Genomic DNA, 72,089 nt, shown 5'->3' on the forward strand with positions numbered 1-72,089 from the left:
ACAGTTTGATTTGTTTGCAGTTGAACTTTCTACATGGTTGTTTCTTTGTAGCTGAACTCTCTACAAGGTAACTTCTTCTAGTTGATCTCTCTACAGGATGACTTGTTTCTAGCTGAACTCTCGACAGGATGATCTGTTCATAGCTGAATTCTCTACATGGTAGTTTCTTTGTAGCTAAACTCTTTACAAGGTGACTTCTTCTAGCTGATCTCTCTATAGGGTGATTTGTTTGTAGCTGAACTATCTGCAGGGTGATTTGAACTCTCTACAAGGTGATGTTTTCTAGTTGATCTCTCTACTCAGTCTGGATGACTTGTTTCTAGCTGAACTCTCTACAGTGTGATCTGTTAAGTTTCTACCTGATCTCTCTATAGAGTTATATCTTGTTTGTATAGCTGAACTCTTTTACATGGTGGATTTTTGATTGGTTGCTGAACTCTCTCTCCACGGTGACTTGTTTGTACTACAGAGTGACTTGTTTGTAGCTGAACTCTCTACAGAGTGACTTACTTGTAGCTGAACATTGCATAAAATAACTTGTTTGTAGCTGATCTAGATGAACTCTCTACTAGGTAGCTTTTTTTGTAGCTGAACCCTTTATGCAGTGACTTGTTTGTAGCTGAATTCTCTACAGAGTGACTTGTTGTAGCTGAACTCTCTACAAGGTGACTTGTTTATAGTTGAATTCTCTTCAGTGTGACTTATAATGTTCTGAATCTCTACAGCAACATATTTGTAGCTGAACTCTCTACAGGATGACTTGCTTGTAGCTGAATTGTCTATAAGATTAACTGTTTGTAGCTGAACTCCCTACAGAATAACTTGCAATGCCAAAGAAATTCTATAATGGAGTAAGTTATTAACGTAGCTGAATGCTTTATTAGGGTGACTGTTCTATTAGAGTATCTCGATCTCACATATACTACACGTAGTTGGCTTTGGAATCATAACTCAGTGGTTTGTAATCCGATTCTTCTGTACTACTACAAGGACTTTCTATGATAATTATTCCAGCTACACACCGATTTTCAGCTCACTGTTCTAAGCGGTTTGGCTGGTAGGAGTGAAAACTAATAGTTTTTTTATTCATAAAAGTCGATCGCGTAATTGTGACATAGGTTGGGTTTTGTGTCATATCTCGATGGCCTTTAACTGGATTCCTTTCAAACCACAAAAAGGCACTCCTACGATAGTTACTCCATCTACATAGCAATTTTCAGCTCATTCCTTCTAGCGGTTTACCCTGTGGGCGTGACAGACCTTCGACCTTATTTTACGCAGATAATCGGTCATAACTCCGTGACTGTTCATCGGATTCCTACCAAACTTGGTACTGAGATTCGCCTTAATGAGCCCTTTAAGTGTGCCAAATTTCAGTCCGATCCAAGCACGCATTCGTGTTTTATTGCGGATTTTGCAAAGTGTGCGAAAAGAAGAAGAAGAAGAAGTAGAGTAAGCGATCTATTGTCGGACACCATCTATAATCGGACACTTTTTCTCAGAAAATACCAGGCCGAATCTTCTGAATTTTGCCACGGATAAACTTCACACTTAGCCTAGCAACATATCAAAATTTGGGCTGGAAAGCTTTTGTGGTTGCCTTGCTACAGCCGATTAAAGTGACAGTCCGAAAACCTCTAATATCATTATTATTATTATTATTATTATTATTATTTGTTAATTGGTACAAGGAAGACAAAGTCTTATAAAAACCAATCTCAATACATCTAAATAAAATCAAACCGGCGGTCATATAAAAATACATCTACTTTAGTCTTAAAGATCAGTACATTAGGTGCAGATACAATTTCGTGGGGTAAGGTGTTCCAATCATTGACGATTCTCTGTGAAAAACTATGACCTCTAATAGCAGTGTTAAAGCGATTTTTGTAAAGTTTGAGTCCATTTGATCGGGTGGGGTTGGTATTAACAGTAAAAAAATAGTCTTTGTCCACATATCGGAAGTTTACCTCTTTTATCGGACACCACCCAGCAATCCTCCACTAAAAGATGAAATTCCTCACAACCACCACTGATTGTTAGGGGAATACATGTACTTTCTAAGCTACTATAGTTTGTTTCATTCCTCCACTCGTAAGTGGAGCTACAACCATTAATATTCGGGTGTGTCGCGACCTCTATAATCGGACAGAGCAGAATTTCATTTCACGCTGTTTTATCAGTTCAAAGCTACCTTTTAGGTATAATTAGCCATGAAAATGAAAGGTGTGGTACAAAATCTAATTGGATTTCCAAAGAGTTGTAAAATTTTACCATATTAGCGATCAGTATGCTACTATGCATGGGACTCCACAAAATGACTTATCGACTGTTCCAAAGAACTTTTAGCACTGAAATGCATGGGTGCAGCACAAAGGGGAGGGGCTAAGGTCCTTCCACCCCTCCACTTCCAATTATCAAGATATACTCTAATAGAGCAGTCAGCTACTCTACTAGAGCAGTCAGCTACTCTAATAGAGCAGTCATGTGTCCAAACAAACATTTAAATGCAAGTTTTAGTAAAATTCAGTCACCTTTGTTACCAAAATCAATTTCAGAAGACTACTCTTCAACTTTCCTGTGGGGGTATTCCCCCAGACTCCCTTGATAGAGCATGCTTTGCATGGTAAAAATGCTTCTCAATCTCAACCAGCCATGCTACTTAAGCCCTTCATGCACCTAATTAACTTTTGCTATCTGCTCTTACATCCATGCATGTCACACATGCTTTGCAACACGCTAAAAAAAGGTATATAGTTTGTACGAAATAAACAACTAGTTACATGCATTCACTGTGATACAACCATATATACAGCTAGTGATTAGATAGAAGATATTACAGATTTTTAAAATGAACCAAAGAAAGGCATGACATATACACTATATAGATATAGCTGTGACAAGTATATAATGTAGGTTAAAAGCACACAATTAGCTCCAATCTGGATCATAATTAATTTAACTGCTGGTATGGTTGGTTGCAGAAATGGAAAATATACAGTGATAGTCATCCTTGCTAGTTGTTATTCTTGTTACTCCAGGACATGAACATGTGGTGTCATTCTTTGCATCTCTTATATGTGATCCAATTTCATGACTGGATGATAGGAGTTCTTAGCAATACACAAGTTTTGTTTTCCACCTCCAAATTAGCTATATACACATGCATGCACATGTCTTATAGCAAAATCATACCTTTCATTGAGCACATTGCATAGTAGGTGTGACATGCATGCATGGTTGAAGGGATATAGCAGAAATAAGGTGCATAAGGGATTTACAAGCTAGTCTAAGAATGGTAGCTGGTTCATACAGTTTACAATGTGATAGGTATGCACTTATCATTATCTAAAGCATGAGAGTCTGGGAGCATGCCTCTCCAAAGAAACTTTGAAAATTAGCCTTCTGAAATTCATTTTGATATACCAAGGTTGAAATTTTATACAAAAATGCATCTAAATACTGATTTGAATACATGACTGTTCTATTAGAGTAGCTGACTGCTCTATTAGAGTATATCTTAATAATTGTAAGTGGAGGGGTGGAAGGACTTTAGTCCCTCCCCTTTGTGCGGCACCCATGCATTTCAGTGCTAAAAGTTCTTTGGAACAGTCGATAAGTCATTTTGTGGAGTCCCATAGTAGCATACTGATCGCTAAAATGATAAAATTTTACAACTCTTTGGAAATCCAATTAGATTTTGTACCACACCTTTCATTTTCATGGCTAATTATACCTAAAAGGTAGCTTTGAACTGATAAAACAGCGTGAAATGAAATTCTGCTCTGTCCGATTATAGAGGTCGCGACACACCCGAATATTAATGGTTGTAGCTCCACTTACGAGTGGAGGAATGAAACAAACTATAGTTGCTTAGAAAGTACATGTATTCCTCTAACAATCAGTGGTGGTTGTGAGGAATTTAATCTTTTAGAGGAGGATTGCTGGGTGGTGCCCGATAAAAGAGGTAAACTTCCGATATTAGAGGTTTTCGGACAGTCACTTTAATCGGCTGTAGCAAGGCAACCACAAAAGCTTTCCAGCCCAAATTTTGTTATGTTGCTAGGCTAAGTGTGAAGTTTATCCGTGGAAAAATTCAGAAGATTCGGTCTGGTAGTTTCTGAGAAAAAGTGTCCGATTGTAGATGGTGTCCGACAATAGATCGCTTACTCTAGAAGAAGAAGAAAAAAACGAAGAAAAAAAAACCAAACTTTGGCCGCTCGTATCTCGGAAATGGCTGGAGCGATTTTCTTCAAATTTGGTATGTGGACTCCCCTACCTCGCCGGCATTTCTGTAGCAACTTTGGTTTTAATAGGATAAGGAATCACGGAGCTACAAAGGTGTGAAAATCGCGTTTACTTTCTTCCTGTAAATATACTCACGGTGTGGCGCGCCGGCTACTTGGGCCGCACGACACACTACCGTGTGTCTTGATATGTGACAGTAGACAATAGCTATAATAATACTGATGCGACAGTCAACAATAATTACGATGATGTGGCAATCAATGATAACTATGTATACACAAGGCCACTGATACTAGTTGTCAAGACTTTGCACTGCTTGTTTGCTGGTCAGTGCTACAGCAGAAGTTTAAAAAAGAGCAAGCAACACAACAGAGCAGAGCCAGCAATTAAGCAACAGCTTTAAACAGTAACAAAATCCTCAACAGCACATACACGTAATAGTAGTAGAAACCATAACGACAGCAGCATCAATGTCAGTAATATCATAGATACCGTATACCAACAGGGATTGGAAACGGAGATTCGCGCACTAACATATCCGTGTCTCGCATGACGGCTATCGTCGTGGCATATAGCTATAGGGCAACCCCAATTTTCCGTACAATAGGCTGACCGGTAGCTAAGCAAACTTACGTTCCCTACATGGGTATTTTTCTTATGGAGAGTCTAGGGGATGCTGACAAACGTAATGTCTATACACAGTTTACCACTTGGCACCAGACCAGACCCTTGCGGTCTGCTACTGCTATGGCTTGTCTAGTCTTGCCCCAGATGGCCAGACCGCAACACTGAGTCACGGCAGCAGCCGGTATAGCTATTCAGCATCAGCTATAAGAAAATTTGACGAGTATAGCTAAGTAATGGAGATCGATGAACTTGGAGAGCTAAAAGACTGCCTAATTCCTAACATCCAGCTTGGCAGAGTCATTGGACATGGAGCCTACGGTAGCATTATGGAGGCTAAATGGGAAGGTTCCGTGGTGGCCGTAAAAGAAATTCGTTCCATTTTCAAGGAAGTAGGCGAAGAACAGTTTCAAGTGTTACAGGAGAAATTTGCCACCGAATGCAAGCGAAGTAGCCAGTTTCGTCATCCAAATATTGTTCGCTTCTTAGGTGTGTATCTGCCACCCGGCACCAGGGTTCCTAGTTTGGTGATGGAACGGCTTCACTGCAGTTTAACTGATTTGCTTGGACAGAATCACACCATTCCACTCGAACTTAAGCTCTCTATTCTTCACCAGATTGTACTTGGCGTCCGTTACCTGCACAGTCGATCCCCAGCCATCATTCATCGCGATTTATCAAGCAATAACATCCTAGTCTCCAAAGGAATGGAAGCAAAAATTGCAGATCTCGGCACAGTGCGTTTCCTGCCGGATCCTACTACGCGCACACCAATGAGTCTGGCACCAGGAACTAAGGATTTTATGCCTCCAGAAGCTCTTAATGCAGCCTCCAACCAACTGCTGAGATACAAGCAAGATATTGACATTTTCTCTTTTGGGTGTGTCATGTTACATGTGTTCTCGCATGAATGGCCTACCCCTTCAGAAAATGTACTTATTGATGCAACTAGCCGTACGCTTACTGCTCGATCAGAAGTTGAGCGACGTGCCAAATATCTTGGCAAAGTGCCCAAACCAATTGAAGACGTAGCAGTTCCTCTGATTGTGAGCTGTCTAGAAAATCTTCCTGATGATAGACCAAATGCTGAAGAAGTATGTGATCAGCTGGAGACACTAATAGTTAACAGCAAACACACTAGTACATTACCTGAGGATATGTTGCAGAATTATTTGCTTCTCAACAAGTTGCAAAATGAGGTGACAGAAAAAACCACAGAAATAGAGAATCTACAAAAGAAATTATCAAAGTTGGAATTGCAGTCTCAAGTATCAAGCACAACCACATCACAGGTAAGAAAATTTTAATATATGCTAAGGTACCATTGGTTATGTATATGGGTATCTGTCTGCCTGCATTCCATTTGTGCAAAAGCCTGCACAAGCACAGCTATATGTATACATACAGAGTAAGTCACCAGTTATCAACCACCTAAGGTTTATCACACTATATATAACTCAGCCATCCAACATTGCAGAACAGTGAATTTTCAACGAAGCTACATTAATTATCTCCCAGCACTCACAACAAAAACTGACTCCATAATCAAATACATATATACAACAATGATGTTGATTATATATGGCATGTGTCCATCAATTGTCAACCATCTCTATCTATTATAAAAATTCAATTACTTATTATCAATTACCTATCATCGACCAATTCCAAGAAATGAAGCTACATATGAATTTCCACAGGTAATACAACTATGCAAACAGCCTAACCACTAACATGACAAAGGTCTACACCTAAAAAATGAATCAAGTTGAACATACTGTTCAAGAGACACACAATTTTGTCAGATAATTTTTACATTCGCATAATACTTCACATATAGGCCATGATCAACTTATACACACTAGTAGTTGTACGTACATTCACTATAGTTCTCATTAGTCCTCTAACTCTCTTATCAACTTTCCAGTGTGATAGATGAGATATTATGGGTAGATATGTAGCCGTTGATGAATGGTAGCTAGGCTACTCAGGCAAGGATGACTCGCCTTAGCAAGTCCACTGTCTAGCACTGTAGTAGATATGAGCACAACTGATAAAAATGGTGTAGTTATAACATCAAAATACACAAGCGACACAAAGAGACAAAGGCAGGAAATTACAACAGATGTTAGCTAGTTAATGTGTGTGCATGAAGTCTGAGTCAACAAGCTCTTGGCTGGCTTCTGTTGGTGCTGCTACAGATATAGTCCGAAGGATACTAGTAAATGCTATGTGTCTGCTTGTTTAGCGATCGATTCGCTATAAATATCAGCTCCTTCAACAACAGCTAAATGACTTTCAAGTCAAAAATGGTTCAGATAGCTATATAACACTGCAGTAGAGTCTTAAATTCTGTGAAAGATCTAATGCTTCTTTGGGTTCTGCTGTACTCTTTCTTTTCTTTTTTTGAATTCGTCTTTTTTCTCTGATCATCCCTCCTCTTTTCTTCTTGCTCCTCTTTCCTCTTCTCTAAAACATATAGAATGATTACAGCAATATGCAATACCCCAAGTGTTTGATTGTTTTATTTGTTGTATACGTTACTGAATATTATATAGCACAAGGAGAACATGACAACAACACCCATGCATATACACAGTTACACACTACAAGAACAGCAAACTCTGACATCACAGAAGATTTACTTCCACAGGACTCAGAAGAGGAATTATAAGCAATTCAGTCCTAATACATACCATCACTGCTGACTCAACATCCCAACATTATGACCACAGCTTCTGAAACTGATAGAGTCACCACAGCCAAAGAAACTGTAATACTTTCATCCAATATTGTTTCTCATAACCTGCAAGCTTTTCAAATAACTATTTACTGTAACATTATTCTGGTATTGAGCACAGCACGTTCACTGATTCTAATTTATTCAATCTGATCATCACGTGAGCCCATTGTACAATGTAACTACATGTTACATCTTCCCTCTTTTCAGGGAACCACACAAAAGAAAGAAAAAATAATCAAACACTAATCATGGCGATGATGCAGGTATACAAAAATCACACAACATATCCAACAATTAAGCGACTTTTAATAAAAAAATTTTATTGGCAAGATACACGCGTCTACACTGGAAGCAGGTTTTCAAGGCTCTGTTATGGATCGTCAGATAACTTTTAAACCCTTTCCAGGTTCTAGCAGGAATGGCCAGCATGACATCTACTTTCACGTAAAATGTAACAGCTTAATACGGCCTTCTTCATGGTACAAAGTAGGGGGTTTAACATTACACATAGAACCATTGGCCATGAAAATATTGGCTCACCTCAACAATCCAGGCGCGAACTTTTTAACGATTCCAGGTTATACCAGGCTAGATCTATCCTTTCTTGAATACTTCAGCTAGCTATACCGTTCGTGATGAACGTTTTACACGGTACAAATAATTTTATAAAAATCACTATCTCAATCCAATAGTCGCATACCCTGGCTGAGCACTGATTATTAATGACGCGCGCGCTATATTGCGTGGGCGAGTTGCAATGGAGAAGTATTACGTTCTTGAAAGTTTAATTCATCAACTTTTCAATGGTCAATAGTCCTTGTACATCATGCTTTTTTTGATCACGTGATACATCTTTGTATTTTGTACATGTAATCAAATAAATATTTTGAAAAATGGTCATTATAAAAATTTCAAGTTACTTGTTGCAGTTCTCCAACGTATAAACCTGTGGAAAAACAGTCACATTTAAATTGGTGAATTTAAAAAAATCTTTATCACTACACACACACACACTACACACACACACACACTACACACACACACTACACACACACACACACACACTACACACACACACACACACACACACACACACACACACACACACACACACACACACACACACTACACACACACTTCACTACATATTCACATAAAAATAAAACACTACAAGGTATGGTAATGGTTGTTTACATTGGTTAATTTTGTGGTGTGCCACATATAGCAACAAGGGAAATGTGTATCTGTGATCAAGAATTTAATTTAGTTTGTAATATCAATCTTTGTCAACTAGAGAAGAACTGGCTATTGGTAAAAAGCGAGGGGTAGCCAATGCCTTGGGAATCTTGTATGCTATGTGAGAAATCCAATCAGAAATACACAAATACATTAGAAACCAAATCCTAAATCCAAAATCATGTAAAAATAAAGGAGAAAGTGAGTTTAACAAAGTAGACAATGATCGATCATGAATAACTAGAACAAGATGTAGATCAACAACTGTACAGGTAGTCACTAGTTAGCAATATCACTAAATGCTTTTAAAAATACATAAAGATTGGGAGTCTCGTATACGCCAGTTTGGTGCTTTGCTTGGGCATTGGCAACCCCTCTGGTACACCATTTCTGTGTTTTGCGTGGGCGTTGGCTACCCCTCGGGAAAAATAAAATAATGAAAGACTATACAGAAGCTGATCTGTACAGAAGATGAGCCCTGCACAGCTACGTGGGCTTCTTTTTACAAAGCATACACTCACCTTATTTGCACATTGCCCAATCATCATCATGGACGCTTCCACCTCCCACCGTGCACTAAAGTAATAGAAACAAACATTAAATAATATAAGCATTAATATTATTATAGCATAACACAGCAGCACAATATTACAGCATGATAAACAAACCAAAGTATTTATACAGAAAACTATGTCATAGACATTTAATCGTCTTTGAGCAAGGCCATTTTAACGAAGGCGCAAATTGGGCGTGGGCGGGCAATTCATTACATTCTTTTCGCCGTTTATAACTATCACTGGCAAACTAATGCATATACTATATCAAAGAACGTATATATTTAAACAGTTGTATGATACTTATAGACTGTTTTTTCACTGTCAACCACTTCTTGCGTGTGGGCGGCCCACCACCCCTCCCCTTCGCACCCACCCACCCCCTATATGATATACGTGCTATACAGCTGAGCATATAAAAGTTGCTAAAATTAACAGGTTTTTGTAGAATCAATTTTATTTTTAAAATTCTAATTGAACAAACAGTACATTTTCATACTGTAGCTGAATGACATTAAAATACATTGAATTGTCTGATATGATATATACTAAAGTGCACTCGTCCAGTTTAACTTGATGGCACATATACTTTTCTTGTCACTCTACCTGACCTCCATGGAGCTGGTGATGACTCTAGAAGTGTATAGTTCCTGGTGTGTTGTGCTCTTATGGTATCAAGTTTTCAGCTTCATTTTGATTGTCAGAAGGGTTTGACACCTCATTTTCAGGTGAAGCCTGCCATTCTGGTATTACAGGTTCTTCAATAGGATCTTCATTTGTTAGCATATAAGTTTATTTGTTAAAATCAAGTACCACCGATTGTGTCTCCTTCTACTTGGGCTTCACTCTGAATGGTGGGTATAGGTCTTTGCTTCTTTACATGACAATTATAGTGGGTCTGTTGTCGCTTTTGTTGCTTATGTTGTGCTTCTGCATCCTTGTCTGTGGGGAATACTGGTTGGAGCCTGGAAATTGTTATAGGTAGTAGAGTATTACACCATCTTCCCAAAAACGCTGTGCTGTGCTGGTGCAAATTCCCTCCAATGATGTATTCCTCCAGTCCAGTAAAGCCTGAAATTCTGATTAACCACTTTGAGAACAGTCGTTTAACCATCTTAACAGCATTTTCTGCTTTTTCCATTAGATTGTGGGTAGTATGGTGAGGATGTTGTATGTGCAGAACTCTACAGTTTCACAAATAAGAAAAACTCTTGTGACGTAAATTGGGGGCCATTATCCATGATCACTGTATTTGGTACACCGTATCTCGCATACATATTCTTCAAGGCCTTTGTGACTGCTCTGGTGGTTGTTTTGGGCAAATTTTCCACTTCAATGTAGTTACTGTAATAGTCATACACAATGAGTAATGTACATTGTCTCAGCTCACAGATATCTGCCCCTATTTTTGACCATGGCATGGTCTGTCTGTAATATCATGTTATATTAGTGATTCTTCAGTTTCCTTGTGAAGGACGGTGAGAGAGGCAAACATCACGCTTCAGAATGTACTCACGTAGCTGTGTAGCCATTCGTGGCCAAAACATGATATCCCTATAGCTCTCCTTATACACCATTCAAACCCAGCATGGACAGAAGTCATCATTTCTCTGCGCAATGCTACTACCCTAATAGAACGGTCACTACTCTAATAGAACAGTCATTTCCGTAGTTTAGTTAACGGAGAATCTGGATAAGTGGGGTCTGGATAACTGAGGTTCCACTGTAGATATATTGGCAATTTTTGGTGTTTCATTGGATAGCCATAGTATTCAGAAAAAAAGTGGAGCAAAAAGGATATTCTATAATGATTTTATGACAGGAATAAGGTTATTCATTGGTGCATGAAAGAATAGGAATATAAATGGCAATTTATTGTTGTCTTGTATAAACAAGATCCTTATGTGGAATTTTATATTTCTAACCTTTTTCTATGAAGTTACTGAACTGATAAAAATGAGTAGTTTAGACAAAATTAACACTTTCAAAAAACATTTCAATTAGATTCAAAAATGTATGGGAAAATAGATGCTGGGAGATTAAGGGTTAAATACTACGTAACTCATCTTGAGTAACTAGTTCATCTTGAAGGCCAAAAAATGGATGGCAGTCACTCACAGCTCTTTTGTTCTGGGGCCACCCATCCAGTATTGTGTGTTGAAGCTGTTGTAATACCAGGTCATCCCTTGATGCATGTTGTAGGCGTTCAGCTGCATGTTAATGATAAAGAGTGTATGATTGGTATTCTCTAAGCTGTGTGCTATATTTGTACAACTAGTGTCCTTTGGGTAAGCCCAGCTCAATGTATCTGTTACATACATATGTTTGATTAGGACTAGTGGTTTGAGGTGCGTTTCTATTTGTATCTTATCTCTTCCATATATGTAAGCATCACAATGCTGACAGGCAGAGACAATGGCTAGAAGTTCTTTTTCTATCTGGGCATAATGGGTCTCTGCTGACGTTAGGACATAAGAGGAATACACTACTGGTTATCCATTCTTTAGCAGTACAGCACCCAAGCCAGTCTGGGATGCATCACATTGGATAGTGACCTCATCACAAAGTGAATAATAATGCAACACTGTTGTGTTGGTGACCATTTGCTTCAGGGTGTCTAGAGCCTTCTGCTGAGGTTGCTCCCAGATCTAGACTGTCTCCTTTTGTGTTAACTCTCTTAAGAGCTTTGTGGCATCTGCCAAATGTGGAAGAAGCTCTGTGCAAACTGAGTAGACGTTGAACGCCTGGCTCATCATTTGGTATAGCATCTCCGCTACTGCTTAACTTTCTTTGGGTCCACACATAGACCATCTTTGGTAGTTACATGACCAATAAATGGAACCTTGTCTTGCTTGAATTGCACTTTGTCAGGGTTTTGCTTCAAATTATGCTGCTCACATCTGGATGACAACTCTCTTATTAATAAGTTCTTGTATCTTGTAGTACCCACACAGATCTCCATAATGGAATTGATGTGGTTGTAGTCGCATGAGATTGAGGCCTCATCTTTATTGCGTTTATTTTGTACATACATTTACTCATTTAATAATGATGGTTGGTTTCACTACATTTATTACAACAGGAACAGTTTTAGAAATCTTAGCTGTGAAAGTGCATGTGGTGTGCAAGTGTAAAATTATATGTGTTTACTATTATTTTACAGGCTAGCTATTGTGGTAATTTATCTGGTGCTTTGACTGGCCCTGTTTCAGTCATTAATAACATGCCAATTTGGAAATCCCTTTGCCCTGCATGTGATCTAGATATTAGACAACTAATTCAGCTGGTTGGTAGCTAACTGGAAGAATTGCTTTAGCCAAATGCAGGAGTTAAATTTAAAATCAAATTCTGTATATGTACAACTATGGTTATATAATATGTATATGGGTAACTAGACTACTCTCTCAATCAAGTGGGTCACCTTATCTATTTTTGTAATTAGAATACAAACCTGTCATGGTGTTTTGGGTCACTGGATTTTGTTAGGTAGACACATGAGCAGTGATAAGCATGTGGTTGACATCTGACCCTGTATGCTTATAGGGCAGCCCTGTAGGCCTGAAAAGGTATACACATGTTATGGGCTGTCCCATATACAAACAGAACAAATAGCATTTGGATGGCGATTGCTGTTACTCATGTACATAATGTAACTATGTTGTGACTTCATATTAAGGCAAGTAACTTGCAATTATAATGTACAAGGTTTGATTCCTACTCCATGCAGTGCTATTTTTTTCTTACTCTGTACCTTTCTTACTGACCATATGGCAGGTTTTTTCAAGAGGAAAATTTTCAGTGGATTGGCAGCTATCACAAAATTTTTCCCCTCAAAATTTGCAGCTCAATCAAAATGGCATTATTGGAGTATTGTAAATGCATAAAAGATCCAAAAATTCCCTTATGGATGATGGCAATCTGTAAAAAAATTCTCCCTCAAAAAAATCCTGCTGCATGGTACCTTTTCATGTGTGGTGTGCATTTTCATTAAACTTGTTATTTGCGTTTACCTATTTCTTTTAAAAATTTAAAGCACAATTCGGAATGTGTGACATATACTATGGGGCGATGAAGTCCTGACTCACTTCCTTTATGGGCCACGGAATTCCATAGGCTGATGTATGCACCCTAGCACATTTTTTTAGTAGATTTGAAGTATATCTTACTGAAAATGATTCATAAGATTGATGAGCTTTACCCTCACCAGCTTGCAGGTGCATGCCTGATTTTAAAATGTTTGTTTTTATTGAAATCTGTGCATGATCTAGGTTGCTATCAATAAAACAAGTTTAGATTTCTGGAGCTCCCTTAAACTGACATGGCAACAATGTGATGACCTACCAAGACCAAGCTATATCACTTCTATTGCTGAACTGAATGAAAATGTTTATGTCTCTACAATACGAGCTGAAGGTGGGCTACCATATCCATTCAAATACAATTCAAAAGAAGACAAATGGTCAGCATTACCAGCTCTTCCATGCATCCAGTTTACTTTGGCATCCATACCTGCTTTACAACAATTATTAGCCATTGGAGGGATTGAAGCTGAAGGTAATGGTGGAGTGACATCAAGCAATAAAGTGTTCTTATGGGATGAAAAGTACAGTAAGTGGCTCACTCCATACCCAAAGATGCCAACTGCACGTTACCACTGTGCTGCAGTATACTACCGGTCAAAAGTCATTGTAGCTGGTGGCGTTGCAACCACTTCAGCTTTTAAAGTTATGACTAGGGCTGTTGAGGTACTTCATATAGATAAAAACCGTCTCTCCAACTCCTACTGGACAGAGGTTGAACGATTACCACACATCATAAATCAGCCAGGTCATCTGCTAGTAGATGACAAATTGTATATCACTGTTGGATTCGATAAGTTTGATTGCAGTCAGACAAGTATCGTGGTTGCTTCACTTCCATTTCTACTACAGAACAATACTGATGCAAATGCAGGTCAAGTCTGGGAAAAGCTGCCTGACTTGCCATATCCCTCACCATCAATTAATCTCTATCATAAGAGACTGGTCACGTTTGGAGGAATACGCTTAACTGAGCAAGCACCAGAAGCAGGTAATCCTGTGGCATGGAAACTGGTCCCTACGATTCTCCTCTACAATCCTGATACCAGATCATGGGACTGTGTTGGTGACATTCCTCATGGATATTACCTGGGCAGATCAGTCCACATTGGAGAGAATAAGATCTTTTTTGCTGGAGGAACGATAGGGAAGTTCATCACAGACACCAATGACGATTTAGTCACAACCTGCTCACTACTCACAATCACATCCCAATGACAATACATTGTACAGTGTATATTATACAAGTGCATTATTTCTTATTAACACTGACATTTGAATTACAGTGTTTGTGTGCAATGGTATTGTATAAAAGTTAAATTCAATGAACTTGCAATTGGTAATTGAAAATGTTTTCTCTGTATATGTGACATGGTTGCATAAATGTTTGTCTATCAGAGTGTTTATTTATTTATTTATTTATTTATTATAACTTTATGGAGGGTCTGCAAGCAACTGGTGCTTGCAGCCTAAAAACACAAGTTATACATACATTATAATTACTTTAACTAATTATAACTTAGCTATAGTGTTTGAAAGTTTGATGGTGGCGAGAGATCGTGACATTTGCTGCACGGACATAGATAATGGTAGGTACAGTGATTGTCATCGTCAAAATGAGTTACAAAATGAGTGTTGCTGTAGGTCATATACTCTTTAGAACATCTTGTTTAGATAACGTGCATGTATTATATACAGATGAGGTTGGTTATGCATCACATCTCTGGAGTATATTGACACTACAGATTATACATTATACTGAGTTAATTCATTTTAGTTTAGTTTTAGTTCTGGTACCCCCCAATAAATTGTACTTTATTCAAACTGATTCAGTAATTTTACTCCAGCAGTTAGATTACATTTGGATGTGTTTCTTATTCCTGTACATGCAAGATTATTATTTGTTAGACAAGATTTTTACCAGCAAATAGAGCCAGTGCCTTGGCTACTTGACTTTGGTCTTCCAGTAGCACAAAATGTTTAATCAATGCAAATAAAGCAGATTATATCAGCCAAATTAGTGTCTCACACTTTTATAAGCTTCAAAGCTCTACCTTGTAAAAATTATAGGATTACATGAATCCTATAGTTCTTGAACTAAATTTTTAGTTTAGTTTTGAACCAAAATTTAGTTTTAGATCCAAGGTTATAAATTTACTTACATTAAATTGTATACTGTGCTATAAACATACATGTAGTTATAGTACATACCTATGAAGAACTAACATGGCATATACGTTGCAACAAAGCCCGTAACTGTGAATGTATAACCATACAAGTTAGGTTGAAACTATGCATTTATATATATATATATATATACATAGTTACAACCTTACTATGATCATGGTAAATCCAGTGCAACCTCTCTACATACATATAACAAATACTTAGGACTGTCATTTCTGCTTTTTAGAGTCAGACCTGACAAAATGTTTGCCCTTATCATGTATACACTATCAATTAAATTAATTAATGCAAGTCCTTAATTCATTAAGAAAGGTTTGCAACTGTATGTAACAGGAGCATAGACAAGATTTTTTTGAGGAGATTCAATTTTGAATGGCCTGTATTGTAGACAAAGTAAGGTTTTACAAAACAACAGTAATGAGCGTTCATAATGAATGTGTGGTAGAGTGAAGAGTTTGCCACAAATTTTGCAAAAATGTGTTATGATTGAGGCTGCTTGTAGCTGCCAATACAATAGGTCATTCTTTGAAAGATTAAAGGAGGAGGTAGTTAAAAGCTTTACAACTAAACTTCCCTAAGTGTAAGTGTATGAGTACTGGTCCCAAATATACATCCAAGCAGTATTACTTTTACATAAACAATAATCATACCCTATTAGTACTGTTCAAGAGGAGAAAGATTTGGGTGTTACATTTGATGAAAATTTACATTTCAAGACACATATCAACCAAATAATACACAAAGCCAACAATATGTTAGGCACTATTAAATGAAACTTTAATTCCAGAGACCCTAGGCCTGTTGTAGTACAATTACTTTACACCACACTTGTAAGACCAATTCTAGATTACGCCTCTACCATATGGAATACTCATCAATCGGGAAACATTTGTGAGCTGGAAAATATTCAAAGAGCCACAAAGTTGATACCTACCCTTCAAAAACTTACCTTATTCTGACAGACTACAAAGACTCAACTTACCTAGTTCATCTTACTGTTGAAATCGTATGGACTTAATTATGACGTATAAAATTTTGAATGGAGCAGTATTAGTAGATAAAGAATTTTTTACAATAAATACCATTTATAGTACTAACAGATTTAAGATTTATAAGAAATTTAACAAGACTTCAGCATGACACTTTACCTTTTCACAGAGAATAATTAATAACTGGAATTCTTTTTCCTATGAAATTGCCACTTCCCCTATTGTATGGTTTGAAACTAATTTAGATCATTTTTTGTATAATCAATGTTTGTCTTATGTATGATTTAATTGAGATTGGTTTTATAAGACTCTGTCTTCTTTCTTGACCAATTACGCATAGTAATAATAATTATACAACCAAGTACTAAGAATAATACGAAACGCGGTTAAAATTACGTCATAAATAAATAATTAAATAAATAAATAATTAATAATTAATGTTTGAGAAAACTACGAGGCCTAGAGACATGAACTAACCGGGGATAGATTCGCCTGTGAATGAAGGCACAAACGTATAATCATCGCTCCTGTTTGTGCTGATGACTTGACCATACGTGTAATTCTATATAACGCCCAGTACCACACCCTTACTTACATATTGCGCGAAGAAGATTAGTGATGCCCGTGCAGGAGAGCCAGAAGCCACTTGTGTAAACAAGAAGATTACAAGTAAGTTTTTATGTTTGTAACATCTCAAGTCTCCATGCCAGCTGCCAGTGGATTCATTCACGTAAATAAACAATACAAGAAAAAACGGCATTAAACTGACATATGCCACGCTCTTTACAATAAGCTTACAGTTACATATAAAATACAAGTAAACAATTTTGTCTTGTGCAGCTGGCATGGCGAACTTTCTTTGTGTTGGTGTCAGGCAATTCAATACGTGCTTAATCTTTTTTGCCTTCACCTGGCGTAGCTATACTAGGCTCTAGTGGCTTGGCTGTCTTCCTTTATCTGGTTCATCTGGCTTGCATACGCCTACAGCGTGTAGCTATCTCCTGAAAGTTGTGTATGCATAACTATAGTGTGTCACCCATCACTGTGCCATTGCTACATCACTGATGAACCTTACTTAGCTCTAGTTGATGTTGATATGCATTGCTGTATATTGGCTAATAATTTTTATCTGCATGGTGATGTTGCCTATAATGTATTGCTGCATACAATACTGCAATAATGTATAGTTCTCTCCTGTATGTTTTGTATACATATACTTTGTACACATCACTGTGCCAATACCACACCAATGATGTACTGGCACTTAGCTACTGGTGGCCTTTAGTTACGATGCCACTATTGTGTTATATCTGTCACTACTGGGACATATTGAGTTGATTTGGGGATAATGCATTCACCACCTAATAGCCTCACCGGGGGGCTGTCACGTTGGTGTATGTACTTGGTTGTATGTGACGCGGTCCTAGTAATAATAATAATAATAATGATAATAATAATAATAATGATTGATATATGTTTTGTTATGTAAAAGTCTTGGTTATGCCCGAGCTCTCTTATCAAACTATTTAGACTATAGTTATGCTATATACATTCTTATTGTACATCTATTTCTTGAGTCCTCTCTATATATGCAAAAGAACTATATGTAGAATTCTTGGGAAATAGGAAGGGGATGGGAATGGAGGGCAGTGATGGAAATAACCAGCAGAAAAGGCTGTAAAGTCCTTTAAATTCCTTTAAATTCCAAAACTATTTATCATAATAGCACCTTGATATATATGAGTAAGGGCAAATGAGTTATCAACCATACCCCATACACATGCACTTAGTGTGGACAACTGATACAACTCAGCTAGGTGGGAAAACATACTTACAACATAACCATGCAGTATAAAACCATTGGGAGTGAATACTTGCTCTGTGGAAACAATAATACATCAACTAATGTGCACCTGACCAAATAACTGGACTCTATAGTATATTATCTGAAATCGCCTTGACAAACCTATTTGATCTCACAATTAGGGACAAGCTAATGGCTTGATTTACTAAACAATTATGGAAACCATTGAAGAGCTGGAGTAAGCTACTCGCCTGTTGCGGTGCATATCATCATTCTTTTATAGCATAATGTTTGGTTACTAAAATGGTTGAAATATTAATGCCAACATCAATACCCTAAGTGTGTACTAGAAATAACTCCCTATAGCTAATATATACTCACTATAAAACTATGAGTTTTATGATTCCTTTTATAATCCATAATACTATTAAAATCACTATACTGCAGTTTACTTCACACATGCTTTAAAGAGGCAATAATATATGCATCCCAGCAAATATATGGTATAGTTTACACTATATGGTATAGTTTACACTATATAGTATAGTTTACACTATATGGTATAGTTTACACTTTTTGCTTGTGATCTCTCTATCACCAGATCAAGGCAAAGTTGATTCACAGTGCACTGCCAGAAATGTAAGCATGACAGTGAGTAGCTAACCATTTTGATTATAATATGAAGAGTGATCTTGAATCTTCTTGATATACTATAAAAGTGTATAGCCGGCTTGTTCAGTCAGTTACATTGTGTATATAGCAAATACCTATATATGTAAAAGATTACAGAGACTTTAAATAATGAAGAGAATTCCCTCATGATTGTTCATCCCAAACTCTAGCTCCCGGTAGAAGAAAGGACATAAACTCTTGCTCATTTTTAAAAAGAATTTTATTGTTTTACTTTCATGACTCAGCTGTGTTTGACTGTTTTGCTAGAGTATATATGTGACTACTTTTATTAGAATATCCTAATCTAAAAAGGGTTTCCATGCATGCAGACTATGTAAAATATACCTGCCCTATTATTGTGAAGTTAGTTATAAATTAAGGGATCACTGAATGACGTGGAAAAATGAAAATTATGGTGCAGCCTGGAAACGTCATGCATCGGTGATTGGTATGTAGCCAGCTACTTATTATAAAAATGCATGATTTATGCTTGTATTTTTTATATACAATTTTGATCTGATCACATCCTTCATATATTGTGCTACATGTGTACTTCTAAAAACCATGTGCCATACAGCTGCTAGCTGGAATTCTGTGAATGCTATATCCCATGTAAGAAGACTTAAAGCCTGTGACTACAGGAAATTAATTAGTAATGTACTCCAATATTATTTATTTCAACTAATTAGCTATTGTAACAGCTACATAGAGAATTATCAATTTAATGAGTTTATTGTAAGTTTGTATTTCAGCTCCTTTAAAACACAGATTATGTACAGAAGTATCTTCTTAACTATTTTTACTTTGTCTAAAGCAATTTCTTAGGTGAATTTGAACTTTCCACTCAAACAAAGCCTCAAAGCTGCTGACTGAATACGTACTTTTTAATTGTTTGCTATAAATGTATATAGCTATACGTGTGATTTCTTTGGGGCGCCAGTTTCCTCCTGGGTGCATCAGCAATTGCCATCTGCCTATAGTAATAATAATAGGGACATACTCTTTTCCCCTCAAAGGGCTGAGTTGTTCTAGGAAGCCAGTTATGTGGCAAGTCAGATATTTTAATTATGTCTTTGAATTAAGCAAAATGAAAATTTTCAAGACCAGCATCTTCTCATTTGGAATAAGATCTATCTTAACTTTTCTTCTCATTTCTTTAAGCATGTATTATACTGCACTGACAACAGCTCTGGTCCGCTACTTACTCAATTATTGTGCTTATATCATCTTGCTTCTTGTGTGACTTCTGCTAATTATGTTTCTGGTCCACCGCCCGCATCCTTTTTTGGAGGAATGTGAAATTTCAGAAATACATGGGTCGGGCGACATGGCCGGGTAAAATGCCCGCATCAGCTTTTTGAAAAACCTGGATTTCAGAAACAAATATTGGGTTGCAACAAGTATGCTAAATCTAACTATCTAAGTGCCATAATTTGTATTTTATCAGTGAAAACCTGTAAGAAATGGGCAGAGTGCATACTGAGTACAGTCCGCAGATGCTACAGACACAGGGCTAGATGTCATACCATCAAGGAGTATTATTATACTCGCTGGTTGCAGTTGGAAAGCCATGACTTTATCCAGTTGTAAGTATTGTTTCAAATTTCATGGTGTTGAAGCTCATCCCTCCGGACAAGGTGTATACATTGTCCTTTAAAACCCACATCAAAGTTTACCACTATTGTTTTAGCTTTAATTGATTCAAAGATACTTCCTTTTTGGCTTATCTTTGAAAGCTTTAAAGCACAGTTGATAACACTGGCTGTTTATTTTATAAGGAAGTAATCCTTGACAACTTTCAACACAGTGACATATTCTTAGGTACACTCATCGCTTAGCTACTCCCTTGGGAGCTTGGCAACATGGGATTTAACGTATGTACTGGAATATTAATTTGCATCTACTGGCATAGATAGTTAAGAACATAAACAAACACATTAGCTATTCATATAGTTTACCATTGAACTCACATGCATCAGTCACTGTAGGGAAATCCTAGACTGTTGTAGTTCCATTTCTCAGGTTTGAGTTTTGAATGATGTACGGCTTTCGTTTAATTGTACACAATGTGAAATAGAGTTTAAATTCAATGCAACAGTTGAGCTTCCGGGCCCTACTTTGAGTATGGTTTCCTAACTTTTAAGTCATTACAAAATCCTGGATATCAGGTTGTGTGCCTCCTGAAGCACTTGCCTAGATCGCAAGCTGTTTGTAGATCAAGACTTCAAGTCACTACCTGATCTTGGATTTTTTTACATTCAATAGTGTGATCATAGAAATAAAAATGCAACGAAACAAGAGAGGTCATCTACACTCAGAGTGACCTGCAGCTATACTAGTGAATCTTTTTAATTCCTACTTCAGTCATATACAGCCTGTCAATAATATAGCCATATGCATGACTGAAGTAGCTAAGAATTAAATATCTACTAGTATACTGAGCTGCATGGTACACAGGTGTAGATGACCTCCCTTGGTTCATTACAATTTATTTCTGTGTCAAATGTAAAGTTTCTACTTTCTCCTTACACTTGTTTGTAAACATTTACGACTGGTGAACCTGAGTGTGCTGCATCAAAGGAAAGAATGGAGCTGATCAGGTGCTCACCCCGACTATCAATTACTAAAAAACAATGTAGCCAGTTTGCTTCATTTTCAACCCATTGTACGTCATTACTAATGAAGAAAAGTACAAGAAGCGCTTCTGCAATCAATTCAGTAAGTATGGACATAGCCTCTAAAAGCACATCACAACTGTAATGAAAAGCAAGATGGAAATGATCAATATGGTCAATCCACTTCATTATCAATATGATCTATTATAGCTACAGTGTAACATGTGTACGGCAGTACGAAAAGCATGCACCTCTGCAATAATAATTCCAACTTAAAGTACACAAAACATCTACAAGACCACTTACTATAAATGATGTGGGTTCTAATTCAGTTTGAATCCGCCTCACAGAATTCATCAGGACTGGTCTAACAAAGAGCCTGCACAAGAGCCTCTTGCCCATCTGACAGCAGAAAGTAAAAATGAGCTATCCCATCACAGAAGCATAAGGCTTGGACCACTTCTCACAGAGCAAGGAACCCAAGTGTTTACAGAATGCACATGTTCCTTAGGTCATCCCTCCTGTTGCAGACAAAATTAAAAGAGTGAATAAGCCATGGACTATTGTCAGTATGGAAATTATGGATGATTCTCAAAAAATCAGCTGCACTGAAGCACCACGAATTACTGTGAATAAACACCTACACTATATACTAAGTCTATGATACAATCACTGCAGCTGTTGCAGTTAGCAATTGCAAAAAGGCACATCTTGGGCTGAGTTATGAAAAAAGTTAAGCCCATGCATAGCCTTATTCATAACTGAGTTATACTTAATCGGCTGGAAGCATCAGTTAGTTAGCCAGCAGAAAACTCTGTAAGTGTTTTACAACTTCATATAAATTGTTGAAAGGGTTTGGGGTTGTTCTGAAGACATTTTTGGCCTTTATTACACCTAACCATTACTGCTAAGCTGTCATGAAAAGTACTGAGGCAGGTTTTAGGCTAGGGTGATATATATATATATATATATATTTGGCTACAAAAGTGTAAACTTGTATGATCCCTACTTAACAGTATTATCGTACTGTATAAGTACTGTATAATGTAAAATGGCTAATGTGTAATAGTGTTGAAAAATTATCAGTGTATCTATGTATCTTTTAGCAAACAAAAAAAAAGTTGTACCGACATGAGAAAGTGTGGCCCCAACAAAAAAGTTGCAACTTGAGCTGCATGTACTTGAAATTTAGACTAACAGAAAAAATGGTAGACTTTTCCCATTGGCCTGTAGTATTCACAAGTTACCAACAGCACTTGAATTTTGCTATGTTCACATAAATATAAGGATGTCAGTGAGGATGTAACTGGCAGTGCAAAAGCCCTGTCACTTTTTATCTTAAAGTAAAAACGCAAAAAATGCTATGAACATGCAATATTTAAATCTGTATAATGTTATATAAGGAAAAGACTAATTTGCCTGACTATAGGTACCAGCTTATTGTGCTTATAATTTACCTATTATGTATATGCTATGCTGCAGTGTTAAAAAATTCTGCCTATTGTACTCAAACATTTGCTCAGCATCCATACATTAGGATGAACAGTTTGGGAGTGATTTCTTAAAAGTTAGCCAGTGACAAAATTGTTTATTAAGTAACTTATGCTCAAATGTCAATCGTTTATTTGATTGCTCTATTAGAGTTATTGAGGGTATAGTGTCACATAGACCACTAATACTTGTCTACTCCGTATGTGTGTGTTTGGGAGGAATATGGTGGGAAAATAGTGGTCTGGTTATGCTAGACTATATAAATTGATGTCAATCTTCTCCCATGGCATGCATTTTTCACGAACAACATAATAATATATCACAAAATCAATTATGCTGGCATTATATGCTTGATGTTTTAAAGCACCTATTATGCTCAAAATTATGCCAGCATAATAGGCCTGTCTTTCATGTGTTCAAACCAGCTTTAAATCAAAGGATCACCTGATACTCCTATAAAAATAGCTAATTATTATTTCAATTAAACATTTAAAACTTTAGCAGAAGCATTGTCATAAAATAATACAGCTACAAAAAAAAATGTGTAACTATTATACTATACCAAAGATGTGTGTGTGTTTGTGTGATTATATCACTTCGAACTGTTGCCTTCAATCAAACTGCATCTTCTGTGTGTTTAAGGGTAATTGTGAATGAATGACTCCCTGCAACAGTCTGAAGCTCTTGATCTTGAGATGGATTTACATGTAGTTCTGGACTTTCTGTACGTTGTACTTGACTCCTTTGTTTTGATGTAAAATAATACCATGAAAATGCTATTACCAAAATTATTAGCAGAGCAATAATAATTATACCTAAAACAACAGATACTGATATAGTAGCAGTTGACTCATCATCTGATGACACTGACCCTAACAGCAGTACACGACTACAGGTGCGACCATTTCTATCTAGAGCAAAACTGGAATTACAAGAACATCGAAAAGATCCTGGCTGGTTGATACACAAATGACTACAACCTCCATTGCTTGATTGGCACTCATCAACATCAAAGCAGTTAGTACCATTAGATGATAAGTTGTATCCTGGGTAACAAGAACATTGGAAAGAGGTGGTACCACTATCACAAAGCTGTTCACAGGGATTACTGGCACAAAAATCTGGAGAGACACATCTGTTAATGGTTGCATTATATATTTGGTCTCCACCACATGTACACAGATATGAACCATTTGTGTTAACACAGTCACCAGGGCATGGAAAATCAACAGCACATTCATCAATGTCATCACAAGACAATTGGTCTGAGTTAAGAGTGTATCCAATTGAGCACGAACACACATACGAACCTTCAGTGTTGGTACAATTTTGCTGGCATCCTCCATTATCAATTAAGCATTCATCATTGTCATAGCAGTTAGTACCATTAGATGATAAGTTGTAGCCTGGGTAACAAGAACACTGAAAAGAGGTGGTACCACTATCACAAAGCTGTTCACAGGGATTACTGGCACAAAAGTCTGGAGAGACGCATCTGTTAATGGTTGCATTATATGTTTGGTCTCCACCACATGTACATAGATATGAACCATTTGTGTTAACACAGTCACCAGGGCATGGAAAATCAACAGCACATTCATCAATGTCATCACAAAACAATTGGTCTGAGTTAAGAGTGTATCCAATTGAGCATGAACACACATACGAACCTTCAGTATTGGTACAATTTTGCTGGCATCCTCCATTATCAATTGAGCATTCATCATTGTCAAAGCAGTTAGCACCGTTTGATGATAAGTTGTAGCCTGGGTAACAAGAACACTGAAAAGAGGTGGTACCACTATCACAAAGCTGTTCACAGGGATTACTGGCACAAAAGTCTGGAGAGACGCATCTGTTAATGGTTGTATTATATGTTTGGTCTCCACCACATGTACACAGATATGAACCATTTGTGTTAACACAGTCACCAGGGCATGGAAAATCAACAGCACATTCATCAATGTCATCACAAGACAATTGGTCTGAGTTAAGAGCGTATCCAATTGAGCACGAACACACATACGAACCTTCAGTGTTGGTACAATTTTGCTGGCATCCTCCATTATCAATTGAGCATTCATCATTGTCATAGCAGTTAGTACCATTAGATGATAAGTTGTAGCCTGGGTAACAAGAACATTGGAAAGAGGTGGTACCACTATCACAAAGCTGTTCACAGGGATTACTGGCACAAAAATCTGGAGAGACACATCTGTTAATGGTTGCATTATATGTTTGGTCTCCACCACATGTACACAGATATGAACCATTTGTGTTAACACAGTCACCAGGGCATGGAAAATCAATAGCACATTCATCAATGTCATCACAAGACAATTGGTCTGAGTTAAGAGCGTATCCAATTGAGCACGAACACACATACGAACCTTCAGTATTGGTACAATTTTGTTGGCATCCTCCATTTTCAATTGAACATTCATCATTGTCAAAGCAGTTAGCACCGTTTGATGATAAGTTGTAGCCTGGGTAACAAGAACACTGAAAAGAGGTGGTACCACTATCACAAAGCTGTTCACAGGGATTACTGGCACAAAAGTCTGGAGAGACACATCTGTTAATGGTTGCATTATATGTTTGGTCTCCACCACATGTACACAGATATGAACCATTTGTGTTAACACAGTCACCAGGGCATGGAAAATCAACAGCACATTCATCAATGTCATCACAAGACAATTGGTCTGAGTTAAGAGTGTATCCAATTGAGCATGAACACACATACGAACCTTCAGTGTTGGTACAATTTTGCTGGCATCCTCCATTTTCAATTGAGCATTCATCATTGTCAAAGCAGTTAGTACCATTAGATGATAAGTTGTAGCCTGGGTAACAAGAACACTGAAAAGAGGTGGTACCACTATCACAAAGCTGTTCACAGGGATTACTGGCACAAAAGTCTGGAGAGACGCATCTGTTAATGGTTGCATTATATGTTTGGTCTCCACCACATGTACACAGATATGAACCATTTGTGTTAACACAGTCACCAGGGCATGGAAAACCAATAGTGCACTCATCAATGTCATCACAAGACAACTGGTCTGAGTTAAGAGTGTATCCAATTGAACAGGAGCACAAATGTGAGCCTTCAGTGTTGGTACAGTTTTGTTGACATCCTCCATTATCAGTTAAACACTCATCAACATCTATGAAAAATCAAAAATGAATGTGTAGTCATAATAAAATTAGAGTACACTTTTATTTCAACTACACTAGTCCTATTATCCGGCCATCATTCTGTTATCTAAACTGTAGAAGTGATTGTTCTTTTTACCTAAAGTGAATGTTCTATTAAAGTATTTTAACTGAGTTCTGTATGTATATAAATGTATGGACTTTCTTTATCTGAACTATTTCATTATCTGAACACACCTAGGGCCAGATAATGGAGAGACCACTGTAATTGTACTGGAGCAACATCAACATCAAAGTCTTAAGCACTATATAGTATATAATTCCCAACCAAAAACAACTTGGTTGAAAAAAAGGCAAGCCCCAGAAAGTACAAGTTGCTGAACAATTTAAAGGGTTGATATCAAAATAAGGTGAACTGACTGCAAAGAAGCTTTTGTATACCAGTAGAGTTATCATACCTTAAAAATCAACAAAATAATAACAATAATTCACTTCATGGATACTCAGTTTGTCAAGTAGAAGGCAATCTGTAGGTTTAATGCCTAACCAGTAACTGAGGCATAATAAAGTGGATGATTTGATTGGCCGCCCTTTTGTAAAGTTTATAATACTGTATACAATTATAGCAAGATTATAGCTATGAAGTAGAACACATGTGCAGGTCCATGTTACACAGTTTTAATTTCTGTATTGTATGAAAACAATAATATTCCATATTAAATAAATTAATGCGAAAATATATTAATACCTATATTGCAAGCAAAACACACAGGTGTATACTTCCTTATATGCAGGCTGAAGTAGAAAATGGACTTACTCTAATAGAACACATGGGACAAACACACAGACGATCAAACATACATCCATGTTGCCTGCCCATGCCTGTCAAATGTGCTACTTGTCAAATGTGCTATAATTTTCCAACACATTGATGTATTACCAAGATGCTATGAACATTAGAAAACGTATGTACCAATTCAAATGATTTTATGCCACAGGTGATATTGTAACTCGCAACCTATACCACAACAACTTCAAGGAGGCACTATACCAGCTGAAATGTTTGTTCTGTGGATTGAAATAGATTGCATCTAGCTATGTCATGACCTTCAATGCCCTGTAGTGACATGTAGAAGCTTTCAATAAACTTTGTGAGTTAGTCAGATGATGAGTGTTTTATTTTGTACGTATGTGAATCATGGCACCAAACTGGTGAGCAAGTGTACAATAAAAGTATCACAAAAAAGTGGAACTGAGAAGAAAAAAAGTTGTTAATATGAGCAGGAATAGAACCCTGGACCTCCTGGTTAACAATTCTATGTGCTACTACTCCTGGGGACCACTGCAGATTTCAGCTCCATATAAACTTCTGTTATGTACGTGCTGCTTTAATAGACTAAGTTTCAACATAGATAATATACATCTCTAATACAGTCCTTCACAAAACTACCTTTACAACTCCTCATTGGTTCCTGATGTCAGCAACTCAACTGACAAAACATTTAAAATTTTGTGTGTGCATGCATGCAATACATACTCCACTTTGTACACCACACAATTTTCAAATGCAACTGAAAGCTGCATTATTCTCCATTTACCAAGGCCAATTCGTCTGCATGCCATGAAGGCAGACTGACAACTAGGATCAATATCAAGATACTGACAACTAGGATCAATATCAAGATACTGACAACTAGGATCAATATCAAGATACTGACAACTAGGATCAATATCAAGATACTGACAACCAGGATTAATATCAATATCAAGATACATGCTGTCAACAAGTAGCAGCTGCAATAGCAGAACACAAATCATTTAAGACTGCTACAAGAGATGAACACAGTCACCTCCATTCACAAGCATGCAGCTAGACCAGAAGGGGCATGAGTACCTGTACACCTTCAAATCAATGCTGCATCAATTTCTTCAAGATGATAGGCATGTCAACTGACAGAGAATTTGATAGTAAAACAGCCTTTACAACAACTGAGCAGTTAGTTGGATGTTTTCCCAGAGAATTGCCATACTGATTTACCAGATGACAATACATTATCTAAGGAAACCGACATAGCAGTGTCACTGAGTAAATGGAGAGAAGTTATATACCTCTAAATATTATATGTGAGAAAGTGAGAGAACTGTGAATGGCATGGAAAGAGAGATGAGTCTCTATAGTACATCCTTCAAACACCATATCCCCAGCCACCACACATTGCTGAATGTTAGCAAGGACAACTTTGTTCATTAGTTTACCATTCGACTTGTGAAGAATTAGAATCAGAAATAACATACCAGCAGTCAAGCACAGGATCCTTCAGCAAAAGTATAGAAATGTCTGGTCAGTTAAAGGCAAAAGTAAAAGCTGGTTAAAAAACAAGCCAAATAAATTTCTCTTCCAGTGAACAGCCTCCCTGTATCAATCGACAAGTTTCTTACACTGTGGGTCCATCCAAATTACTACACTAAATGTTAGGTTCATGTGCTGGAGAAAAATCTATAGAAAAGTTTGAGGAGGTGGTTTGCAGGTGCAGGATGGACAAATGAATTGATCTATGTAAATTCTTAGCTAATGCACTTAACCCAACGCAACAACAATGAAACCAATCACCACAATAGTTGTAGCAAATCATCAGCTTCTTTTCCAGAGGCTTGCAATGCAATAGAGTCATTCTGGAAATCTGCAGCTGAGGTAGCATTCAATGATAAATATGTGGACATCACTCTAAGTGAGGCTGAGTAAAACCTACCTTAAACCGAATATCACAAGAAAAGACAAAGTATATACAACTCACAATTTTGCCACCATATTATAAAAGCTGAAAATCACTGCATACTGTAATGATGACTCAATTTTTACTCTAAAGTTACAAGCACGAATCTCGGTAAACTTAATCATGTTGTACATTAGTGCATAAAGGAATCATTATCACAAGCATCGGATGCTATGTTTCTTACCACAAACAAAGGGAACATGGAAAGAGCACTTCATCGTAGCTAGTTGTAAGAGAATTATGACCACAGTGCCACAGTCACACTGGGTGAAAACTGACAGTTCAATCTACCAATCTGTGCATAGAAGCAGCGGCAGAGGAAGTAGTTGATATGAGGGGGGGCTCCGCTGAGCTGACCCAGACTTATTTCTATAGTTTGGTAAGGTGAGACCAAAAAAAAAAAAAAAAGGTCATGGCCAACTGACAAGAGCTTTCCACCTCACCAGCTACCATTTCTAGCTGATAAACTACATAAAAATCCTTACATAGCTCGCTACACACTGACTACTTTATTAGAGTAACTGCTCTATTAGAGTATCTCGATCTTTATCACGGTTTTCAGCCCCACTCCAAGAAAGATAATTTCGTTTGATATCATTCTGAGGGGGGGCTTTAGCCCCCTAGCCCCCCCTTTCTGCCACCTATGCATAGAAGTAAGCATTGAAACTATAACCAAATCTTGTGCCAATTACGCTTTCACAATTTGGGGCATATCTAAAATGAGAACTGAAAATAGTGCAAGTGTAACGGGTAGCATATTTGACATCACTATAATAAACTGATCACATTTTTCATTTATGCAATAACAGATCAGAACACTCTAAATGCACATGCAGGCACACACAGTAGCATTAAAGGACCAAGACACTCTAATGGAACAGTCAAAATTCTTAATACAGCACATTCACAGGCACATATGCAGTGTAGTACTCAAATAGAGATCATGCACACAGTAGTCAAAATACAAATTTTAAGAGCACTATTTGCTTATGTATATGCATGATAAATAATTCTAAAAGTATAATAAGCCCATGCCTAAAAATAGAAGCATAGGGAGAAAACATCTAGATCTATTTGGTAGAAGACCAGAAGCAGATCCAGCATTTGGCAGTAAGTAGCTCACCAGGGTAGTGTATTGGTATGACTGATAACAGTTATGTTTGTTGTAAGCAGTGAGTCATGCAGACCCATAAATACACTATGCACACACATTGAGAACTAGCACAACTCACTCAGGCAGGTTATTCTTGGAGTCTTATACACTAATGTCATTACAGGAGGTTTGTACTCTATGCAACTGAACAACTTATGACTAATCAAACGGTGCATCATAGTTCTTCTCAGTGTCAGCCATTTTTTTGACTTTTTCTTGAAAGCTCTTCAGCTTATCTCTGCCTACTGTTCATTGAAAGTTCTGGTGACTTGTTTGATGATTTTCTCTTTAATAGCTGAAATGAGGTACCATTTTGTGCTAAAATTTTAGCTTGATATCTTTATTAAGCATTTAAGAGATACCGCCAATTTACTGTCTTAATGGATTATAAAGTAACTTTTATAGAAAAGCATTGAGTTATGTGATTTTTCCATTCTTACATCAAGTTGCTCAATCCTTATTGTTGTCTAAAGACTTAGCTTTAGCCATTCCAACAAGTCAACCAAATAGTAAGTTAATTGCTCTCCCATGCATGCATGAATGTGAAATTACTACTATATATGGTCTGATATTAGATGTAATCGTCCATATCTCCTAGGAGAAAGAAGTTTTGGGGTGTGAAACTTCACAGCAAGAAGGTTTATCCAAATGTGCAAAATATTTAAAAAAATCAATCAAGTTTTTCCTACAACTTTTGCATATTGGAAAAGGATGGTTTTCCAAAATATGGTCACATATACACCTTGCCATTGTGCTGGAGGAAAGTCCAAACCTTCATGATCCCTATATTAGAGTTGACCGATTATCGGATCGGTAATCGGTAGAAACCAATAAATAGCTGTTTTTACCCTGATCGGAAATCAGTTGTAATGGGCTGTGGCTAACAGATTATTAGCTTCAGCAGTTGCAGTACCACTGGAGGGCTGGTGTCAAAAGGTAGTTGGAAAAGGCGGATACAGTCGGACGCGGACACGGACATTTTCAAAAAGCACTGTTACATTTATATAACAGTAATTTTTCATACCTAATGCTGTTTTTTACAGCAGTCTTCGCTTCCAGACTCAGGCATCGATCTTGTCATAGCGCTTATCCATTTATAAGTGCACATGCGAATGACTAGACCAGCACTCCACAATATGCCAAAGACCATATAGTGGTGTACACATGCTGTAAAGTCTAATACAGAGTTATATAGTTGTAGAGATTAGTTTGTAAGCCCCATGCAACTTAGCTTAGCAGGCCAAATCCACAATTTTACGCCTTTTAGTATAAGGCACAGACGCTTATACCGAGTGTTGAGAGTTTCAAGCTACGAGATTAGGTTGGGACATGCTAGATTAATCTCTTTGACTCTGAATTAGATTTCTAGAGCACATATATAACACTATATGGTCTTTAGAGTGCTAGTCTATTCTTCGCACATGCACTTATATATGGATAAGCACTATGACAAGATCGATACCTGGGTCTGGAAGCGAAGACTGCTGTAAAATATGAAAAATAAAAATGTTAAAAGTGCTTTTTGAAAATGTTCGTGTCCGTGTCCGACCGTATCCGCCTTTTCCAACTACAAAGGCTCTGATATGTACTTAGGTAATTTGTTTATGTATTGTGGTAACCACAACAGTAAACAATGATGGTTGAAGCCCTAGCCCACTTGTCTGACTAGCAACTTTGTAAGTGTACAACCTCACAGCATTGGCTTTTCCAGCTGTACTTTTAGTGGAGTAAGCACGAGTGTAACTTTTAGAGACCTACAATCGGGTATCAGTTAACTATCCGTAAAATAGGGTAAAAAAATATAGGATATCGGTTTTGCCTAAAAAGTAGGAATCAATACAACACTACCATATAGCTATGCTACTGTACACTTGGTGTTGTCAAGAATACACATACTGTTTTGTTATTCACTAGTGGAACTATATTCTTTGCAGAGAACCATCAAAGGGTTATTTTGAGTTAAAGGATGCTTTCCAGTGCAGATTCTTGGATCTTTGTAAACCAGGCACATGCCCACAGCTGTGGCTGTGGTACATTCCTGATTTTCTGAAATTGTTTTCCAAAAAATGTGTATGTGTATGTATATAATTATGTACCGTATAGTAAAAAACTTTGGCGGTGAAAAACTTTGACGAATTTGGCGAATAGCGTTCAATTCGCCAATATTTTTTTTTTCCGCTTTGAATTATTTTAGATGATCACACGAGCACATCGAGACTTGCATTGAGTAACTACTTGAGATGAAGGTCAGCTCATGCCACCACGCAATAAAGATCGAGCTGACTTTGGAGACCTTGATCTTCCTAGGAATGTGTCCCACAGTTGTAAGCACTCCTTGGGATAGCATTTTCAACCGGCTTCCTGTTTGCACATCAGTTAGTTCATCGTCTCATGATGGATTTGGCCAAATATTTTGATATACACGATAACCTCTGCTAATGGAGCTCACTGAAAAGCAAATACGGTCGTTTTCGGAATCGCAGGAGACAGACAAGCACGCCTTTGCTAGCACGTCATTAGATCAGTAGCTACAAAAGTACTGCTACAACAACCAAGTTACTTTGTAAAAGTAACTAGTTACATATTACATATTACTTACAACTGAACTATTTAGTTACAGTTACATATTACCCATAAAATAAAGTAACTGTAATAATATTACATATTATATTACTTTGTGCCAACAGCCTTAAGCTGTCACGTGTGAAACTACCACCTTATCACGTGACATGATTGTGTTGTTGGACAATGTGCAAATCTTGGTTATAAGTAAGAAGCTAGTGAATAAGCTTCATTCAGTAGGCCTCATTACTTCGTTGTGGTTAGGGGTTACTCAGAGGATTACTAACGAGATCAGTAACTTTGTTACTTTTAGTAATAATATTACATCATATTAGACTCGTTACAGTAATTATATTACTTAGGTAACGCGTTACGTTTGTAAGTAAAGTATCTTGCGTTATATTACCTGTTTTCATAGCGTATTTCGTTATATTACTTTGTTACCACAAAAGTAATAATATTACGTAACGCGTTACTTTTGTAACGCGTTACTCCCAACACTGACAACAACAACGCTAGCTACCTATTACAATTACTACACTACTTAACTGATGAGTTGACACCTTGTCATTTTATCCTTACTAAGACCCTTACGTACCGTACAGTAAAAACTTTGGCTGTTGTGCTACTTCTAAAAACCAAGTACCGTGTAGCTAGCTGGAATTAATCAACAATGTACGTACTGTGCTAATATTTGTTAAATTAATTAGTTGTTGCAATGCTACATAGCTAGATACATAAGTTTTGAGTTACTTATTTGTATTTTGTAATTGATGAAAAAATTGTAATTATATTGCTATGCACTGCTAAGGAAGTGTACTTCAAACAAACCATTTTTAACCACTAATACTGCACATAAGTATCTTTTGTTAACTGTTTTATAGTTTATCTATAGTGTTTTCTCATGCAAATTCTCCTGGCAAATCCTCAAAGCTTCTCTTGATTTTCATTCATGTAGGTAAGGTACATGCCCCCTTTCAACTCAAAGTGATTTGTTGTACCTGGTAGCCTATGAGGCCAGAGGAGGTACAACACACTCACATGAGCTCATATAAGATTTGTATACAGCAACTTGGAAAGGTTTCATTGAAAACTAGGTGCCAATCTAAAGCGTAAGTATAATTTAATGGCGTGGTGAACCCCACCCAACCCCAATGGTTTAATATTAGTCTACAGGGAAATTGGAGACATCATCATGTGATGAAGAGCTTACTGAATGAAACAGAGGGCAAAGGGCAACAATGAAAGAGAATAATTTATATAGTACTGGAAATTGTAAAGTTCTCCATAATCCCATAAAGCCAGATAAAGTATCAATTTAGAAATCAAAAATAGGTAATTAATATAAATTCTTGTGCTTAACGTGTGTCATAACTCCGCTGCTACAAGGCCAGTTACATTGTTGTTTTTTTGACTATTTGACACCCACAGAACCCATTAGGAAAGGCCTTTCCCATGTCCTTGTAAATTCACTTCACCTGTATTGTAAACTCGCACAAAGTAACCACAAAGCTTACCTGTCAAGAAGCTTAATACAAGCTCTATATGGCTTTTATTTCTCACATACAGACTACTTTTAGTGTACAAAAATTTGCTCACATGATTACATGCATACTGTATAGTAAAATACTTTGGCAGTAAAAAAGTGTGACGAAACCCCTCTGTTGAAAAAATTGGCAGAAAAAACTTTGGCGATTGAAATAATATTCGCCAAAGTTTTTTACCACTTGTTTATAATGTAACAATTTAACTTTCAATTATTTATTATCATAAACATGAAGGGCTTTATAGAAAAATTAAACTTATAAATTGCTAACGTTATTACCTTCATACAACTATTGTGCTTGATAGATGATCTCTATTATAGACCACTACCATGGTTCATGGTAGGAAGAAGTTACTAAACAAAAAAAAAATTCAATAATGCAATCTACTTGAGTATGTTTTATGCCAAAATCCTAATAGAACGCTCACCTAAACACTACCTTAGAAAGCTCCCCAACCACAAAAGAAACCTTAGAAGTTAAGTTGGAAGAAGTATATGTGTAAATATTGAGTCAAGAATGACTGATAAAAGTACTTCTTAAATGAACTGAAATATGGCACTTTGTTCAGTCATCTCATGATTACCTTTTCACTGAAAATCTGTTATCCTTTTGGGAATAAAATTTCCTTCCAATGTTGTTTTCTATGTCCATGACCTATTTTTAAATGCATATTGTGATCATAACATCCACTTTGAAGCAAATTTGGTTCTTGTTGGTTCACTTTGCCAATAAGTAGCCATTGATCTGAGTAGCGCAGCCATTTTGGTGGCAATGAACACAAAAATGTATATACATGTATGTGTGTTAATATGTATTCACATGTTATCCAATCTATTCAAGTTTACATGTTCTATGGGAATCCTATGATTTTAACCACAGTCATGCCAGAGCAACAGTGTTGTTGCCTTCTTGACTTTATGCACACTTACTTACAACACAGCTGCATATAATTATGCAGTAGTTGTAACATGGGCACGAGTGATTTGCCAAAAACATACGCACGAGCACGAGGGCACAACCCAAGTGCAAGTGCGTATATTTCAGACAAATCACAAGTGGCCATATGTTACAACTAATATTATATTCGACTCACCTGCAAGTGTGAGAAAGTGCAAGAATGTTTCGCAAGTAAGCACTAGCCTATTATGCTTTTCATTTTACCTATAATATTATGCTATGCTGCAGTGCTCAAAAGATTTACTTATTATGCTCACAAATATGCTCAAACTATTTACCTCAAATTTCATGCCTGACTAACAGTTTTGCACTTTCTGCATATGGATAACAACAACTTTTTGGTTGTGAGAAATATGGTTCAAGTGACCATTTGAAAATAATTCAGTTAGCAGCTTATTAGCTATGTCAACTGTTTAAATTATGCATGTAGCTCATTGGTTCATTATATCAGTAGAATTACTAATAAGGCTACACCACTATAATTCTTTTTGTATGGGAAGAGAATGTATAGGAAAGTATACACAATTAAGGTTATAAATAGAGCAGCAAAGTATGTCAATCTTTTCCACTGATAACAATCACAGTTACAGTATGGCAAAAATCTGTCCATTATGCTAGCATTTATATGCTTCGTGCTTCAAGCACCTATTGTGCTCCAAATTGTGCCAGCATTATAGACTGGTGCCTATATTTGCGAGTGTATTTATATGGAACCATGTGAATTTTGACTGTAGATAACGTTGTAATAGCAACGACAAGGCGCTGCTGAGAGGCCGAATCAGGTAAGTTTATCGACATGAAGAGTGTAAATCACATCGATTGTGGGTATGCAATTAAACACAGGAAGCCCAAATTCGAGCTGAACAGCTCATAATGAAAGCTGAACAGCTCATAATGAAGCTTAAGTGCACTATAAATTACTTAATATACTAGCCATGAATAAACTAATGCAGTGAATATATTTACAGCTGCGATAATGGCCTAGACAATTAAACACCACGCCCAGTTACTACAAGCATTTGACATAGTGCCAGGTGTCAAAACAGCAATAAGAATAAACTAAAGTACGTAGTGAATATGTTTACACTAATGGCCAAATCAATTAAGACCTGCACCCAGTGACTAGAACACAATCACAACAGCAATATAAACTATCCTGTGACCTTCTTCATTCAGTAAAACAACAAACTATCTTCTTCTCAAAGTCCACAACATATCTATGAACATATCTATGCTTTAGCTCACTTTACAAAACTAAAACCCACTATCAATCCTGTGAAATGTCACTATTATTAAAACAGAGGAGATCGCACAGCCGGTTTCATCACAGAAATCGGAGAATTCTTGGAATGCATTAATGAGAATAGGAGGTAGTATATACAAGTGATATAACTTGTATGGCTATAGCTACTACCTCCATTTCTTGTAAATGCATTCCTGAGCACTGATAGCAGTGCTAAGTCACTTCCCATCCCTTTGAAGTGAGGTGTGAAAGTGGTATAAGTGCTACCAGAAACCATAATAGCTACACACATCACTGATCACATGCCTATACAGTATAATTCAATAGCAAAGATAGAACACACCAACTATCACAATGTTTGGTATCTTGATTGACTAATGCTGATGATATATATAATCAAATGCTGATTACTGAACAGCTACATACACTCAACTTAATGATAGGCATGCTTAAAACTCTGTAACATCAAGCACCACAGGCAGACAGGTTGTTTTAGGTTAAAGTCATGAAATTGGGATTTTGGTTGGAAATTACTAATATACAGAACTAGATTACTCCTCACCATTGCATGCATGTTGATCAAGTGTAGAAAGAGCATAGCCACTGAAACATGAACACTCAAAGTTTCCATTGTTAGTATTACTACATATCTGAGAACATCCTCTATTATTTGCCAAGCATTCATCAGTACCTAAACAATAATATGAATAAAGCTGCCATAAGAATTCTTTCCTGAAATTTCACCATATAAATGCATAACAATTAACATACCTTCAAATGTGACATTACAGCTCATTCCAGAGTATAAGTTTGCATTTTCTGTAGCAACGTTACGTATGAAAGTAGTGGATGAGTTTGATTCAAACAGTATGAAAGAGTCATTACCACAATACAGAGCTCCACCCATTTCTGCAATGTTGTTTGTAAATGTTGCTAAGCTTCCATTTTCAAATACTGTATTGCAGTGATCACTACAATATAATGCCCCTCCATTTACAGCACTGTTTTTAATAAAAGCAATGTCCGAGCTTTCTGCAAGAACTATAGAAGACCAATAAATGGAAAACATAGCTCCACCAGATTTAGCTGTATTTTGTCCAAATGTCACTGAAGAGAAGCTTTCAAATAAAATATTACTACCTTCTTCAGAGAGTATGGCACCTCCTTTAATAGCATAATTGTTAATAAATTTTACAATTGTACCTTCACCAAAAAATGCATTAGATTCGTTGTAAAAATCAATTGCTCCACCACCTTCTGCAGTGTTATTGCTAAACATCACTGAAGAATTCTGACTAAATAAGACCATAGATTGAACCCCAACTGCTACTGCTCCTCCATGAAATGCAGCACTGTTGTTATCAAATGTCACTGATGATTGACCATTAAATGATATAATTGAATGACCTGCCAAAATAGCTCCACCAGTATCATTGACATTGTTGCCGTCAAACATAACCATTGTGTTATCATTAAATGTTATGTTACCTTTATATGTGTGTATGCAACCAGCAGCTTCACCACTATTATTAGTGAAAGTTACCACTGTGTCACCATTGAATGAGATAAACAGTTCTATATCTCCATAAATAGCAGCTCCAACTCTAGCACTATTGCCTTCATAGCTTACTACTGAATGATCATTATATGTGATTCTAGCTAGCTCAGTAGTACAAAGAGCTCCCCCAACTTCTGCACTATTATTACTAAATTTCACTACCGAATTATCATTAAAGTGGATGTCAACATATTGTTCAAGGAAAACGACACCTCCATCATATATAGCAGCATTAGCATCAAATGTTACAACTGATGCATCATTAAATGTGATAACAACAAACTTTTCTGTGAAAAAAACACCACCTTCGTATGCTTTATTGTTACTAAATGTTACTACTGAGTTTCCATTAAAGGAGATATCAACATAACTGTATCCATAAAGAACACCACCATAGCATAAAGCAGTATTACCATCAAACAATACAACTGCTGCATCATTAAAAGTGATAACAGCAAATTCTTTTATGTAAACAACACCACAGTCGTGTGCTTTATTGTTACTAAATGTTACTACAGAGTTTCCATTAAAAGAGATATTAACATTACTGCATCCATACAGAACACCACCATTGTACAAAGCAGTATTACCATCAAATGTTATACAAGAGCTTCCATTACTTGAGATGGATGCACCCAAGTCTCCATATATGGCACCTCCACTATCTTCAGCAAAATTGTCAGTAAACAGTACAGAAGAATGGTCATCACTTCTAATAGCCACCACATTTCCTGCGTACACAGCTCCTCCATCTCTGGTTGCATTGTTACCACTAAATTTTACTGATGCGTTTCCAATAATTGATATTTCAACATCGCTTGCTCCATAGACAGCACTGCCATTATCAGCAATATTATCTCTAAACATTACTAGTGAATCAGAAAATGTAATCAATAACTGAGTGTCAGAAAATATGCTTCCGCCTTGTTTACTTGCTCTGTTATTTTTAAACGTTGCAGACAAGTTTGCTCCAAAAGAGATGGAAGAATTTGAAAGGTAAATGGCACCTCCATCAAAATTAGCAATGTTGTCAGTGAAACGTACATTAGAGTTGCTATCAAATGTTATAAAAGATTCGGTACTGAAAATTCCTCCCCCATTATCTGCCATGTTTAGTTGGAACAATGCTGTACCACTAACCAGTAGGCTAGTCTCTGAGACATGAACAGGTACACCTTGATTGCTTTCAAACACAGAATCTTGTAGTAAGAGGGGCTGGTTATTTGAACCTTTAATGTAAACCACACTTTCATCTGGTCCATTTGAAGTGAAATTGCAGTTGTCAATAACCAAGAGTGGCTGCAGTGTGTCACCAGCTGCAGAGGAGTAGTGTATAGCAGCACCATGTCCACTATGCTCATTGTTTAGTGTAAATAGGCAATTGTTAATGTACACTTCACCTGACATATTTGATAGTAAAACAGCTTGTCCTGTTGAGTTACGGAAGGAACAATCTTGCACTGCAACATTTGATGAATTATAAAATCCTATTCCTGGATTAGTGATGGAGTCATTAAAGCCACATCCAGTCCAAGTGATCCCATTGATGGTTACATTACTACAAGTGACAAACTGCACACTTCCAGTATTAGTACAATACACTGTAGGATTGTTCAGTCCTGTTATTGTGGTATCATCAATGTTCTCTATGGCCATGACTGAAGACAACACACCATCAGTGGTTATGTTGATGACAATGTTATCGGTTGTGACATTTCCCAAAGCATCATCAAGAGAGCGAAAGGAACAGCTTCCAGTTGTGCAACATGAAAGTCTACCTTGACCATCTCTAGGACCATTGTTTGTATCAACACCATTGACCAAGTATACACATGGTGCATCTGCTATAGCATCTTCAATACCTAGTAGAAAGAAAAGTAGCAATAAGGCTCTAACAGTTCTCCAAAGTGCCATCTTTGTCAGTAACAAACCAATACACATAGTTAACTAAACATGCATCAGATATTCACTATTTTATAGTTATCCAAACCATACAAGTGGTAGCTATATATCAGATTGCACCTTGGAATGAACTCACTAGTCTGGCTTGCAGTTCATGTTCACTTGGCCTGTCACCATGGCACAACTACTATCAAAGAAGTGAACACAATGTTGACACCCACTATATAGTTTTGTTCTGTAACAAGCATGTTTTCATGTTGTAGAGATGTTTGCGCCTGAGTAAATGTATGGGATCAAAACCTCATAGCTAAAACAAGGGTTGTTCTTGTTCATATTGAAGCACTTTTTTGATCAACAGTTCTGGCATTTAAAAAGACTCACAGTGTTCCTTATATTTACACAGCTAGTCCTTGTAACGAGAGTTAATAAAGACCAGCTAGAACTGACTATAACTACAGTTGATTATAGCTAGCCTCTATACAGATTCTTCTACTGATAATTACCTATCCAAGAATGAATATCTGTTTCTTCGTACAGCATAACACCTGCTTCTCAACTTCTCAATAGCTACCAACAAGAATGCATATACAGTTATAGATATATGAAACTGCACTCTCTGTATCCTGAAGCCTATACTTGTGTGGATGCATGCTCTCAAGTACTGGTACTTTTTCTTGCGGTTTATCAAGAGACACAAATAGATTAATCATTTTAAAGAAACAGTATTGAGCCTTGTAGTACATTAGTATTCACTACCTGAACTGTAGGAGCAAGATAATACCTGAAGACAATAATCAATAGCTACCACAATGTGTCACCTGATAAACTGAAAATGCCTGAGGACATTTAATCAATAACAACCACCAAAGTGTGTATAATGATGGATATATGAGACTACACTCACACTTTGTTCCTTTTATTATTAAACTTATACACTGTTAAGACAAAAGTGTTATAATGGTAGCACTTAAAGAGGTGCTGTTTTTCTGACTGAAGCAGTCAAATTTAGCACATTTAGGTGTTATCATAGCATTTTTAGATACTATCATAGCACATCAGTTTTTAGGTGGATGCTCTCAAGTTACTTTTTCACACACCTGCAGTTCAGGCAGTGTACACTAATGTATAGGCTATGTTCATTACTGTTTGCATACTTAGTCATCACTATAAATCAGAAGGTCGTGTCAGAGTATATTGCTATCAGACATTGAGCTGTACTGCAACAGTACAATGAGCTCCCAACCAGTGCCCATTCATATAGTGAAGTATATCTACAACTCTAATCTTAAATTTAGTACCTGTTCTTTACAATTCAGTTAGTGCTAAGTAACCGCTTTAGGTACATGTCCTCCAGCACACCTAAATCACAAAGTTGGACCATGTACATAAATTTTCAAATTTAAGTGGACAATTTGAGACAGCTTGATGAAATGAATGTTTTTTTCATTTGAAACCAGCCAATCAATATCAATAAAGTGTAAAAACGATGCAATGGTATTCAAGACTACTTACTTTAGTAATTTGTTTATTGATAAACAATTGCTTGTGGTTTCCTGAGTTCATAATGTTACCCTTCTAAGTAAATTTTTGACTATCAAATCACCCAGGTAAAGCAATTGAAACTTTAAAATGCATAAATGGTGTAAAGTGTTCAATGTACACACCATTCCTCCTCTGCATTCACTACAAAGTGACAAATGCTAATTACATGCTAGTGGAAGTTATTAATATTACAAATGTCAATAAATGGACTGTTAAAACTGATCTACTATGGTATCACCTAAAAGTGCTAAGTTTTGACTGCTCCAGTCAAAAAACAGCACCTCTAAGTGGTAGTAACATAGCAACTCTAGGTGCTACCATAGCACTTTTAACAGCATGAGTTTTAATAATAGAGGAGAGTATCCAACACAATGTAGGGTCTCTACAAATGATTCTGAATAAGTCAAAGGGGATTCCATCAGATGTTAGCTAAAATGCTCACACTGGCAGGACAAGGAAATGTGATTATTGAAACAACCTTCATGAATACTACAAATTACAAAGTTTTGCAGGAACCTTTGAATCAATTGTAGATACCTTGTACTGTTATGTAGATGTGGATCTAGGTTTGTGCTAAGGGAAGGCACACTGGTAGAAGTGACCACACAATATGTGAAGCACACGGGTCATTTCATACTAAATCAACAAAAAAAAATCCGGACCCCTTCGTTTTCCATGAAATTTGGCACAAACATGGACCCTATCAACAAACTTTCTCACGCGAAAATTTGGCTCATTTTATTGGTCTCCCTTTAAGTTATGACCACTCATAGTTTCTGTTGAAAAAATTATTTTGCTTACATGTCTTCACTAAAATGGCCATAACTTTGCATGTGATTGATGTAGTCGCTTCTGGTTTAGATTTTTGAAATGTTTATATATATTAAATTCTCTTTCAGGTGATATAGTGCAGTTGTTGAAGGTTAAAAAATGACCATACCCGGAAAAAAATGGTATAAAGATAAAATTGGTATCATTAGATGCAGAATTTTCTGGAGAACAACATATCCAAAATCCTCTTCGGGGAAAAAAAGTTATGGACGTTTGAAGCTTTATGCTAATATAGTGCAACATGGCATTAACCTCCAAAAATTTTAATTTTATTTTTCTGATTATAACTTGAGATGTATACCACATATCTTAATTCTGTTTTTTGTACATGGTTATGCTCATGTATCTGTACTTATTTGTACACAGGGTACCATGACAACAACTACAATCATCTTGCGATTTGTATATTTATATTAATTTATGGTTTTTAGTTGTTATCCATATCTATATAGTTTTATGTATAAAAGCTATACTTTTTAGTTTGGTAATAATTTGTGGTATACATAAAACTCTCATTAAGCCCAACAATTCATGATCAGTCAGTAGCCAATTTTAAAAAAATGTTTTAAAATTAAGTTTCGGTCATTTTTGTGATTTGCTTAAGGTTTCATAAAAATATTTCTAATTTTACGTACTCAAAACAATTTTACATAATATGTTTCTGGAAGAAGATAAACATGTATTCCCAGTATTGGTCTGGCTGTTAAAGGGTGATAACCAGCAAAATGATAAATTTGGTGTCATTAATGACATATCCAAAATCCTCTGAAATCTCTTTTCAGATTTTTTTATACAGTCGTTTGATTTTTAATGAAAAATTACTATATAGGAGCATGAATTAGTTATTGAGTTTATAAAAAAAAACACTCTAACCTTAACCTTATGCATGTACATAAAATTCTAATGTAAACTAAACAAATTCACTTTTAGGTAATTCAGAACTGTGCAGCTGCATGCTTGTTTTGTTACAGTTTGTATACATATATATATAATTATCGTTTTCAATGTAAATGAAGTGCCATGCTTTCTCAATAACAATTTCTTTATCAATAATCATTTATAGCCTTTTACAATATTCTCCCCTCAAGCTGTAAATCTATGATTGACCACTGTTATGACATAATTTAACTTTTTTGAAACTCCCGCATGTACACCATAAGTATGACAGTTTCCATTTAGATTGAACTGTGTACATGTCTATTATTACAAATGCATTAAAGCATGGCACAGCTTAGTAAGCATTTATGAGCTCATTCCAGTATGTAACCTTCAAGTGCACCTGCAATTAAATACCTCAACCTCAACACTTTCATGCTTTCCACCATAATATTTAGTGAGACCCCAGCAGCCAGCCTATATATGGCTACCTTAGGGCTTATACACTTTACTTGCTTCTTTGTGAGGCTGATCACAAGTTAACATACACAAGGTGAAGTTTCAATTATCGTAGTTGATTTTCAACAAAGATCAATATAAACATGCTTTATCATATTAATTTTATAATTGAGAGAAAAATGATTTAAAATATTGGAGTAGCGTTATTAGGTCATGCATTATTTGGTGAGTTTCTGTTTTTCATCAGAAAATGGACATGCGGGTCAATATTGCTATAATATAGCTATAGGCTTATTATCATATCCCAACTCTCTGTATCACTGTTAGTTAGCTATATACATACAATAACTGATCTGAAAGCAGCACAACACCACAGTACTATGGTCTACTTCAGATGTAGCTATATGTATAGTCGTCCTTTGTGATTACAGAATTTTACTACCGTAAAATTAATGTTAGAAGGTTCCCTGCACAATCCTTAAGGATTTCAATACTACAGTAAACAAGGTAGCTGGTATATAAGTGCAGTAATCTTAAAAACTTAACTTCACATGCTCAATCTTTTTGATATTCAGACAAATAATGGTTGGCTACATTTTTAATAAAGGGAAAATATTTGTGGCAAAGAAAATACAAGTGGGATGCTGATGAGAAACAGAAGATCACTAAGGCCTTACAGAATAATTTGACTATTTGACTGCAAATATCCACCAAAAATGCCACAGTAAACCAGAGCACAATTCTAGTGGTAAAGGATATAGAAATAACAGCTATTTGGTTTCCTAGACCTGGCCTCCATGCCTGGTGGATTTATACTCTTTATCCGCACTAGGCATTGTACTTGTATAGTCTTGATCATTAGTGAATCATTCTTTACCCTAATACCAAAATATTTGCCTCTGTGTCCACACATTATTATTAACACTTTACAGTGACCAGCACTGAAGGTCTGACAGCAACATGTGCTGCAGCCTTAGGATTACCTAACCTAATTTCAAGGACTTAGATGTAATGACTTATAACTGATAAGGTGTAACAGAAAAGGGGCCAAAGTAAGGAAAAAAATCCCTCCAACCCCAGGATTCGAACTGCAGGTCACCCAAATGTCTAGTCGGGGCCATACTCAGTCTTCCTCCAGGAGGGATGGGTTTTCTTCCTTAAACCTAAAGCATTCATATGCACTACTTTGTTCATTATGCTTTAATGTGGTGCACTGCCCAATAGTATTGTGTAATTTGCAGCTTTACTGTGGATATACATTTACAGTGTCAGAGCACACTTTTATACATAAATTGTGGTTTCAACCTGTAACGTGAGTTCACAATGTCATTAAACAAAATGCTAAAAAGAAATTTACAAAAACCACTTCTACAGATTTTAGCAACGTCTATTTTCTTCCAGAAAACATATGCAAAATATTTTTGAAGTAGAAATATTTTTATGAAACCTTATGCAAACCACAAAAATGGCCGTAGCTTACTTTTAAAACATTCTTTCTTAAATGGCCTACTGACTATAACCTGTTGGGCTTAATGAGAGTTTTCATCTATGTACCACAAAATTATTACCCAACTCAAAACTATAGCTATTATATGTAAAACTATAGATATGAAAAAACTAAAAACTATAAATTAATAGACAAATCGTGAGATAATTGTGGTTGTTGTCATGGTAACCTGTGTACAAATAAGTACAGATACATGAGCATAACCATATACAAAAAACAGAATTAAGATATGTGGTGTACATCTCAAGTTATAATCAGAAACATGAAATTTAAAATTTTGGATGTTAATGCCTTGTTGCACTATATTAGCATAAAACTTCAAACGTCCATAACTCTTTTTCCCCAAAGAGAATTTTACAGGATTTTGGATATGTTGTTCTCCAGAAAATTCTGCATCTAATGATACCAAATTTATCTTTATACCATTTTTTTCCAAGTATCACCCTTCAACAGCCATACTAATATATAACATTTTATAATTGCTCAAAGGAAAAGGTCAAACCACAAAAATGCAGCCTTTTCCTTTGATCTTAATTTTCAAAAATAAATATTCTTTAATTAATTTTATTTTTGGTTTACATGTTGCTCTAATACCACTGAGTTTAAAGTTAGGACCAATAGTAGATCATGAGTTATGAGTGTTAATGTGTAGCCTGGTAATCACTGCTGCATGGTTGTATGGTTCAAGTATACAAAGATGCAATACCAATTGCTAGTAACTTTTTATATAATACTATGTCACAATCATTTTATACATTGTTAGTTTGTAAGTAAGGTTAATTTGTTTATGTTTTGTAAGAAAACCCAGTAAAAGCTTATACTTAAATACATATACTCAAGTAATTTACTCCTTATCAAGCTTGTATATATTGTTTCTGGTTATGACGATATTGAACTTGATTACATTTTCATTAGCTACAGTAACTTCTACTGCTACTGTTAGCATTTATTGCTGATTTTTGATATACAAGTACGTATTTTGATAGCTACAGTGGAAACTGTCTAAGCCAGTCAGGGCCAAATTTTTTTGGCCTTAATATGTGACCGGATTTGCGAAAAGGGGTCTTCCACACACATCCAATTTACAAACTTGGGAAATTCATAACTTGCATGAGATTGGAAAAAGTTATTACCTTGAAATTTGGACAGTAGGGAGTACCAACATAGGGTAAGGGATGGAGAAAATTTTAGATTTGTATCTTTCTTGAACACAATGTTATGACCTTCTTAGTTCATAGAATTGGATATGAGTGGAAGACCCCTTTTCGCAAAACTGGTCACATATGCAGGTGGCTATTTATACAATTCGATGTGTATAAATGTCTTACTAGAACAAATTAAAGTTGGCCCTTAATATAAAGGTGGCCTTTCGTTACAGGTGGCCGCTAAGACAAGTTCCACTGTAATTTGGAACACTTACAAATAAAACATGATGTTATGTAGTTGCATTCTTTGTTGTTAACACAGGTATGAAGTATTGTAGAGCTTTTCTAACAAGTAGTAATAAATGACCGTTGCAATAGAATGGCTCTAAAATCTTTTCAACTTACACCTTCAAAGATTCAATTGTGTACTGATATCAATGCATCAGATTTTGTTGCATGTCAAAGTTACATGTGAATGATTGTAGAGACCATCATGCAATATGCACCACTTTCAGTCTCAACTTTTACTGCAGCACTCTTCTTTATTATATGATTTAACTTTGAAGTTAATTGTCTTGACCCTTTCTTTAATCGATTATTGATGTATTTCACTTAAAGCTATAGATATGTATCAGTGTGCAATTGCTGTAACGAATCTTTGTACAATGTTACACAATTTCTATGGAACATTTCTATGATTCTACAATTCTCAATTATAGAATCAAATTATGAGCTACATTGCTATATCTAAGTAGTTTCATCATGATACAGTTGATGTATGGAGTTTAAGCTAGTTACCTTAGGGCATAAATTTCTGGGTCTTAATGTGCAGGTAGCTGCTTAATACAGTTGCATAAGTTTATAGGCAATTGTAATTGAAAATTGGCCCTTATGGAGTGGTAGACTTTCTATACAGGTGGCCACTAAGGCAGGTCATGGGATCCACTCTATTCCATCAAATTTTTGACAAGTAAGGCAATGCGTAGTGGTTTTAGAAGTGTACATTTTATAGGTACATACAAACATATAAAGATGGCCTTTAAGTGGTCAGTAGTAGGCATTCCCTTTCAAAGTATGATTCAAAAAGTGATATACAGTGGAACATATCTTAGCGGCCATCTTAAAGGCCACCAATTTATAAGGGTCAACTTTAAATAGGACATTTTCTACTCTAATGCAACTATATGAAGCAACCACCTAGGTATTAAGACCAGTACTAAGACATGGCATTTCGATTCAACCATTACACATTACGTGTTAGAGATGCAACGATACAGTGTGTAGACATATTGATGTATTGACTCTGGTGTATCACGATGCAGCGATATATTGCGCAATACAAAGTGGAGTCTAAGCAATGATCTGTGTTGTTTTTAATGTTGTTGTGTTTTTTAAGAGAAATAAGTGAGTTGATTTTTCTTTGAGAAGCATTACATACTACTCAGTTTAACCACAATCTACAATAATTTGATTGTCAGCCATGTTTACAAGCCACGATATGTCGATATATCACAATACGCGATATATCGATACGGTTTGACTTTGTATCGATACAGCGATATTGCCTTAAAATAATACGATACGATACGCGATATATCGATATATTGTTGCATCTCTATTGTGTGTACATACATATGAATAACTGTGTTGTTTGCATCCTGCAGTTACTATAATTTATTATAGCTGCATACACACATATAAGATTGGAAACTATCATTATAATCTGTGGCAGCGTATTATTATTATTATACAGTAAGATTGAAAGAATAGATTGAAATATCACTAGATGTACAGTAAATCCCTATAAATATAGCTACCTCTATAATAAGACCACCTTGTTATAGTGGCCACCTCTATTATATAGGACACTGACCTTACAGCGAAATATAATCAGTGATTTCTTTACTAGGCAGCATTATTATTGCACCAACTTTCTTAGCTTTAAAAACGGCTTTGTTAGTATGGCTTCACTGTAGTGAGCCTTTGTCAATACAAACCCTAACTATTTCAATGCATAAAATGATTTGTGACATACTAATATAAGGTTACTTGCAATTAGTATTGGAAATTACTATATACACATAATTATTTGTACAATACAAACAGCAGTGATTACAAGGCTACACATTAACACTTATAACTCATGATTGACTATTGGTCCCAACTTTAAACTCACAGTGGTGAATGATGGGTATTAGAGCAACATGTAAACCTAAAATAAAATTAATTAAAGAATATCTATTTTTGAAAATTAAGATCAAAGGAAAAGGCTACAGTTTTGTGGTTTGACCTTTTCCTTTTAGCAATTATAAATTGTTATATATCACCTGAAAGAGAATTTAATAATTATTTCAAAACTCTAAACCAGAAGTAACTACGTCAATCACATGCAAAGTTATGGCCATTTTATTGAAGACATGTAAGCAAAATAAATTTTTCAACAGAAACTTTGAGTGGTCATAACTTAAAGGGAGACCAATATAATGAGCCAAATTTTCGTGCGAGAAAGTTTGTTGATAGGGTCAATGTTTGTGCCAAATTTCATGAAAATCGAAAGGGGTCTGGATTTTTTTTGTTGATTTGGTATGGAATGACCCACACTCACTATGCACAACACGAAGCATGAACTATCTATGGGGGTCTGAGGCATGCCACTGACCCTGAAAAAATAATATAACTAACATGAAAATTTTTGAAATTGAATTTGGTGGCAACTCAAGTTCGGCTGAATTTTGGAAACAGTTCAACAATGAATGCTCATAAGCAGACATTAACTTTCAATAAACACTTTCAACTTTTAGTCAAAGGTATATACCACCAAATTTAATCTCGGAAAGTAATTTCCTTAGGAGAGCATAGTCTAGGCCTTGTATGTACTACTAATTGTTTCAGCTTAGTATATAACATTCATGCGTCCATTCAACAAATTTAGTCAAAACTGTCACCAGCTAGAATACCAGGGGCGGATCTAGGATTTATAAAAGGGGGGGGCTAACTCAAGGTACTAATCTCTTGGGTGGAGGTGTGCTTTGCACGCCTTGTGCATGCTGGAACTAGGGGGGTCTGGGGGCATGCACCCCCAGGAAATTTTTAAAAAATAGATGCTAAAATACTGAAATTTGGAGACATTTCCACATAAAATGCATATTTCTGCCTGTAGATATTTATATACTACCTTTAGATATATATGGCTCTCTGCAGCATTCAGTGCTAATGGAAAGGTTTGGGTAGGTTCAGACAACCAAGCACATGATGCACTCTCTCACAATTGCATGCATGATAATGTTGAAACTGGAAAATTTGAAATTTTGGATGATACGAGACTGAATCCGGCTGAGAGCATTTTCAATGGAGATTGTGTACCTGAATTAAGTATACCAGTACCGGTAATAACTAAACAAGTAGATGAACAAGCCTTTTAAACAGACCAATGCACTTCATTGTATGCATAGGCGCAGGAAGATTTGGAAAAATTCCATAACAGAACCAACTTTTTTTTGCTTACGCTGAATGTTCTATTAGAGTAGTTAGGTGACTGTTCTATTAGAGTATCTCAACTTTGTACACCTCCAATGCTGATCCGGGTCCTTGTTGCATACCTTTTAGCATAAATCAACTGATAATACCTTGGAAAGATGTTTGTAAGGTGGGTTTATGGAGTATTTGTATTATTAGTGATCGTATAATTATGCTAAGAAAAATTTAATTATAATCCTCAGCATATTGATCAAGTAAAGCCTAAAAGTGAAGGGGGGGAGGGGGCTTCAGCCCACCCCCTAGATCCACCCCTGAATACAGATATAGAATGTAAGTTATATACATACAAAAGCACAAGCATGCATAGTTACAGCTTTACCTGTACATCTAAGTAACTGAATTTCCATTACAAAAATACACTATAGCTAGATGTATCACTTTCTTTCACCCCTCAAGCTCAGATCAAAGAAGCCACTCGGCTACATGTATACATTCACAATATAGCCCGTTAGCAACATTGCCAAGGCTACATCTGGCTACAACTGGGTAGTGGTTATAGGCCGACATTAATTAGTATGCATGACTTACATGAAAACCACTCAGATGCAAGTGTTTTGTTATCCTCGCTACCCTACAAGTTGAAAACTGTTGGGTTGAAGTTAGAAGTAGTGTGCTATAGCTTATTCACCTTACTGATAAGATGAAATTACCACTCTAAATTAAATAACCACCCTACAAGCAAGCTTACCGATCAAGGCCTTTTGTAAACTTTGTATATAATTATTCCATAAATGATTAAAGCATTACACTCATGTAACAAAATGATTTTGTTCAATCATCATAACCTAATGTAGCCAGAATATACCAGCTGCTGACCCATAATCAAATCTTTTAGGCATGTAAATGCATCCAGTAGTTTCACTCATATTGATCTACTGCCCATGCTCTTTTGATTGCCCACGTTTCAGGCTATTAACCTGATTTAGCCTGATACACATTGGAAGTATTACATATTAGCTGTAACATGGGGTATTCAGGCTATTGCCATGGATACATCATGCGCAAACATAAATTGCACCAATAATGATTGAAATATGTTTAAAGTGCTTATAGCTATAATTATGTAAAATGATGAAACTTTTGAGGGGGGCACTGGCCCACACTCTAAGTCTGCCCCTTGAAAGCAAACAATGGAAGCACTAGCTACTCAAAAACCTGTTATATTATTAAACAGATTGTTTCCGGTAGAGTTGGCCCAGTAACAGATTGTTATTTTAGTTCCAGCTATAATTTGTGAGAATAGCAGTTTGCAATCTTGAGGATTAGTTACGTTTCCAATTCTAGAAGTCAGTATAACATTAAAAACTGAATTATGGTTTTGATTCCAGTTTTGGAACACGACTTCATTGTGTAGTAGCAGTCAGGGCCGCTGCGGACAGGAAGGGGGGGGGGGCAACTGGGAAGTTTTGCTCTGGGCCCTACTTTATAAGGTGCCACAAGTGGGCCTCATACAATAGTAGCTGCCCCATAGCTACTTATCAACACATAGCTACACTGTAAATTCAGAAGTGTAATGTTCATACTGATGGTATGACTCCTGCGGTCGCTTAGTGTGATGCTCATACTTCAGAGGTATGACGACCACACTAAGTGACCGCAGGAGTCATACCATCAGTATGAACTTCACACTTCTGAATTTACAGTGTACAATAAAACGAACTTATACAACTGTGTAAATCTTCCTTGTAGATTCGAAGATACATAAGAAGCCTCAGTATAAGAGATACCATCCAAGCTCTGCTCAATGAGATCCATAGCAATCCAGTGCAGCAGTGGCGGCAAACCATTACTCGTAATATATCTTATAAGGCGCCTATATAACAGTGTGACTTCTACAAAGATCGAGACACTCTAATAGAACAGTCACCCTATTACAGCAGTCATGCAAATATTCAGTCGTAGTATCTGTTAAAAAATCAGTCTGGCATAGAGTGCAAAAATTTCCTAGGTGGTATGCATTTGGTAGAAAGCTTGCTGTAAATTTCAAACTTAAAATGCCCCAATACAACTAGCAACAACAATCCAATCACCCTCATATTTAATCTCAGATAATCTAATTCAGTTTCGAAATTTCCTGGGGGAATACCCCCAGACCCTCTGACTTGGCATGCTTTGCATCTGTCAGGAGAATGTGCCCAATCAGTATGCTTACTTTTTGATAGCTATTGTACTATTGATTAAATAATCCTCTGTCCTTCCATTCCATCAAAGAGCTAGATGTCAAGGTAGGTGTAAGGCATCCATATGTCTTTGTAGATGAAAAGCTGTCACACATTACCAATTTAGAAGCATGCATTAAAACCCTTGCCAAATGGATAAGTAAACGCCAAATCTTTTGCTCGCCAAAATTTCTGCTTATACAGGGAATAATATGTGGGAATTGGACATTGTACTGGCATTGTAAAGTTTTATATAGCAGTAAGAAAATCTGCTGTTTGCTCAATTCCAGTAGACAGAAATTCTAATAGAACATTCACATAAGTACACTGCTCTAAAAGGCATTCACATTCAGTGAATGCTATCCCACTAGGGACCTATGAAAAGGCTTAAAGCCTGTGAATACAGGGAGTCTGAAACATGAATGCAGAAAAATGATTATAAAATTAAATGTTCTAATATTACAACCAGCTAACGCTGAAAAATTACTGGTCTGATACAGCAGTAAACTGATAAATTGACCACCAAAGATGATGTTATAAATAATGAGCATTTATCACAATTGGTGGTATTTTGATTACTGCTCAGAAACATATAGTACAATACTCAATTTTATGAACATACGTAAAAGCCTCATGCCTAGCAATAATGATGGGCCAGAAAATTCCATGGGGTGATTTATACATATCCATGCACCAAATTTTGGTGGATGAAGTATGTAAAATGATTAGGAATGAGCTTGCAGTGTATTCATACATGCCTACTTTTATAATGTTTGTTTTTATTGATAACTATCTGTGCGTAATGTATAGGTCACTAACAGCAAAGCAAGTTTAGATTTCTGGAGCTCCCTTAAGTTGACATGGCAACAATGTGATGACCTACCAAGACCAAGCTACATCACTTCCATCACTGATCATGACCTGAATGAAAATGGTTAAGTCACTGGACTATGAGCTGAAGGTGAGCTACCATATCCATACAAATACAATTCAAAAGAAGACAAATGGTCAGCATTACCAGCTCTTCCATGTATCCAGTTTACTTTGGTATCCATACCTGCTTTACAACAATTATTAGCTATCGGAGGGATTGAAGCTGAAGGTAATGGTGGAGTAACATCAAGCAATAAAGTGTTCTTATGGGATGAAAAGTACAGTAAGTGGCTCACTCCATACCCAGAGATGCCAACTGCACATCACCACTGTGCTGCAGTATACTACCGGTCAAAAGTCATTGTAGCTGGAGGTGTTACAGGCACTTCAGCTTTTAGAATTATGACTAGGTACTTCATTTTGATAAAAACCATCTTTCCAACTCTACTGGACAGAGGTTGAATGATTACCACACATCGTAAATCAACCAGGTCATCTGCTATAGTATGTACAAGTTGAGCTGGATCCTGAAAAACAGCTGAAAATTAAAAGTTGAGCTTTTTTCTCAAGAGAGTTAACATTTCAGCCAAACAGATGATTAGTGGTGATAGCAAAGATGTCATGTATGGTTTGGCTCCATTACAAGTTCAGGAAAGGGCTGTAATAGACTGTGTATTTTATGGCTTCCTATAGGAAATGTATGGTGAAGACTTTAATTGGCCATAAATATTATGTCAGACATTTGAACAAAAAGATTTTGAAATATTTTTAGTGGGTCCGGCAAGCAGTACTACAAATGTGTCAAATTCCTTCCATCCATGAGTCATTAAATGTTTTTTGAGGATCCAGCTCAATGCATACGTACTATAATATAGTAGATGTATATCACTGTTGGCTTTGACAAGTTTGATTGCAGTCAGACAAGTATCATGGTTGCTTAAAATTCACTTCCACTTCTACTACAGAACAATACTGATGCAACTGCAGGTCAGGTATGGGAAAAGCTGCCTGACTTGCCATATCCCCCACCATCAATTAACATCTATTATAAGAGATTGGTCATGTTTGGAGGAGTATGCTTAACTGAGCAAGCACCAGAGTTAGACAAACCAGCAGTGGTGTGGAAACTTATCCCATTGATCCACCTCTACAATCCCAATACCAGATCATGGGACTATTCCCTAATACTTCTCAAATGAGTGGTAACTTATGTGGATGATTAAACTTGTGTGGACCGGCGCTCTCAAGTTACTGGTGTTTTTTCACATACCTGTATGCAATTCAGGTAATGCACTAATTTAATGTAGGCTAAGTCAACAAGGTTCACTACTGCTTCTTTAAAATGATCAATCTAAGCAGATGTGTATAGTCACTTAGTCAGTTAGATAGCCATTTTGTGCCTCTTAGGAAAATTCCTGGATTAACCAATAGATACTATCTAGATAAATAGAAAACGCCTGAAACCAATAGCAGCCACTAAAGTGTATATGTATGGTAATGGATATATGAGACTGCATGCACTTTGTTTGACACTGTATATACATGTGTTATTATCTATGGTTAAACCTAGCTATACATTTGTTATGATAAAAGTGCTATAATGGTATCACTTACATGTGCTATTTTTTGACTGAAGCAGCCAACTATCATTGCATTTTTAAGTGCTATCATAGCACATAAGTTTTTGATGTAGATGCTTGTGTGGATGCTCTCAAGTTACCTTTTCACACACCTGCAGTTCAGGCAGTGTATATAAAGTCAACAAGGTTCATTCCTGTTTCTTTAAACTGATAAATCTAATATGTATAGTCACTTTAGTCAGCTAGATAGTCATTTGTGCCTCTTGATAAACAGAAAATTCCTGAAGACAAGTAACCAATAGTTACTACCATGTGTCTCTTGTTAAACAAAACATTCCTGAAGCCAACTAAGCAATAGCTACCACCAGAGTGTGTATAGGGATGGATATATGAGACTACACTCTGTTATGAAACTGTATTCTGCATGTTAATTATTAAACCTATACACCATTACGACAAAAAAATGCTGCATGTAATGGCAGCACTTACAGGTGTTATTTTTTGACTGAAGCAGTCAAATTTATATAGCATGTTTAGGTGCTATACCATAGCATTTTTAGATGCTATCACAGCACATCAGTTTATGTGTGGATGCTCTCAAGTTACTTTATCACATGCCTGCATATAGTTCAGGTAGTTTGTACTAATGCCGGCGGCAAAGTCAAGTAGGTTCACTGGTTCGATTGCTGTTTCTTCAAACCGGTCAATCTAAGTGTATATTTATTTTAGTAAATTAGATAGCTGTTTTTGTGTCTCTCGATACACAGAAAATGTCTGAAGGCAACCAATAGCTACCACCGAAGTGTGCATGCATAGTGATGGATATATGAGACTACACTCTATTATGACACTGTGTTCCATCTATTGTTAAGCCCACACTTCTAGCAAATCAGTAGTAACTTAATGTGTGGATGCTCTCATATACCTGGATGTTTGGGTATAGTGTAGCTGCTACAAACTCAACAAGGTTCTTTAAAATGATAAGTCTAATCACAAGCAAAAGTTATATTCACCAGTGGAGAAAATAAGCAAGCTATTAAATTAAGTTGTATAAACACTGTATTTGATCCATATTAAAACTGGGCTCAACTAAATGCTGGGTCCTAAATGAAGGCTGGGGGTGCTACCTTATTGTAAGAGGGGTAAGGTTTACTTATGAACCATGACTGAGACCATGAATTGTCACAGCAGCTGCTATACAAGATGTTTCAGCTAATTCATGAGTGGATTATAAGCAATAAATACTGGAGCATCTTTACGGATAAATATGATAATCACTTAGTCTAGAAGATATTGTGCCATTCTGTTTCCAACTCAATATCCACTGTATAGCTACATGCAGTGCTCTTGCTATAAATTAATCCACTGCAGTAAATAAAAGTCTTTCAAGCTGAACAATGAAGTCTATACAAACATAGATCAAAGCCACTAATGACTAACAGGTTACAAATACGTCACCACCTGAACACCAAAAACAACAATCACTATTTATTATATCAGTACGTATTGCATGCTCAATCATCGCAAGGTCATGTTAGAGTATTGTTATCTATACTTCAACAGCAAAATCAGCTGATATCATCTCCCAACCTGCAGTACCCATTTATATAGGGATCCAATATGAAGTAGCTACAACTGTAAAATATGTTGTACTTCCTATACAATTCAGTCAGTGCTGAGTATAAGTAACTACTTCAGGTACATATCCTCCAGCACCTAAATCACAAAGTTGGACAGCAATAGTCATGTACATAATTTAAATGGACATTTTTAAGACAGTTTGATAAAATAAATATTTTCATCACTTGAAGCCAGTCAAGTGTAAATATGTGATGGATATTCAAGATTGCTTACTTTAGTAATCTGTTTATTGATAAATAATTGGTTGAGGTTTCCTGAGTTTATAATGTTACCCTTTTAACTAAACTACTTAAAATTTTTTTGTCTATCAAATCACTCAGGAAGCTAAAGCAATTGAAACGTACTTAAAGTGCAAAAAAAATGCATGGTGTAGGAAGTGCTCAATGCAACATTCCTCCTTTGCACTGCATAGTGACAAATACTAAATGCCTATCAATATTGTGTGACATCAATAGCATTCACCTAGGCATCACCTAGAACAAGAAAATGTAATGATTGAAACAATCTTCTCGTATAGAGAATACTAGAATTTTGTGGAGAGAATTGAATCATTTGTATAGAGGCCTTGTTAGGTACTCTCCTTTCCTCTATTGTTAACAATGGCAGATCCAGCATGGGACATTTGGGCAAATGCTCCCTCCTCCCCCTTGTGGAGAAGCCGTACTCTTTTGTTCAAAATACTTTAATTTATAGCCTATGAAAAATACGCATATTACTACTATTGATTCACCTGAAATCAAGTCAAACCAGCTGTCAAGCAAACTGTCACTTAGCATCTTTCTGGAGTATTAAGCACCTCTAAAATAATTATTGTTAGAAAGATGTTCATATTTGTAAACACTTCACAACTATCTGTAATGGCACCCAAAATGGTGAAATCAACAGTGAGACTTAATAAGAGGTGATTAAACAATAAAGCAACTAACATGATAATCTGTTCTTTCCACCCACCTATATACAACTTAGCCAGTTTGTTCCCCTCCCCTTGCCAGCTCCTGGATCCGCCCCTGATCAACTCTAGAATCCTTGCGACAAGTATATCAGCATTTAAGCATACAGCATCAAACATCATATGCCAGCATAATATGAATGATTTTAGCAACAAAATGCACAACGCATGCCAAAAAGAAAGCAGGGGTGGATTTAGGATTTTGCTAAGGGGAGGAGCACTGGTAGCAGTGACCACACAATGTGAAGTATGAGGGAGTTGATAAAGGAATGCTACCCAGGAAATTATGAGTTGAGATTGAATCACTACTGGAAGAGGTCTCATGAAAACCTAATGAAAACAATTTTGAAAACCCTCTGATAAGTAAAAATTTCAACGGGTGGCCAAGAAGTTTCTTCACATACTAAACCCATGAAAATCCATTTGAAACTTTACCAATGATTACTCGTCCCATGCAAATTATTTTCATAGAATTTTTGTTGGCTATTCTCATAGGATATTCATTGATTTGTCCAATGAAAATACTATAAAAATAAAAACTCATTGGGTCCACCATTGAAATTTTGACTTTTCAGAGAAATTTCATTGGATTTTTCAAGAACAAATTGTCCAACAGTGAATTTGTCAACTTTAATTGAAATTTGCAAATAATTATTGACAGTTCATGAAATTACCATTCCACACTAGGTACCCACTCTACAAACAAGCTTACTTATCTAGGCCTTTAGTAAACTCTGTAAACAATCCAACAGTACTGATTAAAACATTTTACTCATGTAACCAAAATTCTCCATGATATCTCTCCATTCATCATAACCAAACATAGCCAGATGTATCAGCTGCTGACTCATAATCAAATCTTTTAGACATGTATAATACATCCAGTGGTTTCACTTGCATTGGCTACTCGTGCTCTTTTGATCACCCACACTTCAAGGTATTAGCCAGATCAGGAGTGTTACATGTTGGGCCATTCAGGCTTTTGCCTGATATGTATATGTATTCCCTTAGCCCTCAAGCCTGCGCCCCTCAGGCTGTCGGGCATACATATCGGGCAAAGCTCTCATATTCATGTTGTAACCATTAGCATGGCACAAGTGGTTTGTCGGCACAAGCACATGATTGCCTGCACAAGCACAAGGGCCACAGGCCCAAGTGCATGTGTGTATAGTGTATAGCCATGCATTTCAGGCAAATCACAGGTGCCCATGTTACAACTAATAGATGCATTGCACTTGGGTGACTCACTTGCAAGTGTGGGAAACTTCATGCTTTGTGAGTGTATTTATAATGGGCCATGTGAATTTTGATTGTGGATAACATAATTGTGTAAGAACAATAATAAGGTATTGTTGAGGTTGAATATAGCTAAGTGTATCAGTAGTAGTGTGAAAATTCTTCGATTGTGGGTATGCAGTTAAGCACAGAAAGCCTCATAATAATGTTTTAAGTGCATTAAGGTACTTATTTTACTAGCTGTGAATAAGCTGACATAGTGAATACATTGCTATAGTAGCTATGACCTATACATAACATCGTGTAAGGGTCTATTGACAATTAAAACAGTAATATTAAACTCTTGTTTTCCAAGTAATTCTGCCTCACCTATATAAAACTAAAACCCACAACTGATCTTGTGAAGTGTCACTGTGTTAAAGCAGAGAAGATAACACAGTTTCATCTGAGAATTTCTGGAATTCATTAACAAGAAATGGAGGTAGCATATCAAAAATATACCCTCTGCTAGGAGAGCCATATTTTTGACATACTATATGTCTCCGTTTCTTTCCTGAGCACTGATAGTAGTGCCATATGGGATTCATACACCTTCTCTTCTCTTTGAAGTGAGGTGTGAAAGTGGTATAGCTATTCAAAAATGAAGTGTATATTTAGCCGGTACCGGTTTGCAAACACTAATGGCTATTGTGCCGGCACTAGTAGGTTGCCCCAAGCATTCAACTTTAGGGCACGCGTCTAGTAGGTTGCCCCGAGCATTCAACTTTAGGGGATGCGAAAAGTAGTTCCTTAGCGTTAGGGGTAGGCTAGGGTTCAGCTTTGGTTTCTTCTTCACTCTTGTTATATATAGAAGTCACTTCAGTCGGATGTTTATAACGTAGAAACTAAATAATATGATTAGCTGCAGCACCGGTGGTATAATCGTTACAAACATTGCTTATGAGTATGGATGCCCGGGTTCGAACCCTCGCTTAGACAACTTTTTTTTTCGCTTTCTTAGGTTTTTTGTACAAGTTTTTTTTTAATGCACGTAACATTCTCAGTATTATACCCTCCACTGCCGGCAAAATAGCCGGCAAAACAGTGTAACCGGTACCGGCTCTATATAACCTGCCATTCAAAAATATATTGACACTGCTAGCAAGTATGCGATCTTTCATTTCTCGTCACATTAACTAGGTAGTGGATGGAGTCAGCAACTGTTATTAAGAATAGGCATTCAGTATGGTTGTTTAAACTGAGAAACAGCGTGTTTGCATGCCTGAATCGTCCATAAATGTATGGGATAAGCCTCATAACTCACTTGTTCTTGCCCATATTAAAATGCTTTTTGATACACAATTCTGGTGTTTAAAGGACCTCACAGCATTTCTGAGAGCTGTTTTATTAGAGTATATGTGACTGAATTTGACAAAACCCGGCTTCGACGCACAAAGCTTTGTTAGGAGATATGGCGATTTTAAGTAGTCATTGTGTAATAACTTCCCAGTGCCTACAGCTGTGCAAACAAAATTTGCACCAAGTATGCATCTATTTACTAGCTATCACTGAGTGGGCGTATACATTTCTGATACCCAAAATTAGCCCTGTTTTGGGCAGCTTTTCTCAAGCGGGTAATAATATCACAGGTGGTAGTACGAGGGTGGGGGGCGGTGGGTGGGCTCAACATAGGGGTATAAAATGAAGCAAGAAGACGATTGGAACACAGAGAGCTCGCCAATAGTGTTCTCAGTCAATTTGGAGTGATTTGAGGGCCATGGAGAGCCCAAACTTGGCCTCTGGATTCCTGACTCGTGGCTTTGACTGGGTACACTCCAACACCAAGCCCAGCAAGAGCACAGATAACATCTTCATCTACTTTCATGAAAACCTTGAAGCATGATGACTTCCCCTTTCCTTTGATGTGACCAGTGATATGACTGATATCACTACCAGTGAGTGCATGAAATCCTGGCAATGCTGCTGCTCTTTCTGCACCTAGAGCAACATAGATGGGCTTGAGTTTGAATTGTCATCATCGATCTCCAGTACCCATGATGATAGCACTGTTGGCTTGAGATCTGGAACTCTTCGCAGAGCAAGCACTAGCACATCAGTATCACAAGAATATATTTATGTGAACAGTATTGCCATAATGACTCACTACCACTGCATACAAGGTCAATAGTGTATCTGCTTCCTCTTGTGTACTCGGAAAGTTTACCATGTTTGGCTGGGAAGAAAAGACGCCTTTATGTGTATGTGTGGTGATTGGAACTTTGCACAGTTGAACAGCTTTTTGTGCAAGATATAATACAAGATTGGCTTTCGTTTCCTTGGTGCTCTGAAATGACTTGAAGTCTTCAATGTGTGTGGTATCATCTACTTATACCCGTTGTCTTGTTTTTTTCCCTGCCGTGCGATGCTCTCTGGTTCTGTCATTCAGTGAATTTTTGATGCTGTATAGTTGTCAAATACTACATATGCATCAATGTAACCAACTCATTTACTGTCAATGCTATGAACAAAGCAGTCCAACAGATCTTTATAGGTTTTGATTTGGCTTTTGTAAACAATCATCTCCTGTACAACAGCCATACCATCTATAGTAATACTGGTCAGGCTGCATTGGTTGGTTAACTCCTCTCCAGTTTGGGAGGTGGCAGCCATATGTTCAAGTTCATGAGTGAGGATAGACTTGTTGATACTGGGTAGTAGAGAACCATCTGGCTTCATCAGTGTGGCATTGAAACTAGCAAACTCATGCGTTCCTACAATGTCTTCCAAATCAGGTTCTCTTGAAGATTTTGTAATGAGGAGCAAGCAAACAAACAGGGAGTTTGTTGCTTTCAAGCAGAATACTTCTGATTCTGCCTTGAGATTGACAGTTTTGCATCCATCCTTCCAGGTCAGATACTTCAGTTTTGACATTTTGTCCCACATGTTCTTCTCACCATTGACTCTTTCTTTTACATGTGTGACAAATGCTTTGTTCCCATTTGTTTTTATCAGTGTCCAGTATGTCACACAGGAATTATCCTGTTTGTCACAAGGTTGACCAAGTTCAACGCTGAAGTATCTTCATTCTCCGGTATAATGAAGAAGGGGTTTGATTTTGCCACTACAATCTTCAGTTGCCTTACTACTTGCTCTTGTCATGTGGTTTTAGCTGAAGAATGCTGATGGTGCTTCTTAATTTGCTCTGGTTTTTGTAATGTTCAGCATCTGTTCAGTCTCTCCAGTATGTTACATAGTTACTATGCTGCTTACATGTGTCTGAAAAACAAATATATTTTATCAATTTTCATCTTGGTGGCTGCCATGTTGGATTTTTGTGGTTAGCAAATTTTGAAAAAATTGGAAACAGCTGATTTCTCATCCTATGTGATCTTAAGAAGTAAAAAGCACAAGTTTACAGAATCTATATGAAAAGTTGACCATTGTATGAATTGCTACATACCCGCATACACTATATAGCCATGTAATAAAGATATAAATCTTGTACAATCGTGGCAGGAACCCTAAAACCCCTAATTTTGATCCTCTAGATATACGCCGGTGTATAGTTATTGATCAATTGGAAATCCAGGTGCTGAAACTAATCATAGATCCTTTACACCCTCTTTATATGCTTCAACCTCCACACTGCATTTGTAAATTTCATTACCAAACCTGATCGGCTCCCTGCCTACTCCACCACCCTTGACAGTAGTTAGCTATAGTACCTCATATGTATCATAATTAGTTGCCTCAATTGTGTATAGCTGTACATTGCTTATTTATTTATTAATTTATTAATTTATTTATTATCTATATACAAGATTTTAACATAATTATTTGATATGCAAGTTTATCCTACGTTACATTTTGCGGGGGATCAAGTCACCACTGGTCTGGGATTTTTTTTCTGCATTCTTCACAGTTTTAGATACGTGTTTCTGACTCACAGGCCTAGCTTCTCACGGGTTACCATCATTAAAGCAAATCGATTACTTGGTTTCCTAAAGCGAAATTTACATTCCTGTCATAAACACTTCAAAGAATATGCCTACAAACAATTTCTGCTACCATCTATCGAATATTGTTGTGCCATCTAGGACCCACACCACCAAAATGACATTTCTAAACTTGAAATGATTCAACATCGAGCTGCTCGTTTCGTCTTAAATAAGCCTTGGAACAGACACCACCGTGACAGTATCACAGACATGTTAAATGAACTAAATTGGCCATCTTTACAAGAACGCAGAAAGCAAGCACGCCTCATCCTATTGTACAAGATAGTTAATCATTTATTATTGGTCCCAAATCGCTGTCTGCCATCATTAAATCAAACTGCTACCAGAGCCCATCATGATCAGAAATTTAATCATATACAGTCTTCAGTAAACACGTATCTCTATTCATTCCTACCCAGAACTATTCCCCATTGGAACGATCTATGTATCCCTAATCTATCTACCATTGATCTTGAAACATTTAAACAATCAACTACTCCTACTTTATAACTGTAACTTAGCACTTATTGTATTTATTGTAACTTAGCCCTCACTGTAATTTAGTATTCATTGTAATTCTAGCACTTATTGTAACTTACCACTTACTGTAATTTAGCACTAGTTGTAACCTAGCACCTATTGTAACTTAGCACTTATTGTAACTTAGTACTAATCATTATTGTAACCTAAATTATAGGCACTTATGTTATTGTAACTTAAACTAGGCACTTATGTGTACGTACCTTGTACATTAGCGTAAAAACCCTGTTGGGTGTTTGCTAATCAATAAATAAATAGGCAAAAAAAAATAGGGTCCCTAGTGGGATAGCACTCACTGTATCTGGGTCCAGCCGGGCTCACGCTTTATTAGCGCGGGCCCGAGACTAAAATTTCCCTTACGTGAATTTGCTACGAGGGTGTTTTTCTTATGCAAGGGGGAGTCCCAATTGCGTTTTATAGAATCGGCGATGGTATTTTTTTTGTCAGCCTGAAGTCAGTAAATAATGGAAATCGATGAGCTAGGAGCACTAAAAGACTGTCTAATTCCTAATATCCAGCTTGGCAAAGTCATTGGGCATGGAGCCTATGGTAACATTATGGAGGCTAAATGGGAAGGTTCGGTTGTGGCCGTTAAAGAAATCCACTCCATTTTCAAGGAAGTAGACGAAGAACAATTTCAAGCGCTAAAGGTGAAATTTGTAAACGAATGCAAGCGAAGTAGCCAGTTTCGTCACCCAAATATTGTTCGATTCTTGGGTGTGTATTTACCACCTGGAACCAGGGTTCCTAGTTTGGTGATGGAACGGCTTCAATGCAGTTTGACTGAGTTGCTGGGAAAGAATCCAACCATTCCACTCGAATTAAAGCTCTCTACTCTTCACCAGATTGTGCTTGGCCTCCGTTACTTGCACAGTCGAACCCCGCCCATCATTCATCGCGATTTATCAAGCAATAATATACTAATTTCCAAAGGAATGGAAGCAAAAATCGCAGATCTCGGCACAGTACGTTTCTTGGATCCTAATGCACGTACACCGATGAGCCTGGCACCAGGAACTAAGGATTTCATGCCTCCAGAAGCTCTTAATGCAGCCTCCAACCAGCTGCTGAGATACAAGCAAGATATTGACATTTTCTCTTTTGGGTGTGTCATGTTACATGTGTTCTCGCATGAATGGCCTACCCCTTCAGAAAATGTACTTATTGATGCAACTAGCCGTACGCTTACTGCTCGATCAGAAGTTGAGCGACGTGCCAAATATCTTGGCAAAGTGCCCAAACAGATTGAGGATGTAGCAGTTCCCCTGATTGTGAGCTGTCTAGAAAATTTCTCTGATGATAGACCAAATGCTGAAGAAGTATGTGATCAGCTGGAGACACTAATAGTTAACAGCAAACACACTAGTACGTTACCTGAGGATATGTTGCAGAATTATTTGCTTCTCAACAAGTTGCAAAATGAGGTAACAGAAAAAACAACAGAAATAGAAAATTTACAAAAGAAATTATCAGAACTGGAGTTGCAGTCTCAAGCATTAAACACAACCACATCACAGGTAAGGAATGTTTAACTTGTGTTAATATCAACTAACATTAGTGGTGTATATAGCTGAATATAGCTATCTGTTTGTCCGCCTGCATTCTGTTTGAAGTTATCCACTTTTCTCTCCAGCTGTTGGCCAGTAGAAATTTCTATATGTATGGTGGTTCATCACCAATAGCTTCATAAATGCTGTGGTGTTGAGCCAAAGTTGGTGGAATTCATAATATATCCCTGTGTGAATTTATTGACCAATGCCTCTATAGGGTATAACTCATGTACAGTATGCAGCTAGCTATGTTGTAACTTCATATTGAAGTAAATGACTTGTAATTGCAACATAAAGATTCAATTCCAGTGTTTGCTCTGCACTCTTACCGCTTTGCACATACCATTCTACAAGCAGTCTATTTTGTGGTGGCAAGACAAGTGTCTACAATGGAGAATAGCTCACCATGAGAACACATGTATTCCAATATGTTGGTGCAATAACATTGTTATTCCCAGAGATGAAAGCTGTAGTGTGGTTGATTGATGGCTGCTATGGTAAGGAAGAATAAGATGCATGTATTGCATGGTTATCAATATGCTAAAGGTTTCTTCTTTAAGTGAATTCAAACTTATTTTGAAGTGTTTCTGTGAGAGAAGTAGTGCCGTAGCTGCTACTCTTGACTGAACACATCATTTAGGTAGGCAATAGAAAATTCCATTGATTAATTTTTTTGGAGTATATAGCAACTTGACAAAAATGTTTCGATTCAATCTGAAGGAACATTATTAATTTTTTTGCTTGATTTCACTCAACCAATACTATCATGTCGATGTGAGGGGAAATCAAGACAGGTTTTGGGTGATATTTCACCATGCATGGGCCATGCTCAAAACCTTCATTGTCCTTACTATACAGTACTATTGTACTATATCTCTCGTAGTGTATAAGTACCTGCCCCTAAATGCTTGTGTAACATCCTAGTAAGCATAGTACATGTTGTGAGGCATAAGGTTGGTGCTGTAGCGGAAGAAGGCCCTTAAAAGATACGTGCAACCAAGTGGAGTTTCGTAATGCAGTGTGCTTCATCTTTCTTCGAAGTGAAAGTGAATGGGACTACAGCCGAGTATTGTGGAAACATATACTATATCTATTGTCAACATTGACAGCAGACATACAATATTAATGCAGACTGTGCCTACCAAAGCTTGTTTCATAGCGGCAATTATAACTATTTAAGTTTAAATGGACTAATATTATTCCATAAAGGTGATTTTCGTAGCATGAGACTTCTCTAGGATGATTTTTAAAAGTGGAATTTTAGGTAGCACTAATCAATTTTGGGAGGATCCCTGCATAAACATGATACTTTAAGCTCTCCTTCGCTTAACCTTCTTCCACATTACCATACTAGCAGAGATTTTGAGTGGAGAATGTGCCAAATCGGTTTGCTTACTTTTTGATAGCTACTGCACTATTGATTAAATAATCCTCTGTCCTTCCATTCTATCAAAGAGCTAAATGTTTGTAGATGAAAAGCTGTCACACGTTACCAATTTAAAACCCTTGCCAAATGGATAAGTAAGCGCCAAATCTTTTGCTTGCCAAAATTTCTGCTTATGCAGGGGATAATATGTGGGAAATGGACATTTTGGTGGCATTTTAAAGTTTTATATAGCAGTAAGAAAGTCTGCTGTTTGCTCAATTTTAGTAGACAAAAATTTTAATAGAACATTCACATAAGTATGCTGCTCTAAAAAGCATTCACATTCAGTGAATGCTATCCCACTAGGGACCTATGAGAAGGCTTAAAGCCTGTGAATACAGGAAGTCTGAAACATGAATGCAGAAAAAATGATTATAAAATGAAATATCTTAATATTACAACCAACTAATGCTGAAAAATTACTGGTCTGATACAGCAGTAAACTGATAAATTGACCACCAAAGATGATGGTATAAATAATGAGCATTTATCATAACTGGTGGTTTTTGATTACTGCTCAGAAACATATAGTACAATGCTCAATTTATGAACATATGTAAAATCCTCATGCCTAGTAATAATTATGGGCCAGAAAATTCCATGGGGTGATTTATACATATCCATGCACCAAATTTTGGTGGATGAAGTATGTAAAATGATTAGGAATTAGCTTTCAACCTCATTAGCTTGCAGTGTATGCATACATGCCTACTTTTAAAATGTTTGTTTTTATTGATAACTATCTGTGCATAATGTATAGGTCACTATCAGCAAAGCAAGTTTAGATTTCTGGAGCTCCCTTAAGTTGACATGGCAACAGTGTGATGACCTACCAAGACCAAGCTACATCACTTCCATTGCTGAACTGAATGAAAATGTTTATGTTACTACACTACGAGCTGAAGGTGGGCTACCATATCCCTACAAATACAATTCAAAGGAAGACAAATGGTCAGCATTACCAGCTCTTCCATGTTTCCAGTTTACTTTGGTATCCATACCTGCTTTACAGCAATTATTAGCTATCGGAGGGATTGAAGCTGAAGGTAATGGTGGAGTGACATCAAGCAATAAAGTGTTCTTATGGGATGAAAAGTACAGTAAGTGGCTCACTCCATACCCAGAGATGCCAACTGCACGTCACCACTGTGCTGCAGTTTACTACCGGTCAAAAGTCATTGTAGCTGGAGGTGTTACAGGAACTTCAGCTTTTAGAATTATGACCAGGGTTGTTGAGGTGCTTCATATAGACAAAAACCATCTTTCTAACTCCTACTGGACAGAAGTTGAACGATTACCGCATGTCGTAAATCAACCAGGTCATCTGCTAGTAGATGACAAATTGTATATCACTGTTGGCTTTGACAAGTTTGATTGCAGTCAGACAAGTATCGTGGTTGCTTCACTTCCACTTCTACTACAGAACAATACTGATGCAAATGCAGGTCAAGTCTGGGAAAAGCTGCCTGACTTGCCATATCCCTCACCATCAATTAACATCTATCATAAGAGGCTGATCACCTTTGGAGGAGTACGCTTAACTGAGCAAGCACCAGAAGTAGGAAAACCAGTCGTGTGGAAACTGATCCCTTTGATCCACCTCTACAATCCTGATACCAGATCATGGGATTGTGTTGGAGACATTCCTCATGGATATTACCTGGGTAGATCAGTCTATATTGGAGAGAACAAGATCTTTTTTCCTGGAGGAACAATAGGGAAGTTTATCACAGACACCAATGATGATTTGGTCACAACCTGCTCACTACTCACAATCACATCGCAATAATGTTTCTTTGTATGTTAATCAAGTATGTTATTTCTTATTAAGGCTGGCATTTGAATTACATTATTTGTGTTTTGTACAAAGTCAAATCCAATAGACTTGGTATGGTTGTATAGGTAACTGTTAACATCTTTTCATATTAAGTGACGTAGTTGTGTTTGTCTATCAGAATGATGCTACATATATACGAGTCCTACATTATGGCTTAGAGCATCATGTTAAGATATTTGTGCATGTTAAGATATTTTTACATCATAATAAGATATGAATAATCTATAATAGTTTCGGCTGCTCTATTAGAGTTATATCAATTTCCTCCTTAAATCCACTTTTGAGGAACAATGCAAGTTCCCCACATTTAAAATTTTTAGAAAGAATTTCTGGAACCCCAGGAAATCCTTTAAATATACCCCTGAAGTATTTTTCACTCTGTCAGGAAAATGACTGTAGGATTTCACAATGAGAGTGCAAAATTCTTAGGATTCATACGGTGGTCACTCATTTTTGTCATACACTTCTGTTACAACAGTCATTGTCAGGTTGTATAGAATCTCAGGGGCTGGAAAGCATGATTTGCATGAACTATTTGGGAATGGATTTCAGAAACAATTTTATGGGTTAGTGCATGAAAATGTATGGATTTCAAATTGGGTACAGCAGGATGTTTGGCACAATGGTGAGACAACAGTACAAAGTAGAAGTGTAAAGGATGTAGCTAAAGTACAGTTCACAGACTGTTCTTTGTACTAGCAGACTGTCAATGTTGCTGATTGCTCTATAAGAATATTACCAAATTTTATTTTTAAACCTTATATACTCCTTCTGATATAGTTATAAGTTTGACCACTTTTCAGCAGTCCTTTATTGCGTTTAGCCTTATTGTTCTTTTACTCATTTCATCTCTATGCCTAAGATACTATTTGTGGACACTGGACAATCACATGTTTGTCAGGACAATATTTGTCTTGGTGATTAATCAGGCCCTGCTGTTATGCTCACACTGCTTGTCTGAGGGAATCAGGGCCGGAATCACGCACAGTAAAAACAAACTAGTGAAGGTCACTACTAAATGTAACAAAGGTCACTACTAATGTCTGCCACAATACTCACTATTTTTGTGCATTGATGTTCACTACTAATTTTGTGGTGACTGTCACTACCATGTAGTGTCCATGTAGTGAGGGTGAATGTCACTACATAAAAATAGTGGGTATTTTGTGTCAGAAATTAGTAGTGAAATTCACTACTAATATTTTTACAGTGTGGGTGGCTTTCTGGCTATTGTGTTTGTTACTCTCTAAACTGATTTGAGTACACTAAAAAAAAAATAAAAAATAAAAAAAATTTGAGTACACTTGCCTTTTTGACGTGAATTATTTTAAATAATTACATTCCTAGCTTTGCTATAATTACATTCCTAGCTTTGCTAATTTAATTGGCCATGGCCTGACATGTTATTCAAGTTGCTGTTCCAAAATTATTAGAACCGGACCATTTCATGCATAGGGCCAGTGATTGCAACCACAATCAGGAGTGAGGTGCTTAGGATGTTGAAACCTTTCTCAAATTTCACCATTTACCAGGTAATTATAGAGGGCACCAGGGGGCTCTAGCATCCCTGGTGAATACTAAGTCTTGCATAGGAAAAGTTGCAGTATAGATTGTTAGAGACTAGACTCTTTGCAATATACATGTTATGTAATCCGCACGTGAATATTTTGTGGTCAGTGTTAACAAGAGTTCATAATATATATACTAAGGAGAGTATCCTACTCTCATATACCCCTGTAGAAAGGCGTATCGTGAAGCTATGACGTAACGACAAGATGTTGTGGTTTGTGACGTCAGGAAGCCGTAAAACTGCAAAAATCGTTAGCACCGTTCCACACTTGCGACGCTCAGGATAGCCGTATTCGCGAATGGCCTAGTAAGAAACGCCTACGAAGCGGTATTAACCCATGAAGGAACGATTGTAGTTGGGTGAGAAACGCTTAGAGCTGGAGTTAATTTGGTTGCTAGCGACGTTGGTATAGGCACGCGTTCAATCGATACCATGTTCAACTAATGACATCATTAATTATACAAAGAAAAACGGGCGAACTCAGAAGTGTTACGTCATAACTTCACGATACGCCTTTCTACAGGGGTATATGAGAGTAGGATACTCTCCTTAGTATATATATTATGAACTCTTGGTGTTAATGAATTAGAAATTAGTGACAGTGTGTGAATGATACCACTGTCAGACAGTCGGGATACACGTCGCTAGAGTTCTACTCGAATTATTACATGGCGCCGAAACCCGGGACGACGTTATCCTGCTGAATTCTTAGATTCGCGTCGAACTTCAGGCCGTTCCATATTGACCAACAACGCTGAAGCTGTGGTACCGTGGTGACTTTAACGGTACCAGGAAAGGCTAGTAACTTTTAAAATTTTGTAGTTGTTTCTCGCATTGTCACTTTCAGGTGTGCTGATGAGTGAGTGAATGAGCCCGAAAGAAGAGAATACGCGCCGGACATAATGCACTTGTCAATTTCATGCCCCACCCCCCCACCCCCGGGCGTCCCCATACCCCAGGTGGGGATTTGACATTGTTTCTTATCCCCACCCCTGGGGCAATTGACAGTTGTCCAATTCATTGACCGATTTTCGGTAGTTGCATTTCTAAACAATAAAATCACACTTGCTACTATAATTTTACTAGCTACAGGGCAGGTTTATTACTAGTCGCATGCATGAAATATGTGCTTAGTCATCCTTGAGGTGTTGTCAAATCCCCTACTATGGGGGTGGGGACATAGTGGGGATTTGACAGCCGATTTTGCCCCAGTAGTGGGGAATTTGACACCACGATTTGTCAAATCCCCTGTATTCCCACCCCCCCCTCCCAGGAGTGGTGACAACTGCATAAGGCATCAGCAACAAAAATTGTAACTCAAATTGATGGAATCCTTGGCAAAGATTCACCTGACATTACGAAGCTGTTACAATTAAAACTTAGTATTCAGGAATAGCTGGAGACTATTAAGTCACTGGACGGGGAAATGCTAGGCCTTGTTACAGAGGAAGAACTGACTTCTGAAATTGAACAAGCTGATGCTTATAAGGAGGGGATCTATACAGCAATGATTAGAATTGATAAGTGCGTCAGGGCATTCAATATGCATGCATCCACCGATACACTAGAGCCAGGTCGTACACCAGTTCCAGTTGAGAAGGTGAAGCTGCCAAAGCTCATCTTATGACCTTTTAATGGGGACATCACAACATGGACCACATTTTGGGAGTCCTTTGAATCTTCTGTTAATGAACTGTCAAACATTGACAAATTCAATTACCTCAACTCGCTATTAACTGGCACTGCCAAAGAAGCCATATCAGGGCTTTCTCTGACGTCAGCCAATTACACAGAGACTGTCGCTATACTGAAGAAGCGATTTGGTAATGTTGAGCATATCAAGGCCAAACACATGGAGATTCTTATGAATGTTGAAGCAGTTCACTCTTCACGAGACCTGAAGGCTCTACATAGGTTTCATGATTTTGTAGAGTCCCACATGAGAAGTTTGAGTGCACTGGGCGTCGATTCAGCTACGTACATATGGAGGCTGGCTTTCGTCAGTCCTATTGAATAAGTTACCAGCTGACCTGCAGCTTATGATTAGTAGAAAGCTGACAGGAGTTAATCTTGAATTGACTCCTTTCCTGAAACTGGTGGAAGAGGAGATAGAACCTCGAGAGAGGGTTAATCCTAAACCTGCACCAGCTCCACAACGGAAGCCTGCAGATCTGCATCCACCCACTGCGACCACTCTAGTATCTAGTGCAGCTCCAACCGAGCTCCAACAACAGTATCATGTTGCTTCTGTCGACAACAACACCCGTCAAATGCGTGCACAACAGTTACACAGGTGGAGGCGCGGAAGGACATTTTGAAAAGGGGTGGACGTTGCTTTTGTTGTTTGAAAAGAGGTCACCTTGGTCGTGACTGTCGTTCACTAATAAGATGCTCAAATTGTAATGGTCGACATCACAGAAGTATTTGCACAAAGGGATTGCCTCCACCATTATCCAGTGATACTACTACTACGACCTCAACAGCCAGTACTATGAATGCACCCAAACAACCCCCACAATCGAAGTCAGATCGGAGCAGTCAGGTCACCCTTAACCCTAATGCAGCAACATTTACTGGCACAGTACCTACATCCGCTTCAATGTATGCGTGTACAGATAAGTCAGTCTTCCTCCAGACGGCACAGGCCAATGTCTACAATCCACATAACCCGGCAACTGTCATGAAGGTGCGTGTTATCCTAGACAGTGGCAGTCAAATATGGGGTGCCGTTTGTACCAAAATTGTACAAAAATGCCT

At 37.0% G+C, this 72,089-nt stretch overlaps 4 protein-coding genes and 1 long non-coding RNA gene across 6 annotated transcripts in view; 3 read left to right on the forward strand and 2 right to left on the reverse strand.

The window, feature by feature from the left end:
• Window positions 1-5,027: 5,027 nt before the first annotated feature.
• LOC136264264 (uncharacterized) lies at window positions 5,028-14,878 on the forward strand. Its single transcript, XM_066058972.1, has 2 exons — window positions 5,028-6,164; window positions 13,674-14,878. Exons 1-2 carry the CDS (start codon window positions 5,109-5,111, stop codon window positions 14,700-14,702), a joined length of 2,085 nt encoding a protein of 694 aa, XP_065915044.1. The 5' UTR covers window positions 5,028-5,108; the 3' UTR covers window positions 14,703-14,878.
• LOC136264266 (uncharacterized) lies at window positions 6,943-9,739 on the reverse strand. Its single transcript, XR_010705035.1, has 4 exons — window positions 9,520-9,739; window positions 9,373-9,427; window positions 8,156-8,561; window positions 6,943-7,341 (listed from the first exon to the last, which is right to left on the reverse strand). It is a non-coding gene; the product is annotated as an uncharacterized lncRNA (long non-coding RNA).
• Window positions 14,879-23,747: 8,869 nt separating the features above from the next.
• Window positions 23,748-51,778, reverse strand: LOC136264399 (uncharacterized). Of its 2 annotated transcripts, XM_066059128.1 has the most exons (4): window positions 51,655-51,778; window positions 37,409-40,057; window positions 37,200-37,328; window positions 23,748-26,412 (listed from the first exon to the last, which is right to left on the reverse strand). In XM_066059128.1, the coding sequence occupies exons 1-4, from the start codon at window positions 51,722-51,724 to the stop codon at window positions 23,858-23,860; spliced, it is 5,403 nt and encodes a 1,800-aa protein (XP_065915200.1). In that variant the 5' UTR covers window positions 51,725-51,778; the 3' UTR covers window positions 23,748-23,857. The 2 variants fall into 2 exon arrangements, with proteins under 2 accessions (XP_065915200.1, XP_065915199.1); XM_066059127.1 differs by lacking the exon at window positions 51,655-51,778 and having other exon boundaries at window positions 37,409-40,293.
• Window positions 51,779-63,357: 11,579 nt separating this feature from the next.
• On the forward strand, window positions 63,358-67,882 carry LOC136265024 (uncharacterized). The gene is made up of 2 exons (XM_066059783.1): window positions 63,358-64,466; window positions 66,686-67,882. The coding sequence occupies exons 1-2, from the start codon at window positions 63,414-63,416 to the stop codon at window positions 67,712-67,714; spliced, it is 2,082 nt and encodes a 693-aa protein (XP_065915855.1). The 5' UTR covers window positions 63,358-63,413; the 3' UTR covers window positions 67,715-67,882.
• Window positions 67,883-70,758: 2,876 nt separating this feature from the next.
• LOC136264977 (uncharacterized) overlaps window positions 70,759-72,089 on the forward strand; it is a 5,464-nt gene continuing 4,133 nt past the window's right edge. Inside the window, exons 1-4 of the mRNA XM_066059741.1 lie at window positions 70,759-70,932; window positions 71,002-71,278; window positions 71,358-71,625; window positions 71,685-72,018. Of these exons, the coding sequence (XP_065915813.1) occupies window positions 70,759-70,932; window positions 71,002-71,278; window positions 71,358-71,625; window positions 71,685-72,018 (1,053 nt within the window). The remainder of the gene's footprint in view (window positions 70,933-71,001; window positions 71,279-71,357; window positions 71,626-71,684; window positions 72,019-72,089) is intronic.

Source organism: Dysidea avara, chromosome 8 (genome assembly GCF_963678975.1).
Source record: "Dysidea avara chromosome 8, odDysAvar1.4, whole genome shotgun sequence".
Lineage (NCBI taxonomy): Eukaryota > Metazoa > Porifera > Demospongiae > Dictyoceratida > Dysideidae > Dysidea > Dysidea avara.

Coding starts and splice junctions, on each gene's coding strand:
- LOC136264264 (XM_066058972.1), top strand. CDS start 5,109: ATGGAGATCGATGAACTTGGAGAGCTAAAAGACTGCCTAATTCCTAAC. Junction 6,165..13,673: donor CAAGCACAACCACATCACAG/GTAAGAAAATTT, acceptor TGCATGATCTAG/GTTGCTATCAATAAAACAAG.
- LOC136264399 (XM_066059127.1), bottom strand. CDS start 40,136: ATGTGTATTGGTTTGTTACTGACAAAGATGGCACTTTGGAGAACTGTT. Junction 37,329..37,408: donor CTGTAATGTCACATTTGAAG/GTATGTTAATTG, acceptor ATTATTGTTTAG/GTACTGATGAATGCTTGGCA. Junction 26,413..37,199: donor TGATCAACATGCATGCAATG/GTGAGGAGTAAT, acceptor GATTTTTCATAG/ATGTTGATGAGTGTTTAACT.
- LOC136265024 (XM_066059783.1), top strand. CDS start 63,414: ATGGAAATCGATGAGCTAGGAGCACTAAAAGACTGTCTAATTCCTAAT. Junction 64,467..66,685: donor TAAACACAACCACATCACAG/GTAAGGAATGTT, acceptor CATAATGTATAG/GTCACTATCAGCAAAGCAAG.